This window comes from Zalophus californianus, chromosome 15 (genome assembly GCF_009762305.2).
Source record: "Zalophus californianus isolate mZalCal1 chromosome 15, mZalCal1.pri.v2, whole genome shotgun sequence".
In the NCBI taxonomy this organism is placed as follows: Eukaryota; Metazoa; Chordata; class Mammalia; order Carnivora; family Otariidae; genus Zalophus; species Zalophus californianus.
In genome coordinates this window covers 39,751,032-39,821,500 of record NC_045609.1, presented here as the reverse complement: position 1 = coordinate 39,821,500, position 70,469 = coordinate 39,751,032, and the positions used below count along the sequence as shown (strand labels likewise).

Sequence of the window (70,469 nt, the reverse complement as noted above, 5' to 3'; positions counted from 1 at the left end):
CCGCCCTGGTTACCAGGTGCAGCTTTGGCTCTGGGCGGAAGCCCGGTCTCTTCAGTGTGACCCAGCCGGCCATGGGGACCACAGGGGCTCTTCGTCAGCCCGGGGAACGAGGCTATTAGAGCAGTGAACCTGGGAGACGCTGTGGAGTTCTGTGACAGAAGAACGTTTGGACGTGAGACCAAGTCTTGCTCTCTCTGGATTCCAGTGGGAGGTGGTGGAGGGTGTTGTGGCATGTGCCCTGGTCCCAGTTCTCTTTTAAGATTTTATTTATCTATTTGAGAGACAGAGAGAATGAGAGAGAGCACGAGCGGGAAGAGGGTCAGAGGGAGAAGCAGACTCCCCGCCGAGCATGGAGCCCGACGCGGGACTCGATCCCGGGACTCCAGGATCACGACCTGAGCCGAAGGCAGTCGCTCAACCGACGGAGCCACCCAGGCGCCCCATAGTTTTGGCAGACTTGTTCCGCCAGTGAAAAGGAGACACTGTATCCAGAGAGATGAGGAACACGCTGGTAGCAGTTCAGGATGAGTTCTAGAAAAATGTTTTGCCCCAGGGATAGAAGGAGACAAAAGCCCAGAGGTACCTGATGTCCTGGACACGTATGTCTGAAATGGTCCGGAGCGACCAAAAGTAGTTCAAAGATCTTGAAGAAACGTGGAAAGAACGTTTTCTTCTTCTCAGAATCAGATTCTGTCCCTTGAACTGGAAGCTCATGATGGTTAGTTCAGAATATAGGAGGCTGAGAGAATCCCCATCACCTCCAGACGGGAGGTGCGGACTTGAGCCCAAGAGCAATGAAAACGGTGATAAAACCAGAGCTTCTAGACATGGATGCTCATGCGTCTTGTGGTGCAGGCCGAGTATTTGTCGAGGAGCACTTGCTCCCTGCCACTTAGCCCCTCTTCAGCTGCCAGGCTGTCCCCTGGCCCCTGTTCTTCCTCTGTTCCCAAGGGCTGTGTTTCCAGTGAGATACCATGTGGAGGTCATGGCAGAAGGAGGTTTCCTTCCATCCTTTTCCTCCAGGAAACCTGGAGGAATCCTGGAGCTGGCTTCCCACGGATGCGGGTTGTCAGGCACGACCATCAAGAAAGAATTCTTGAGGGCGCCTGGGTGGCTCAGTCGTTGAGCGTCTGCCTTCGGCTCAGGTCATGATCCCAGAGTCCTGGGATCGAGTCCCACATCGGGCTCCCTGCTCGTCAGGAAGCCTGCTTCTCCCTCTCCCACTCCCCCTGCTTGTGTTCCTGCTCTCACTGTGTCTCTCTCTGTCAAATAAATAAATAAAATCTTAAAAAAAAAAAAAAGAAAGAAAGAATTCTTGAGACATTTCACGGTGCAGGAAGGTGCCTTTTATTATGGCACAGGGACAGGACCTGTGCGCAGAAAGAGCTGTACTTCGATTGTGAGGAGGGACCGATTATATGCTTTTTTGTTAGTGGGGGTTAGAGATAATGTAAGTCTCAAAGGAATCTCTGTAGACTGAAAGTCGGGTCTGCAGCACCTCGCAGGACTGGCTATTGCCAAGGTTGCGTTTGGTCTAATGAAATCCCATGAGTTCCCTGGGCAATGTCATGCTCTGCATGTCTCAGGGATTTATCAAGGGGCTGCGAGTTTTAAGATTTAATTTGAGCTACATTCCCCTTGCCTTTGTTCTCCTCGTCACCACGAGGGGTCGCCATCCTCCTTGCCCTCCCTTGTCCAGAAACTGGAAATGAGCTACTTCCTGGCTTCACTGGGCCTCAGTGTCACCCTGCGGGTGCAAATCCCAGATCACCATGTAATCTCTTACTTTCGTTCAACTGCAGTTTTTTGTTAGTTTGTTTTAAGATTTTATTTATTTATTTGAGAGAGAGAGCAAGTGGGGTGAAGGGCCGAGGGAGAGAATCTCAAGCAGACTCCCTGCTGAGGGCAGAGCCCAATGCAGGGCTCGATCCCACCACCCTTGAGATCACAATCTGAGCCGAAACCAAGAGTCAGACGCTCAACCGACTGAGCCACCCAGCGACCCCCAAATGTGCTTTTGAATATTCTATATTTGTTTTTATTTTTTAAAAAAGCCTCTTTTTACATAACTATTTTACTTTTTCTCAGATTTTCTCAACTCTGACTTTCTCTCAGTATTATAAATGAACTCTGGACAGTATTTTAGTAAATAGTGGTTACTTAAATTATTCTCATATTATTATGTCTAGAAAATACAAGGAGTTAAATTTAATGGGATGACATAATTTGCTATTTCTTCAACAACATGCTATCATGTGAGAGCAATTCAGCCACCGGAGACATTAGAAATATCAGAATACTTTCTGTCTCCTGATGCTTCTGTGTTGTTCCACAACAAGAGAACAGTGGAGGTTACTTCATGGTCTCCATAAACAGTAGTTGACGAAAGAATGCCTGGGCCCTGCTGATTGCACGGAGGGCATGTGTGTGGAGTGAGGGGCCCAGGGGCGCTACTGGTGGTCTGGGCCCAGCAGAGCTACTGCCTCCTTTTTATCAGGGCCCTGACCAGGGTTGAACTCAGCTCAGCAACTCAGGGCAACAAAGGTAAGTACAGGCCAAGATTTCAGCTCTGCCATACCTCTCCAGGTAGAGAGGCATCTGGGCAACTTTTCATCTAGAGTAAAGAGCCTGCCCCAGTGTCTCCACCATCTGTATAGTACCTGTGCCAAGGACCTTGGAGGTAGCCTGTGCCAAGCTCTGCAGCCTTGGGACTGGGGGTTGGGTATGAGTTGCTGTGCCCGGCAGCCTGGCTGAGCCAGGATCAAGCATATCCAGGTTTGGATGTGGATTATGGCCAAAGAGCAAAGCTGGAGCCTCTAGGTGATACAGTAAGTAGTCCTGGGACCTGAGGTTTGGACAAGGTCTGCCCAGCAGAGTAATAGTCCCGGCAGAGCCTGTCCAGGGCCTAATCCATGCCTGTGGGCATTGTGGGCAGAGAAGGTGCTGGGTTCTTCGGGGAAACCATGCTTAAGATACTCTGGGGTCAGCTGGGAAAATGTCTGAACCAGGTTCTAGCATCTCCAGGCTGTGCTCCTTCTGGTGAGGAGCACATCTGAGCCTGCTTCCTCCTCTGTTATAGGGAGGGAAGATGGACCCTTCGTTCTGGTGAGTCTGGGAGAGATACGGTAGATGGAAAAGGTCTAGCTAGTCCCTGGTACCTGGCAGTGGCTGACACTAGGCTTCTCCAGGGACATAATACTGAGCCAGCCTCTGTGGACAAATAGAGATGAGACACTTCGCCAGAAGAACCCTGACAAACGGAGGCACGCAGGGCAAAGGCTGTATCTGTCAGACTAGGACATGGGAAAAGCGGGGGAAACAGGGGCGGATTCTCATGGATAGACGCTGGGGGAGTCGGAGCATTAAACTGTGGCTCCTGTTCTCTCGTGCCACCTGAACAAAGTAGCCCTCTGTGAAGGTGGAATGAATGAACAGGGACACTTGTCTGCACATCCCTGCCATTGGCTGCAGTTCTTCATGCGGCCACCAGAGGACAGAGCTGAGTCACACTCGCCCTGGGTGGGGCGGCGATGGGGTCGGGGAGAGAAAGGATTTCCCCGGGGGAGTTCTGTGTGTCTGGGGGAGGATGATGAGCCCCAGGGCTCAGGGACCCCCATCCCTCACCATGGAACAAGAGGCCATTCAGAGCCCCTGAGAGGTCAAGGACGCCCTTCCCCACATGCCATCTCTCCAGAACAGGACAGTCCAGTGGAGACAGATGTTCATGGATCGGTCTAACCAGATTTCTCAGGGCTTTGGTGTGACTGTGCCCCCTCTTTTCCCAGGGAGTGATCTCCATTTCTTCTTTGTTAGGGGATTATTTTTCTCAGGGGGAAAGATCATGCACGTGAATGCTATCCCATGCAGGGCTCGCAACCCATGTCTGTCAGCCAAGAGCTGTCTGTAGGCCCACTTTAAAGGTCGGGGCACCTGGGTGGCTCAGTCGATGAGCATCCAGCTCTTGGTTTTGGCTCAGGTCATGATCTCAGGGTCCTGGGATCCAGCCTCACATCAGGCTCCACACTCAGTCTGCTTGAGATTCTCGCTCTCCTTCTGCCTTTCCCCCTAAAATAAATAAATTAAATCTTTTTTTAAAAAGTAACTAAAATGTTACTATTTTGAATGTATTGGGTTAAACAGCATTAAACTTCATGTGTTTTTTAAAATGTATTTTCGTGTAGGTAGCAGAAAATTTAAAATTCTATCCACGGCTTGTATTTCATTTCTAGTAGTGATTCTCCAAAATCTAGGCGGCCCTGAGAAGGGTGGGTGGGTGGGCGGGTGCCAAGAACGGGAGCAGCTTCCCTGCATTTTATTTGGAAGGAGAACTGGATTTATTGCATCAGATATGGGAGTAATCAGATAAACACTTATTTTAAATTACTCTGCCCCTATCCAGATCACCAATGACTGCCTGGTGATGATCAGGGGGCAGTGCCCAGGCCTCCTGTCATGGGCCATTGGCATCACCTCACATTGGGCCATGGCGCCCCCCCTTCCTGGAAGCTCTGCCCACACTTCACTCCCGGGCACGGACTCCCTGCGCCTCCTGCCCACTGGCCACTCCCTTGTGCTCTCCTGGCCCCCTCGGCTGGCTCCCCCTCAACCCTCAGACCCTTCCTACTGGACACACCAACACGCAGCTGGGGGCCTCCCTCCAAGACCTGAAGCAGGGCATCTACCAGGTACAGGTCCCCTCTGGTCACCAGCAGGGTCAGCATCTGGAGTCCATCTCAGCAAAGATGAGGGGAGGTGAGAAAGAAAGCATGGAGGGCAGACTAACAGCCCCACGTGGCTGCCACCCAGGATGTTCATGGTGGCGGGTTGGACGCCCCGTCGGAGGCCCCTTTGCTGCCACCACCCTCCCGAGCCCACTGGCCTCAGGGACAGTGTGCTTAGCATCACTTGGCTGCTCTGGCCAAGCCTCCAGGGTCACATCCCAAGGACCTACCTTAAAGGAGATCATCTCCTAAGGAAGGGTCACCTCTTTCTTTTTTTTTTTTTTTTTTTTTTGCTGTACTCACAATTCAAGGACCCGTAGGAAACAGTCAAGTGAGGGCCTGACGTTAGATTTCGAGAAGGCTTGACCATTTCCACCACTCTCATTCCAAAATACAGCCCGATCCCGTGCCACCCAACCTCTTAGACCAGATGGCCTTCATCTATTTGGTTGTTCACACTTGCACCGGTATTTCTCAAGTACCTGCCCAGTACCAGCCTGGGTGCAAAAAGCCACAGCAAAGACGGGGCAGTGGAACGGGACATGGACAAGGACATGTGTGGTTGGGCATGGGGGCAGGAGCAGACTCTGGAGAAGAAAGCGGCCCTTGGGCATGATCCTAAGCCTTGCGGAGACTCAGACCCTCGTCTCTAAATTGGCGGTAGCAAGAACTATCTCCCCACTGGGCTGAAGAGGTAATTAATGGTGATGATTCAGGTCAAGGCCCTGGCAGAATGACTGGTGTGGGGAAATCTGCCCCACAGCACCAGAGTGACAGGGACCTTGTCTCCACACACCAGCCCAGGGTTCGCCCTCTGCTCAGGGGGAGCAGGGCTTCCTTGGCATCTGTATTATTCTGAACTAGGATCTCCAGGGATCACCCACCACTGTGTGTTACAGCTGCTTTTCCCTTCTATGCGTGCCAGAGGGCCTGTGGGGTGGGTGTTGGAGCTGTGAGTCACTGACCCAGGGGGCACCACAAACGAAGACTCAGGGCACCTGGGTGGCTTAGTTGTTTAAGCGTCTGTCTTCAGCTCAGGTCATGATCTTGGAGTGCTGGGATCGAGCCCCGCATCGAGCCCCGCGTTGGGCTCCCTGCTCAGCGGGGAGTCTGCTTCTCCCTCTGACCTTTCCTCCTCTCGTGCTCTCTCTCTCTCACTCTCTCTGTCTCAAATAAATAAATTCAATCTTTTTAAAAAAAGATATGTCTTGTCGCTCATCTCAGTTTGGATGGGCCATATTCCAAGTGCTCATTGGGTACATGTGGCTGGTGACTACACTACTGTACAGCATAGTTCTGCCGGGCCGGCCATGGCCCGGCCTGGAGCAGGACACCCACCATGTTGACCAAGACTGAACTTCAGAGCCCCTTGGCTTGGGAGATCTTGAAGTCATCACATATAGACCGACGAAGGAAGGGGGTGTCCATGAGGAGCTCATGGAGGGGACTAGAGGGGATAAGAAAGTGGTTCTTTCCGCTGACTGCTACTTCCTTTCTAAAAGAAGCAGGCACCATTTGGGGGGGCATGGCCCACCCCCCGCTCCAAACTGGCTGTTGCCAAGAACCTCTTTTAAAACCCAGACATCTCCCCCCATCTTCCACAACACACACCTTCCTCCTCCGAGATCAGCTTCTCCCGGAATATTTGATCGAATGAAACTTTGCCATCTCTTGTCCACTCTGGTGTGAAAAACATGGAAATCCCCAGTAAGGAACCTATGAATGCACAAAAGCACAGAGATGAACACTTCAGTGGTGCTAAGGAAAAGACAAATCTCTGTTGAAAGCACAAAGTCCGCATTCTCTCTGGGCATGTGAGCTGACCCATCCAAACTGAGATGAGCGACAAGTGTAAAATACACACCAGACTTTGAAGATCTAATATGAAAAAAATGAACAAAAAATAGGCAATTTATGATCATTTTATCCTGATTATATGTTAAAATGATACTATTTTGAACGTATTGGGTTAAATAGCATTAAACTTCATGTGTTTTTTAAAATGTATTTTCGTGTGGATAGCAGAAAATTTAAAATTCTATCCACGGCTTGAATTTCATTTCTAGTAGTGATTCTCCAAAATCTAGGCGGCCCCGGGCAGCACCATGGACTCAGGGTCACCTGCGGAGGGTGGGTGGGTGGGTGCCAAGAATGGGAGCAGCTTCCCTGGTGAGAGCAGGAAGCCCATGCCTGTGGTCTGGCGGCCCTCCAGGATGCTGTGAGGGAGGCCTCCCACCCTGTTCTGGAGCCACTCGAAGCCGAAAGCTCCAGAGAACTTCCTCTCATTGTGGACATTCAGGTTTTCCAAAAAATGAAACCCAGACCATTGCCAATATTTGTCCCAAATCTCGGCCTGAGGGGACATTGCTCCAACAGCCCAGAACCCAGGGGACGAGCACTTCAGGTGTTGATGAAGAGATGCTCTGGTCCCTTCTGAAGTGTTTTACAAAGTCTGGGCCGAATGTGCTGGGGTGGGATGGCTGTGATCTGAGGTCAGTGGGTTGCAGGAGGGCTCCCAGAAGGTCATCGCACACAGGGGCAATGGAAACATCCTGGCCACAACTCCAGGAAGACCAAGCTTCTCCTGACAGTCCCATGCAGACTCACAGCTGATTTGGTGGCAGTGGGGGGACTGAGCCGGGAGGAGACCAATGTGTGTGTGAGGCTGAGGGCTCAGACCTTCTCTGAGGAATATAAGTAGGGGTGGGAAGGGGAGATCCGTGATGGGAAAGGTCCCTTTAATTCCAGTAGAGACATGAGGCTGAATCAGCCAGAAACTGGCAGCTGGTTTTTCTAAGCCCCTCAGACTAGGCTCCAGTGCAGCCCACCCTGCTTCCTTTCTGGGGAGGTGAGTAAGAGGCAGAACCCTAACCGAGTTGCTGCTAACCCCTCCCGGTCCCCCCGGCTGCCGGTCCACACCACGGACTGAGCTCAGCCCTGCCTCCACCGGACAGCCTGGTATAAACAGCCACGGGAGCCAGAGCCCTGGCTAGGTGCCTCCGCTCTGGGCCTCCAAGGTGTCTGGAGCCTGCTGTCCCAGAGAAAGGGACAGTTAGACACTGAGAAGCCCCCGCCCATAGTCGGCATCCCTGCTCCGACAGACACTTCACCTAGGAAGGCTGCTCAGAGGCACTGTGTGATATCACAGCCACACTTGGTCCTTTCCCTCGCTGTCCTGTCTATTTTGCCTTACCATGCTCCCTCTCCATTTACTCAGGGCAACTCCACCAAAGCCCCAGGAAATGACTCTCTAGTCCAGGTGGAGGCAGGCGACTGAGGGATCAAAGTAAGCAAATCCTGGGCATTCCTCCTTCTGGCTCCTGGATGTCCCCTGCCAGCCTCCGGGAGAGCTGCGCTGGGGTTTGTTTAAAGAGCCGCCTCGTCTATGACGTACCTACACTCCACGCTTCAGAGCCCCTGCTCACCAGCCACACGGAGATCGGGAAAGACGTTTCCTCCCAAAGATCATCAAGGTTGAGGATGTGGTCCCAAATTATACATCATACCATGACAGTAAGCCAAAGGAGGTCTCTCCTTCCTTACCAGAAACCTCTGCTTGTCCGAGCCCCTACAGGTAAGTTTGCCAGATGAAATATAGGATGCCCAATTAAACGGGAACTTCAGATAAATAGGAGTAATTTTCCAGTATAAGTATGTCCCAAAGATTGCATGTGGCACGCTTATATTAAAAAGTTATTTGTTCCCTGTATACTGTTGGGACTGTAAACTGGTCTAGCCACGATGGGAAACAGTATGAAGTTTCCTTGATAATTTAGAAACAGAACTACCGTACGATCCAGCCATCCCACTTCTGGGTTTCATTGCCAAAGGAAATGAAAACAGGTTATGAGAGATGTATGTGCACTCCCCTGTTCACTGCAGCATTATTTACAATATTCATGACATGGAAACAACCTAAGTGTCTATGTATAAATGGGCAAAGAAGGTGTGGTGTAGACAATGGAATAGCATCCAGTCCCAAAAGAAAAGGAAATCCTGCCACTTGCCACAACACGGACATGATGTGTGATATCACCTATATGTGGAATCTAAAAAACCCTAAATTCATAGACACAGAGTAGAGAGGTAGTTACCAGGGGCTGGGGGATGGAGGAAATGGGGAGTCACTGGTCAAACTCTAAAAACTTCCAGTTATAAAGTAGATGAGTTCTGGGGATCTAATGTACAGCATGGTGATTCTAGTTAATGACACTGCATTATATCCTTGAAAATTGTTAAGAGAGTAGATCTTAAATGTTTTCACCACAAAAAAAGAAGTGGCAAATATGTGAAGTGATGAAGGCTAACAGCTAGACTTCCAGGGGCCATCATTTCATGATATGTGAGGGTCTCAACCTAACACCTAAATTCACACAATGTTATATGTCAATTATATTTCAATAAAGGCTAAAAAAAGAAAAGGCCTGAAACATGGTGTGTTTCTATGGAGTTTAGAAGGCACACGAGATAGTATGGGAAAAGCTAAGGGTGGAGTGAAAGGTAACAGCTGAAAGGCCATGTTGAGGGCGCCTGGGTGGCTCAGTTGGTTAAGCATCTGCCTTTGGCTCAGGTCAGGATCCTGGGGTCCTGGGATGAGCGCCACGTCAGGCTCCAAGTCTACTTCTCCACCTGCCCTTCCCCCACTCGTTCCTCTCAATCTCTCTTGCTCTCTCTCAAACAAATAAATAAAAATTTTTTTTGAAAAAAGAAAGGTTATGTTGATACGGTGTTAGGAAAAACAAGTAAAGTGAATTTTTAAATAAATTGGCATTTTTAGGTAATAGAAATAGATTTATTTGTTGTGCAATTCTGTTTTTAATCAAATGACATTTGTTGGCGAGACACCAATGTAGTGTGTGTGTGTGTGTGTGTGTGTGTGTGTCTAATGTGTTGACAGTCTCCGGGAACAGTTGGAATTCTCTTTTCCTTCATGTTGGGCTGCCCCCCAGATTCCTGAGATTAGACCTTAAGCTATAGTTAACTAGGAAATTTGCTTCTCTACCTCTCTGTAGGCATGAGTGGGATAAGCACACCCCTTTGACTGTGGGAATATTATGGCAGAGGCTTTAAAATGGATAAAAGGAGACATGGGCAATAAGCCACTGTTGGGGTGACCCAGACAATTCACGCAACCTCCCTTAGCCTCAGCTGACTTAATTCTCTGATGACGATTTGCTTCCTGCACACCTCATCAAGCTGTTGTGATGATCCAAAATGATAGCTAGCTCGAGGCAGCCCCGTATGGACTCCTTACTCAGCTAGAACCACGGGGCAGCTGGACAAGAGGGGAGGCCAGGAGGTTCCTGGGCAGTAAGTATGTAGAGGTCTCAGATCTGCCTGGAAGCACAGGGCCTGTCCACAGGGGGAGAGCGGGGCCTCCACTTGGCTCTTCTCTGGCCTGACTTCACCCATCCCTTGGAAATGCTTGCTTTCTGGCTTCAATCACGCTGAGGGAGAACAGGAAGGTGTCCTGTCACTGGGAGGAAGACAGCGTGGAGGGAAAGCGTCTACTGTGAGGTGGCTTGGTGTGGGCTGCACAGCCTGGGCACGGTGAAGGTGATGTCCTCATACAGGGGGTGGCCCGGAATAGGTGTCAGAACGAGGAGAAACAAATGTTTTTTAAGGGGGAGGACTGTTTTATTGATGACGTCATTAAGAGTTGCTGGTGCAATGTGCTAGTAAATTCTCTGCAGATCGTGTTTTTATCTTTTTATAAGATTTTATTAATTTATTTCAGGGGGAGGGGCAGAGGGAGAGAGAGATTCTTAAGCAGATGCCCCTCTGAGTGCGGAGCCCGATGCGGGCTCGATCTCAGGAACCTGAGATCATGACCTGATCCGAAACCAAAAGTCAGAGTCCCAACTGACTGAGCCACCCAGGCGCCCCATGCAGATAGTGTTTTTTTAAACTATCTACAGATAATGTACCCCCTTATCACCTGCACCTTGAATTGACAGCCTCCGTCCAGCCTGTGTTTGGTATGCCTCAGGCATGACTCCACACTGAAACGAATAAATAAATGAAATAAAAAGAGGAAGTTTGAGGAGCAGGATCTTTACACAGCACTGAAATAGCTCCCACGAAAGGGTTATTAGTTAAAAAGAGAAACAGAGCTAACTTTATGGTGGGGAAATCTGGCCCACACCCTCTCAATCAAATGATCTGAGTGAACATCATCATTACTGAGAGGAACTGAAATCCGGGCACCCGCTAGAAGGTGATGAGAGGAGCACGGCGTTATCTCTGTTATGTTCCTACCGGAGGGGCAGAACGGGAATCTCTTCCTGAGACAACACATCAGAAAAATGCAAACTGAGGGACATTGTCCACAACTAACCTGTTAGCACCAGGAAGTGTTAAGGCCACGGAAATTAAGGAAAGGCTTTGGCACCGTTTCAGATTTAAGGAGATCTAAGGAGACAGACATGACGACTGCATGGAACACACAATCCAAACTGGATCCTTTTCCCATAAAGGACATTACTGGGGGCAAATTTTGTGCAGGGCCTGGAGGTTATGTGGAGTTATTATATCAATGTTAATTCTTCCTTCCTGCCTCCCTCCTTCCCTCCTTCTCTCTTTATTTTTTTTGTGGCAGAAGGGCAGTCAGAATACTCCAGACAGGAGAAAAGTCACAATCAAAGAAAGACAGGAAAATCACTCCCAGTCCTGTGAACTTGGAGCATTCTCTGTCAGGAGTTGCAGAAAGGGGAGTGGTGGGCACAGAATGAGAAAGAAGGCCAGGTAGCTAATTAGATGGGTCATTTTATTAGAATTATGCATGACACATTTTTATATAGTGGCATTGAGCTACACGAATGACTTAAATGATGAAATAATATTTTAGTATTTTAAAAATATTTTAGCAAAAATCACATATGAATGAATCAGAGTTGATTTCTTGACCTTGATAATTATATTGTGGTTGTATAGGAAAACATCTTTATATGAAATATCAATTAAAGATTTGGGTAATGGATGATGTAATGTATGGTGATTAACATAACAATAAAAATTTAAAGAAAAATTAAAAAAAAAGATTTGGGTAATGGAGTGTCCTATTGGACACTCTCAACCTGCTCTCATAGGTTCAGGAAAAAATTGGTACCAAAAAAAAAGAAAAAGAAAAATAGTACTGTGCCTGCAGTTTTTCCTTAAGTTTGAGATTGCTACAAAATAACAATTAGAAAGGAAAATCAAGGCTCAGAGTTATATAACCCGACCAAGGCCACAGGGATAACAGGTGGCCGCTCCCAGTTGCAACTCCGGTGTGTCTGAGTCCCAAGTCCCCATCCTCACCCACACGGCCCTAGATGTCCCTGCTGTTTCCGCTGAGGCCCTTCAAAATCCACCCAAGGAGACCCCTGTTCCTATTCCTTCACCTGCAGAACAGTCCTCCTTCACCCAAACCATGTTGAGGTTCCTTTGATGGAACTGCTCCCCCACCCACCCCAGCCCTGTGCTGGCCCCGGCCCCCCCATCCTTCTTGGCTGGCACCCACACCGAGGCGGTGGCAGGCAGCAGCAGGGTTCGGGCTGGCTCTCTGCTCTTAGGAGTGGGGTTCTTTTAGCTGAGCCCCCACTCTCCCAAAGTTCTCTCACTCTTCCTGAGGATCTCAAGATTTTTAAACCACTTACAACCAAACATGGTGATTTTTTCTGGCCTTAGCTCCCCATTCTTAGCACCCCCTCCAGAGAGAGATCCCCCCTGCATCTGGTGGCCTCAATAGGGGATCTCACCAGTCAGGGCTTTGTGTGCTATCCCATCACTTAAAAAAGCAATCACCACTGCAGGTTACAGACATCACCCATAGCCCAAACCAGAAGGCGCTGCTCTCCTGTGACCTTCCAGGCATGGCCCTGCCTCCCCGCTGCTGAGGCGGCCCGAGCAGGGGAACGGGGAACGTGCAAAGGGTTTGCCTGTGACTCTGAGCCATGTGCCCACCGACGTCACCAGGGGCTCCAGAAGCAGGGGCTGGGAGACCAGCGTGGGGACGGGGCTGGGCCGCTCAGTGGTGAGACATGTCCCAGGACACACAGTTCGTCCCAGCTCCACCTGACCACCCTCCTCCTGAGCCATGGCCTCTGTACTGCCTGGAACCAAATGGCCCCCCTCCCAGGGACGAAGAGGCTCTGGAGCTGGAATGGCCCCAGGAGGGGGTCACATGGAGACATCCTGTCCGTGGCTGATTGGCCTCTTTGCTCCCCTGGGGAAGGAGGGCAGCCTGCTATGTTCTCTCGTGCTGGTGGGCATCTGGAGGATGTGATGGTGGTACTACGAATGTGTCACCAGACAGGACTGGGCCGAGGCCCAGCAGGACGAAGCCTCCCTTCGCTGCCTGCCCTCACTGGTGCCTGGGTAAGAGCTCTCGTCCTTCACCGCTGGAGAAGCTGGCACGGGGAGAGGGGGTCCACCCCCTGAGATGTTAGCAGGTCCTAAGTGGCCCTCCAGCCTGAGTGCTCTGTGAGGGAATGTTGCTGTGTAAACAAGATGGTTGCTTCCTGACCGGCCCTTCCCCAAAAAGAGGCCCTTGTGACAGGAGCCTCTCTGGGGTGGAGAGGTAAGCCTGGTAGCCTGCATGCATATAAATGGTGCTGCCTGACTCCCCACTCAGACCTGACGGCAGAGATCCACAGGGGCTCTGTTTCTATGGGTGAGTGTAGCCCCATCCCTGTGGTCTTACCCAGGGCACGGGTTGCAGGCAATGAGCCCAGTGGTCACAGGCATAACTAAGGGCCAGACTGGGAAGGAGGGGGCCTCCTCGTGTACCACGGAGAGTCGTGCCCAGAATCATTAACGGTGGATGCAGAAAGGTGGGCTTGCAAATATCCTCATACTCTGACCCTGCAAGGAGTGTAGCTGAGAGTATAAGAATGGAGGGAGGGAGTGACGCCATCCCTCCTCCCAACAGCCTGGAGGGACAGGTCAGGATTGTCTCCAGGGCACAGAAGAAGGTGATGCGAGTTCCCATGGTCACATCACAAGACTGCATTAGAAGCCAGACCCTCTGACTGTCCAGGTCCTCCTCACCAGCCCAGGTACCACACCCCTCCAGCCCCAAAGGTGTGGCGTGAAACCGCAGATGATGCTAGGAGCTTCCGAGGACAAGTTGGGTTTTTCCCAAAGTGCCTCAGCCTCGGCCATGTGCCTGAATCTTGACAAACCTTTGCAGATGCCTCAATGAGCCAATGGTGCTTTCTTTCTGCAGGAGGAGTCTCTGGAACAGAAGCCATGTTGCTGTACTCTTTGGCCCTCACCTTCACCTTGCTGATGGTTTCTGGCATGGAGTACAATGTGAAGGATGTCTGTATTGGCAGCCCCGGCATCCCTGGCACTCCTGGATCCCATGGCTTGCCAGGCAGAGATGGGAGAGACGGCGTCAAAGGAGACCCCGGGCCTCCAGGTACTGGGTGAGACCCTACCCTCAGCTGAGGGACAGTGACCTGTTTCCAGGAGGCCCACCTGTCCCGGGCTCTGGGCCGGGTCCCAAGGTCAGTGGGATGGCGGGGCATGGTGGGAGTTGCCTGGGGGCCTTAGACTGGAGCAGCCCTGGAGAGGTTGCCCTCAAAGTGCCCATGGGGTGACAGATGAGTCAGCTCAGCTGCTAAGAGACGTCCCTTCACATCAGCCTCAGCCCTGCTGTGGGTGATAAATACCACACATCCATGTCCCCTTCTCTCTGCAGGCCCCAGGGGCCCCCCTGGAGGAATGCCAGGCTACTCCGGGCCTGAGGGGGTGATTGGATCCCCGGGTGTTGCTGGAGAGTGTGGAGAAAAGGGGGAGCCTGGTGAGAGGGGCCCTCCAGGTAAGCAGGACTGGGCAAGCCGGCCACAGCAACACGGGCACTGCACCCATGTGACCAGTTACGTGAGGGATAGCGGGGGTCAGACAGAACCGTGGAGGTCCCCAAAGGGCATCCTACTCAACCTAAGTGAGAGAAGACGAGGCCGAGGAGAGGAGTCCGACATGCCCGGGTAGTAGGCCATGGCGAGGACTGGTGGGTGTTGGAAGGGCTCCACACGTCACGACGCTGATGAGCATCAGGTGTGGGGCGAGGACAAGCGCTGGGAGGCAGGGAAGGCATTTCCTGGGGCTGAGGCCCAGGGGGCATTCCGAAGGGTGTACAGGGTTATCTGGGCTCTCAGTAGATGATGGGAATGGGAGCCCCTACATACAAAGGGGAACTCCAGAGCTCGGCGTGGTGACCAAGGTCCATCAGGAGAGTGCCGAGATAACCACGTGCTGTCCCTCTCCTTCAGAGCAGCTTCTTACTTCAGTGTTTGAAATCCTGCTTCCTGGACGAGTGCCCACTATTAACTGAGCTGCTGGGTGGCAGGCGGGGGGGCGTGAGGTTGAGGGAGGACAATGGTTCAAGGTCAGGGGTAGAGACCACGGTGAAAGCCTGTTTTGCCAGGCAGGTAGACCACTCCATGGCTCAGCCAGGCCAGAGAGAGAAGGAGAGGTATAGTTTGTTTGCCTTTGGTGGAGGCGGAGGGAGAGGACCCTGCCCCCAAACCAGAAAAATCCTGTGGGTTTTTCTGACAGAGCCGTTAAAGGACAGGGCAGGAAAGAAGGGCAGGCAGGGGCTCAGCAGGTGCAGGGCTGCATCAAAGCACAAGGGCGTAGGCAGTGTGGAGACACACTCCAGGGCCTGAGCAGTGGGTGTGGACAAGTAAAGGGCCGAATGCCAGGCCTGCAGCTGGCGTTGTGCCTGCCTGGCCGCAAGTCAGGATCTTGGTTGGCTTGCCCCTGATCTTGGGTGGGAATCTCTTGACAGGGCTTCCAGCTTCTTTAGATGAGGAGCTCCAAACCACACTCTACAATTTCAGACGTCAAGTCCTGCAGGCCATGGGAGGTAAGGGGGGCTCCCCAGGGCCTTATAGCATGGAGGGTCTCCCTTAAGTTCCGTCGTTCCCAGCGCCGGGCTCCAGAACCTCGAGACTTGACAAGCAGGTGTGGATGGGCAGGTTTTGGGGGAAAAAAACAATACTTCCCTTTCCTGATGTCTTCGAATGGCCCCGAGGAGACAGAGGTAGACACAGATCAGCTCCCTATGTCAGGGGAGCGTAAGTTCTCTGCCTAACTTGCCTTCTATTGAGTCTCAGGAAATTGCAGTTTCTGGCACATAACAGATGGTCCATCAGTAATTGTGCAATGGGTGAACGAATGAATAGAATGAGGAGAGCAGGGAGGGGGACTGAGGAAGACTCGGGTTGGCAGGGGAGGAGAGGCAGAGAAGGCACGAGGACAGGGAGCCCGGGCGAGGGACAGGGACTTCCAGCCAGAGCAGCCGGCGGCCTGACTCGGTTTCTCTGCCTCAGTCCTCAGCTTACGGGAGTCCATGCTGGTCGTGGGAGAGAAGGTCTTCTCCAGCAACGGGCGGTCAGTTAAGTTTGAGGACATTCAAGAGTTATGTGCCAGAGCAGGTGGCCGCATTGCTGCCCCGACGAGCCCGGAAGAGAATGAAGCCATTGCAAGCATCGTGAAGAAGTACAACACTTACGCCTACCTGGGCCTGATGGAGAGCCCCGACTCTGCGGGCCTCCTCTACATGGATGGGTCCCCTGTGAACTACACCAACTGGTACCCTGGGGAGCCCAGGGGTTGGGGCAAGGACAAGTGTGTGGAGATGTACACAGATGGGCAGTGGAATGACAAAAATTGCTTGCAGTACCGGCTGGCCATCTGTGAGTTCTGAGCAGGCCCCTGGGCCGCCCGATAGATAGGGCCCTGCCTTGGCCAGCCTCCCGCAGGAGGATGTGCCTGAGCTCTGACACGCTTTAGCTCCTTCCCGACAAAATGTATTTGTGGCCCTTAGAGCATTCTTAGCCGCTCCGCTCCCTGGACAGGCTCCAAATCCTCACCCGCATCAGGAATCAGGAATCAGTCTGACACGCGCCCCCCCCCCCCCCCCCCGACCCCCAGCCCCTTCTCAGCCCAGCACTCCAGGCGCCACTCCTAACTTTGCCTTTGGGCAAGAGTCGGAGACTTCTTTCTTCCTCCTCTTGTCTGGTTCCTTCGTTGCTAGATGGCAGCAGTGAGGTCCTGGGTTGGAAGTTCCCTCCAAAATCACACAGCAGGTGCCGGCTTCCCGGCCCCCCTCCCCCCTCACTCTGCAGACCACCTGCTGCCCAGCCTCAGCAAGATTTGGCGGTTCTGGTCAAGCACAATGATAGAAGAGGGGGACCTCTGGGGAATTCCACATGTGTGGAGCTAAGGACCCATTTGGGGTTATCTGGCAGCCCGGAGCCTCTGAGGGCACATCTGGTCGGTGTCTCCGTGAGGTCAGAGGGCCGGGTGGTGCCTCAGCATATTGTGGAGGCCAACCTAACCCTAATAGTTGCCTTGAGTCTTGGGTTGCCTCTCAACTTCCTGACCAAAAAGCAGCCAGTCTCTACACCCCTAGGGAAGATCTCACCCCCGACCCAGACATAATCCAAGTAACTCCGGCTGATGGACGTGTCTGCACCTCTTTTTGGATCTCAGTGAGGTGTTCACACCCCTCACCACACCACTGGCAGTTGATCGATCACATAAATAGCATATGTGCCAAGTCTATGTACCCAGAACCTTGCCAAGCACTTCTAAAACATCTTATGGAATATGATTTAATCTTTACACAATGCCATGGGCCCAGCCTGATTTTCCCCCATTTTCATATGAGGACACAAACTTAGAGAAGTTAAATGTTTTGAATTGTATTACTTGGAGCAAAAGTGGAAGAGGCTTATTCAAACCTATCTACCTGGACCTGAAGCTCATGCTCATAACGACCTTGCTTCTTACTGGACAGAGGTGACTGAAGTGTAATAAATCATGACTGCGTTAACATGAGTTTTCATTGCTTTGGTTTCAAGAAATAACACGTTTCTGTATCTCTAGAAATCAAATTAACTCTGGCTCTGAGCCCCCACTTACCTCAAAAATGGAAAATTCAATCTCGGGTAGTACCTTCTTTGTTGGGTGGGAGGGGCAACCTGCTTTCCACCCTTAAGTTGTACAAACGCATGGCAAGCTACAGAAAATATCTGGAAGAACATATGGACATTCATGTTGATGGCCGGCATTAGGGTAACTCCTAAGCTAACTCCACATGCTTCCTTTGTGGGTAATAATATCATGCCTTCCATTTTCCCCTTAGCCGCCTGAATGTTTTCCATGGCCCTAAGGTGGTGGTGTTCAGGGAGCTTGCTTCTCCCTCTCCAGCTCCCCTATGCTGTGTTCCCTCTCTCGCTATCTCTCTCTGTCAAATAAATAAATAAATAAATAAAAATCTTTTAATAAATAAATAAATAAATCAGTCCTAGATACTTTCCAATGCAGGGGTCTAGGGAAAAGAATGTATGAAGAACAATAAAAAATTTAAAAAAAAATTTTAAAAATTAAAAAAAAGAATGTATGAAAAATTGTGAGACCATATATTCATTTTGAGAACAGGGTGAGCTTCAGGTTTCCAGATTGTACATACCTGCTTTAAGACTCTTCATCAAACTTGTTATATATTATATTAGTGAGTTACATGGATTTATTTTTTGATATTGAACCATCCTTTCATTGCTGGGATATACCCCCCTCGGTCTAGGGGCTGATACTCTCATCACATTTACTCTGTGCCAGGAACTACACTCATACTAACTCATGTGATCCACATTAACCCTATTATGTAGATGTCATTATTGTCCCCAGTTTACAAGTAAGAATACTGAGGCACATAGAGGTTAAAGCGATTTGCCAAAGGCCATGCAGCCAGTTCAAGCGCGGTCTGGGCTATGAATACACAAAGTCAGATTCCAGAGACTGTGCTATTGACCACGGATGCATGCCTAGACTTCAACTGCTGCTTTTGACTTCTGGCGCATTTGTGTCTGCTCCACATTGTTTAATTAATCTGATATTAGTGGTAGTGGGGTCATATTCTTCCCATGATTGGAAAAACCAGAAGAGGCCAGGTTAAACACACAAGCACATGTAAAGCTGCTATTCCTTTTGTAGACACAAAAGGTCTCACGGTCACACGGCCAAGCCGAATGTCCCAGGGGGCAGGATGTAGAGGACGCCGCATGCTCTAAGGCAGGCTCCACAAAGTCCCATGGCCAAGGGCACAGATGTATAATTCTATGATACGGAGAAATAAAATATCAGGAAAAATAGTCCAAACTTCTCTGGTCAGATTTGCCAAGTTTATTTATTTTATTTTTGCAAAGAACCAGTTTTTTTTAAATTGTATTATTAGCTTTATAGTTATTTCCTTATTCTAATTCATTAATTTGTTTAAATTTTTATTCTTTCTTTGCTTCTTTCTTTCTTATATTGTCTTTTTAAAAATATCAATTTGGGACATCTGGGTGGCTCAGTCGGCTCAGGTCATGATCTTAGGGTCCCGGGATCGAGTCCCGTGTCAGAGCCCACTTCTCTCTCTGCCTGCTCTGCCTGCCGCTCCCCCTGCTTGTGCTCTCTCTCTCTCACTCTTGCTCTCTCTGACAAAAATAAGTAAAATCGGGCGCCTGGGTGGCTCAGTTGGTTAGGCGACTGCCTTCGGCTCAGGTCATGATCCTGGAGTCCCGGGATCGAGTCCCGCATCGGGCTCCCTGCTCAGCAGGGAGTCTGCTTCTCCCTCTGACCCTCCCCTCTCTCATGCTCTATCTCATTCTCTCTCTCAAATAAATAAATAAAATCTTAAAAAAAAAATAAGTAAAATCTTTAAAAATAAATAAAAATAAAAATACCAATGTATCTGTTTATAGAGACAGCTGTCCTGGGAGGACTCCTTCTGAGGCTTGTAGTATCAGTCAGCTTTCATTCTGCTTATTTCCTACTGTGTTTGGTAATTTTTACAAGGGGATCTCAAACTTAGCCGATGGCCACCTGAGAAAATCCTGAGGCACCTAGCATGCATGTCCCTCTGGTGCACTAGGGTGTGACGAGCTGAGACGCTTGAAAAACTCTTTGTCATCTTGCCATAAATAGCAAAATTCGATAATCATCATCTTGGCCGAATAATAATAGTGTGTAGCGTGCTTTAAAACCCAGGCCTAGGGCGCCCGGGGGGCTCAGTTGGATAAGCGCCTGCCTTCGGCTCGGGTCATGATCCAGGGTCCTGGAATCGAGCCCCGCATCGGGCTCCCTGCTCCGCGGGGAGTCTGCTTCTCCCTCTGCCCCTCTTCCTTCTCGTGCTCTCTCTCTCTCAAATAAATAAATAAAATCTTTAAAAAAAAACAAAAAACAAAAAACCCAGGCCTTCGGCGAGGACAGACTAAAAGCACACGTCCTGAGAGGTGGATCTTTTCCCCAGCAAAGTCAAGGCTCTCTTATTGTCCCTTTCTTTGCTCATCCCTCCCTTCTCCGGCCATATTGTCTCCCCTGCTTCCCCAAGCCACTTTTCCTCTGGTCTGTAGCATAGAGGGTCCTGGTTTATGTAATTCTCTGTTTCAAACTCCCACCCTTCTGGGAAGTCCGCTCATTTGTTGCATGAGTCGGATGTTCTTTGTCCTCTGGGCCTGGGGCCCTTCACAGTTATGTCAATGGCATCAGGAAACACAGCCCTGAGAGGGGTCTTCTGTACAGGGGGCCCCAGGAATCTGGGAGGGCTGCCGAACAGGGCTTAGTGACTTCGAGTATACAGAGCGGATGACCCTCAAGAAGCCAGAACACCAATCACAAGGCAGAGTCACAGGGAAGTGGCCCCACCCCGACTCCCCACCAGGGAAAGAGCAAACCTCTCGAGCTATTTGGTAAGACTAAGTGTTTCAGAGAGTGAGTGTAAATTGGGGGAGGGCAGGAATCCAAGGTCAGGTCAGGCACATGAAAAAGGCCACTTGATGAGGCGCTGGAGATAAGAAGCAGACGCTGCTGGAAACCAGGCGCGGAGGCACCGAGGACTGGCCAACCACCTGCTCCTGCTCCTGCTCATGGTCTCCGCTCCTCCCCCACGCCCGCTCTCTCAGGTGACCCTTCCTCTGTGCCCAGCCCTGGGGTGCACCGTGGGGACAAGCCAGTGAGGCAAACACAGCTCCTGTCCTGGAGAAGTAGCTGGGAGCGTGGGCACCGATATTAGCTCTGTGGGGAGAGCAGTCAGGGAGCTGCTCTGAGGAGGCCATGCGGAAGGACCCATTCACTCAGTGACTGTTTCCAGGCACCCTTCCCAGCGGCGGTGTCTGTTTCCAGGCACCCTTCCCAGCGGCGGTGTCTGTTTCCAGGCACCCTTCCCAGCGGCGGTGTCTGTTTCCAGGCACCCTTCCCAGTGGTGGTGACTGCTTCCAGGCACCCTTCTGAGTGGGGCAGCAACAGTTGAGGACAAGATCCCTGTTCTGAAGGAGTTCTTGTTCTAAAGGAGGGCAACGGTCAATGAATGTGCAACTAAATAAACAAGACAGTTTTACAGGGATAGCTATTATAGGCAGAGAATTAAAACAGAAAGACAGGATGGAGTGGCTACTTAAAAATAAATGATAGAGGGGCGCCTGGGTGGCTCAGTCAGTTGTAAAGCGTCTGCCTTCGGCTCAGGTCATGATCCCAGGGTCCTGGGATCGAGCCCCACGTCGGGCTCCCTGCTCGGCGGGAAGCCTGCTTCTCCCTCTCCCACTCCCCCTGCTTGTGTTCCCTCTCTCGCTGTCTCTTCTCTCTGTCAAATAAATAAGTAAAAATCTTAAAAAAAAAAAAATTAAATGGTAGTGGAAAGCCCTTTCTCCAGACAGAATATTTAAACTGCAATGTGAGTGACAATAATCATGCAAAGATAGCGGCAAGCATCCTAGGGTGGAACAGCTATAGTGCAAGTACCCACATCCAGCCTTGAACTTGAATTACTACAAATACTCCCTCCCCTCTGCCTCGCCCTGGGGCATCTGCGCCTCATCCAAAGAAGACCTTTGACAAATGTTGGGAATGAGAAGGGAGGAATGAGGCGACTCAGTGTTCAATCCCTCCCAACCCCCCACCCCACCCTGAACCAGACACAAGTGGGAGCGGGGGAACCGACACAGAAGTGGGAGCCGGTACGTGTAGGCGGGCCGTGGACGTGCGCATGCTCAAACATGAGTGTGTGTTCGGTGGAATTTCTAATCATGTCTCTTCTAGAAATAAATATGTGGAGGAAAGTATTGTCTAGACGAAGACTCTGGAGAGTCAGAGGGACGGAGCTGCAGGGATGCATGGGAGGGAGCAGCAGAGGGAGGACTGCAGGCTATTCAAGGAGTGAGCGGCCCAGTGCTGGGCCACGGACCCCAGCAGTGGCGCTAGGGAGCTACCGCAGTAGACAGCGGTTCTAAGGACAGTCGTTTATTAATCTGGGGTTGAAGGCCAGTCCAGCACTGTCCCCGGTCACCAGGTTAATTGGACCTGACGTCCCTGGGCTAGAGGACCGGCTTCCTGGCCATAGCCTCCGTGCTTTGAGGAGGCCCTGGTAAGTCATTTCTGGAGGACAGAGGGAAAGGCCTGGGCCAGGGGTCCGGCAGGGGCTCGGGTGGGGTGGTCAGGCCCACTCAGGGCCTCTGTCTCCCTCTGACCTGGGGCATTTGTATCCTTGCAGGGTCCACTTGACCTTTCTGCAAATGAAAGGGTGGTCTTCTCAGCCAAAGGGAAAAATGGAAGTGGGCTGTGTCTGCCAACATGTTTAAGCCCTGACCTTGGCCTCCAGGACGATCAGGGGAAGAAGAAAGAAAGGAAAGAAAGAAAGAGAGAAAGAGAGAAAAAGAGAAAGAGAGAAAGAGAGAGAGAGAGAGAGAAAGAGAGAAATAAGAAATAAAGAAATAAAGAAATAAAGAAAGAAAGAAAGAAAGAAAGAAAGAAAGAAAAGAAAGAAAGAAAGAAAAGAAAGAAGAAGAAAGAAGAAGAAGAAAGAAAGAAGAAGAAAGAAGAAGAAGGAAGAAGAAAGAAGAAGGAAGAAAGAAGAAGGAAGAAAGAAGAGGAAGAAGAAGAAGGAAGAAGGAAGAAAGAAGAAGGAAGAAAGAAGAAGAAGAAAAAAGAAAGAAAAGAAAGAAAGAGAAGAGAAAGAAAGAAGAAGGAAGGGAGGAAGGAGGGAAGGAGGGAGGGAGGGAGGGAGAGAGAGAGAGAGAGAGAAAGAAAGAAAGAAAGAAAGAAAGAAAGAAAGAAAGAAAGAAAGAAAGAAAGAAAGAAAGAAAGAAAGAAAGAAAGAAAGAAAAAGAAAGAAAGAAAGAAAGAAAAAGAAAGAAAGAAAGAAAGAAAGAAAAGAAAAGAAAGAAAGAAAGAAAGAAAGAAAGAAAGAAAGAAAGAAAGAAAGAAAGAAAGAAAGAAAGAAAGAAAAGAAAAAAGATAGAAGAAGAAAGATGGAGAAGAATGTGATCAAGAAATTTCTCTTCCAACTCCTTACTTCTCACTGTGTCCTGGAGGAAGGGAAGGGTTAAGGCAGGTGACAGGCAGGGAAGGCAAGGGCAGAGGCAGCAGTGCGGGAGGGAAGGCCAGGGACAGGGGATGAGAGGCCAGACAGGCCCATGGGGGCTGGGCTGCCAAGCTTCTGGAAAGGGGGCCGGCTTGAGCAAAAGCTGGATGGCGATCTGACGGCTGGCTCAGGGCACGGAGCTGGGGAGGCCTCTGAGCAGCATGCAGAGGACCCTGCCAGGAGAAGGAACAAGGGCTGACAGCCTGCCAGGTCCAGCATGAACTGAAATTTCAGGAGCCTGGGTTCTGGCTGGCAAAAAATGGCTTCTCCATGGAAAATCTCAAGGCAACGGAAGGAGAAATCTGTCTCATCTGGCCAGGATCAAGGACCAAAGGAGGTTCTATTCTGAGAGTCAGAACCCTGCCTCGGGACACCCCGGGTCCTGAGCCCCCCCAGCAAGTGCCTGTCACGAAGTAGAGACTTGCTGCAAGATGACGGACAGGCTGCCAGGGAAACCACGGGGATTGATCCCAGGGACAGACATGGCCTGGAGTGAAGGACGGGCTTTTTACATGAAATGAGAGAATGGACGTCATAAACCAGGTGTCCTGCCGAGAAATGGGTCTTGTGGGACCTCAGGTTACCGCTGGAGTTCGAGTCTAACTTTAGGGCCTATTGGAAGGGGAAGAAGAGGGGAACTGGGGCTCCCTGGAACCTCAAGAAGGGAGTCAAGAAAGAGGAGCCAAAGCTCACACAGGCGATAAGCTCTCAGTCTTTCTGCCAGGCCATGGGAGCAGAGGGCTAGTTTGTGATCGCCAGACCGTGTGCGCTCTCACGCAGGGCGGGGGCGGCCTAACTTCCCGAGGCTCGAACCCACAGGGCCACTGTTGTATCACTCTTGCGTGTACGACTGTTATATTACCTGCATTTTAGCACTGAACTACCTCTACTACTTCTCGCTTGTAGCTTGGGAGTAACGCAGAGCCAAGAGCCGTGATGGTCCCCTCTGGGTCTCCTGCCCCCCAGCACAGGGTCTGGCACAGCAGAGGGGGCAGCAAAGGCTGACAAAGCAAGAGGAGACAGAATTATTTCCCCTGACTTTCTCCACCCTAAGGACCACGCTCCTGTTTTCGTCGCTTCCTGTCCTTCTGTGTGTGCTGACAACAGCCAACTCAAAAGCAGAAGCCTCGGGCGATGCCCAGAAGACATGCCCAGCAATCACCTGCGCCATCCCGGGCAGAGATGGACGAGACGAACCCAAGGGAGAAAAGGGCGAGCCAGGTACAGGACAGGCTGCTCTGACTTCCTAAATCTTTACCCCCCAGTGGAGATGATTCCCTAGAAGGGATCTAGAAGAAACAGGACGATGCTCACCTCTCATTACAGTGCGTGACCATTCACTCAGAATCATTGCTGCGAAAGGTCATTCTCTCCAAAACAGAGATGTTTCTCTGGTCCTCCAGGAGCCCACATTTCCACACAGGAATCCGCCATGTGCGGTCACTTATAGAGAGCAGATGTCCTGCCTGCTTGTTCCTGAGCTGGCCCTTAGAACAGGCTGTCCCCTGGAACGCAGGAGGATCTTTTTACTTTGGGTCACCACTGGCTCACTGGAGGTTTTCTGGGGTCAGTTTAAATCAAACTGAACTTCTGGAAGAAGAGAAGGAGCCACAGCCCCTGGGTCACTTTTCTTTCCTCTTACAACAGGGCAAGGGCTCCGGGTTTACAGGGCCCTCCAGGAAAAATGGGGCCTCCAGGAGATATCGGGGCTCCTGGGGCTTCAGGACCAAAGGGCCCCAAAGGAGACCGTGGAGATAGTTCAGGTAAGGAGCTCACCCCAGCCCAGTGTGAGCCTAGGGGACCCGGGGCTCTGGGGCCTCGAGGGCCAGCTGGGAGGTGGCCCTTTTCCTGCAGCCCCATTGGAAGATGCCCGACTGCTCCCGACCCAATATACTTGTTCGCCTGAGTGTGCCGCCCAAGTGCAGACTTCCAAACCCGGCCATCCCCTCCCCAGAGCTCTGTGGGAGACAGGCCCCAGCTCCTCCTCAGCGGACACAGTCTGCGTTTGTCTCCAGGCTGGGAGGGAACGGTGATGTCCTCTCAGGCGCCAGCTTCGTGTCTATTGTCAAAAGAGTGGCATGAAAATGGCTGGTTTCCTAGGACCCCTGAATCGTAGGGAACGTCATGGCAACTTCATTCAGGGTCAAAGGAAGTAAATTCAGTCACAACAAAAGTAAAATGATGGCCTCTTGTTAATATTCGCCAGCTGGCCCATCAGATTGATAAGTTTGCCTGGATAAGAAATGAAAGAGAATGGTCAAGGAAAATTTTCAAAAAGGAGAATCATGAGTTGGGCTTTTTCTTATAAATAGTTATAATATTGCAACATTTAAGCAGTATGTGAACAAAAAGGTCCAGAGTCACAAAAAAAATAAGTTATTTTTTATTATTATTAGTTCAGAGTTAATAGTTTACAAGAGCTAATAAGTGAATCTCAGAAGGCAGAAATCCAGAGGTTTTCTTCCTTTGGCTTCGTTTTGGTTTCTTGTTTTTCTAGAATAAGCATACTCTTCAGTGAGCTCTTCCCCCCCCCACCCCGCCTTTGGCAAAATACTTCCCTCTCCAATCGAGGGTCTTCTCATTAAATGACCTTCCTCCTATTGCTTCGCAGTTGCTGAGACGAAGCTGGCTAACCTAGAGAGGGAGGTAAGGAGTCTGAAATCAGAACTGGACCACGTCAAAAAGTGTAAGCTTGTTTCCTGCCCCCCCGTGTGTTCTTGGCTCTCACCATTTTCTTGTGTGCTCTAGGTTTCGGGGAGGGTGGTCGAGGACTAACAATTATGAACACTTACCGTATCCCGTGGCCTGTGCTGGGTCAGCCTTCTCTCACAGTATGCTTCCATTCAATCCTCTCACTGGCCTTATTTGTGAGGATTAGACCCATTTCATTTGCAGGTGAGGAAAAATCAGTCCGGGAAGTGTAGATAATTCACTCACGGTCCCACAGCTAGGAAGTAGCAGAGGAAGGATTGCATGTGAAGGTCTAATGCTTCCAGAATCTTGGCTCGCTCTTTGGCAACCCCGGGTCTCCAATGGCTCTCCATCCACGCCTGGTGCCCAAGACTGGCAGGGTGGCCCGAGCATGTTTCCCTCCGTCCCCCTGTACTGGGCCAGTTTGTAACAGATATTTGTCTCCAGGGTGGGATCTTCCAGGAGGGCGTGAGCTTTCTGCCAGGGACTTGCTCTACAGCTGAAGAGGGCTTCCTGACTAGGATCTGACCTGGTGATTGAGCATGGGGCTATTTTTCAGAGTCCTGAATTCCCAGAGCAGGGCTTTTCCCCCTAGTGTCCTGGGCTGAGCTCCAAGCCCAGTCAAACCCTCCCATCCATTGTGATTTCAGTGCAAACATTCTCCTTGGGCAAAAAGACTGGGAAGAAGCTCTACATGACCAATGGTGAAACAATGCCTTTTTCCAAAGTGAAGGCTCTGTGTGCCGAGCTCCAGGGCACTGTGGCCACCCCTAAGAATGCCGAGGAGAACGAAGCCATCCAGAATGTGGCCAAGAACTTGGCCTTCCTGGGCATCACGGACGAGGTGACTGAAGGCCAGTTTATGTATGTGACAAGGAGGGAGGCTGACCTACAGCAACTGGAAGACAAATGAGCCTAACGACCATGACTCCGGGGAGGACTGTGTGACCATCCTCGAGGACGGGCTCTGGAATGACATTTCCTGCCACTCCTCCTTCCTGGCCGTCTGTGAATTCCCAGCCTGAGGAGGCAGCTTCCTCAGCCCTCTCCTGGCCTTCCTTCTGTGTCCCCTGTGGCTCTGAAAGGGAATTCATGGCCCCCCTAATGTTGACTCATTCCTTCATGGGGATGGGAGGGAAATAAAGGGGAAGTGTGTGTGGGATGAGGAAGCAAAGAGAAGTTGACAGTGGGCCTCGAGGGTTTCTGGTCCTTCCTAAGAGCGCAGCAGCAGGTCAGAGTCGGCCATGGAAAGGGCAAAGTCAACCCCCTCTTTCCTCAGTGAGGACCCCACGGCCCACCAGAGGGACCAGTGGAGGGCCAGTCTGTGTCAGGGCAGTAGACCTCAGCCTCCAGGAGATGCAGTTCCTTCTCCCCTGCGTGTTGCCACTACTGGATGCCAACGTCTCCTGCCCTCTGTGCCTGCCCATGGCTAGCCCAGCCCGGTCTGTGATGTGGGTGCTGTTAGAGTTATCTACGAGCTGCGCCCGGAAGCCTTGCCCCACCAGACTGGAACATCCAGTAGTATCCCCCGTGGGTAACGAGGCTTCGTGCCAAGAGTCCCCTTACCCTGCGCAAGTGCTCATGGCCTCCCTATCATCACTAGGGTGATCTTGAGGACAAAGAGCAGCCTTTCCCTCCTGCATACTTTGGGGACACTGATTTGATATCGTGACGTATGCCAGCATCACAGAGGAGGCAATGCTCAGGTGGGTTGTGTCTGTCTCCACGGAGCCCGTCTCAGTCCCTCCACGTTCCGCATCCCCTTCCTTCTGGGACACCCTCGTCCCAGCCTGTCAAATGATCTAGCATCATTCAAATTATGGATGTCACCCCGTCCGATTACGCAGCAGCATCCGGTCAGGAGATAAAACCTCCCTCTGAGCAGGGTTCTATTGCCATGTTGGCCAGCAACCCTGCTCATGACCAGGGATGGTTTCCGGGAACCCCAGAGTAAGTGGAGCTGAGATTATACAGAGCCCATGTGGCAAACTGGGGGAGGAAAGTGAATTCCAGCTTCAAGCGTATGCCATTCACAAAATGAGATTAGAAAATATTTCATGAAACTAACTTTGTGTGCTTTGTTAGTTTTCTTTGCGTCAAAATTATCAGAGAGAACACTTCATATTCAGGAAACGTTTGATGAGTATTCGTGGAATGGGTATGGGCGAAGAATCCCCCAACAGAGGAGTGGGTTGGATATGAGAGGTGAATATACGGTAGAGTTCTCTCCCTGGCCAGTTCCTGCCGCAGGACGGTCGGGGCAGGGGGAAGCGCCGGGCGGGGACGTGCTGGTGGCCTTGGCACTGGCAGGGGGACGGTGACAGGACCTATGTCCGTGGCCTCTAACGCACCCAGACTGTCCTGTCACTGAAACTTCAGTGTGGTTTGTCTCCAGGCACTGTCCCTGGGAGCAATGAGAAGAGTATTTTTGTGATGTCGAGCAGAACAGTTCTGTTTTCAGGGCAAATCCACACAGCTTACCAAAGAGATGGGGAAACTGCTATGGTGTAGAGGCACATATGGAGCCCTAGGTTATGGCACATAGAAAAAGGGAAGACCAGAAACTTTTTAGAAGGAAAGAAGATACACATACAACAGCCCCGAACAAGAGAATTTCCATCAACCAGCACGAAAGTTACACCTGAATTTTCTCGTAGCCAAGACAAAAATGAGGAAACAGACAGATGGGGCACCTGGGTGGCTCAGTCAGTTAAGCGTCTGCCTTCAGCTCAGGTCGTGATCCTGGGGTCCTGGGATCAAGTCCCCATCGGGCTCCCTGCTCAGCAATGAGTTTGCTTCTCCCTCTCACTGTGTGATCTCTCTCTCTCTCACTCTCAAATAAAAATCTTTAAAAACAGAAAAGGAAACAGATAAGCACTATGCAATTCCATCTGATTTGCATAAGGGGGTGGGGTCGTGTGCAACCTTCATTTATACTGTGCATAAAGGACAGTATCTTTAGCTGTGAAGTGGTAGAAGTTACAATCATGTATTTCATGTGGATGGCTTCCCAGGATGTACGGATTGTCTCCTAAGTCAGGGAAACATAGGAAAAATCCATAGGACAAGCTCAGATTCTTCCATTCCCCCTTCAGGAGGGGGAATTCTTTGCTTGTTCTTCCCTGATCTAGAACCTGATCATCTTTTCAGAGCTCCTCTCTCTAAATGAATCCCCTAGATGCCGTTCTTCACTCAATCTGGAACTGAGGCCCCCGCCTCCCTGCACCATATCAGCAAACAGTGGGGCACTGTGCAAGTTAGCTCCGGAGGAGGTAGAGCTGATCTACAGACACAGGATTCTCATCAGAGTCCAAAGATAGAAACTGAAGTTCCTCCAGGCTTCCCAGGACCTGGAACAAGAGGGTAATTATGGATTCACAGTCTCTCTCCCTCTCTCAAGGGCTAAGGGCAGTCAGTTTCCTTTCCTAAGGGGCATGCAATGATTGACATCTCTTGCACAGGGGATGAAATGGAGTGGGGTGCTCCAAGGACAAGACCTTAGGGGCCCCAGGGACACATTCCTCTTGAGCCCTGTTGTTTGTTCTGATGCAATAGGAGTCTCTGACATAGCATTCCCCAGGTTGGTTTTTTTGGACCAGGAACTGGGAGACATACCCAAGCTCTAGTCTTCCTTTGCTGCCTCTTGCAAAGAGTAACCTGAAGGTCATGCCTCCGAGCGTTCCTGAAAAGGAAGCTGGTGTTCAGACTACTGTGGGGCTGGGGCCCTGACTCTGGGGTCATGCCCAGGAGAAGAACAAGGCCTGGGTCTCTGTGTGCTTTGTTAGGGCTGGAAGAGAGGCGGCTTGGTGGGCGGAAAGTTCAGGATTTGGAAGAGGGAGCCTGCGGTTCGAGGTTAGCTCCCTGACTAATGCACTGAGTGGCATGTCGGCTCTCTGGGCCTCAGTCTCCCTATCTGTAAATTGGTCTGTAATGGCTTCTTCCTTTGAAAGTTGTATGAATCAAAGGTTACATAAAGATTCAGATCTGCAGGGCCCATTTCACGAGCAAAGCTGCAGGATTTGAGAACTGTTTTCAGTTGTTGTTACCTGTCAATCAATTTTGTGCAAACAAATTGTGGCCTGAACACTTACCACCTATTTCTTGAGTCCATAAAAAGCCAGTATGAGTAAGTTAGAAGGGCAACCATGCCCTGTTCTCAAAATGGGAACTTCAAATTTAAATTATGTGTGGAAGTCAGCAGTCTCCTGTGGAGGCGTAGACGCAGCCAGTGTAACCGTAATTTGCCCCCTGGGCCAGAATGAAAAGAACTGCCAAAGCTCACAACATTCAAGGCCTAGGCTTCACCCTGAGTATGGGTACTGAAATTGCATGGCCTTGTTTCTGCAGGACGATCTTTCTTCGGAGTCCTATCGTTCTGCCGTTCTCACTTTTAGTCATGCCCCAAGCCAGCGGAGGGGAACTTGGGGTACCAGCTGAAGGCCCAGCTTTCACATTCCTCAAATCACCATCCTGCCTGAGACCCATGCTGCCTCCCTTCTCTGTGACTGTCAGAGATCGACCAGCACCAGGGGTCAGTCAGACCGTGGGTCATGGAGAGAGCCTCTGACCTGGAATGTTGTTTGCTCATGACTTAACCGCTCTGTGGTTTGGAACCTGCCAGGAATCAGGGACTTTCTTCTCATTAGCCGGGAAAGATTGAATGTCACTGTGGGGCCTGGCCTTGGAGATGTTGGGAAGTGGATTTTGCAAACCGATGTTGCCCTGTGACCCTGAGTGGCTAATGGAGCGCTGGGAAGGTGGGAGGAGCTCTGGGCTCGGATTCTGGGAAGGAGTGCTCCCCACCCCGGCAGCAACCTGTGTGGGGGGGAGATAGTGTCTCCAACTGCAGACCAGTGGTTTGTCCAGGCAAACACATGTGTCATGCTCTGAAGAGGTGGGATGTGAGTCGCCACTTAAGGGCTAAACCAACGCCTTGGGCTTAGCTGGGTCCCTGCTAACCCAAGGGCTGGTGTGCTCTGTCCTGGACGGCAGAGATTTTGTGCCCCCTCATGCAGCTCTTCAGAGTAGGGCCCAGGAGAACTGCCTGGAATGCTTGACAAAATCATAGGCTCTCAGCCCCACCCTGGATCCAGTGAGTCAAAACTTCCAAAATCTGTCATTTTCTCCAGATCCTGAGGCAATCCACATGAAACCACTGGCCCGAGAAATACAGTCACTCTGGGGCTTTCTGCCGGCATATCACCTCCACAGGGAGGCCTAGAGCCAGAAGCCAGGGCTTCTCCATTCCCTGTAAGCCCTTCATGAGGTGAAGCAGGTCCCACTTAACTCCATATTGTCAGAGACCAAATCATCTCCCTCAGTGATCAATGTCCTGCTAGTGAAAATAACTGCTTCCCTATGCATTTCCAGGGTCCTACTTTCCAGGGTGTGACTTCAGGGAGCGGGTCTGGGCCTGGAACAGCTCTGGGCAGCCTCCGAGAAGGTGAGGCATGGGGCAGGTGAGACTCTGGGTACATGGAATTGTGTGTACATGGATTTGGGGGTATTTATACGTATTTTTGTGCATGTGTGAGTGTTTGAGTGTCTGTATGGAAGCCAACAGACCCAGTGTTTTAAAGTCCCAGCACCCTGCTCTGAGGGAGCTCAGCCTCAGACTTCCCCTGCAGCCTGTGTCCAGGCCTCTCTCTGTACACCCCTTGCCGAGGACCCATGGCTTGGGGGGGGGGGGGGTTCCAAGTGCTCTGGGTGAGGTGTGTGGGTGCTCAGTCATGGACAAAAGGGTCCACGAGGGGCCCTGAGCTGTACCCCAAGAGAGACTGTCCGGGTGCTAATGGGCTCTTCCTCCCCCGCCTCAACCCCGGTCACCATTACAATGCTCCATGTTATTTTCTTGTTAGCAATTCTAGTCACTTGGAATCTTCTTGACCATTTACTTGTTCAAGTTAGATCTGTGAAGCAAAGCCATTAAGAAGACTCTGGAGCCAGACGGCCTGGATTCAAACCCTGGTCCTACCACCTAGCGGCTGTGTGACCCTGGGCAAGTCACACACATCCTGTGTTTGAGTTCCCTTCTCTGTAAAGCTGGGATAATAATCGTGGCCACCTCATGGGGTTGATCATTCCTGCTTCTGTGGTGATGGTCACAATACCGGGTCACTCACCCCTGCGTCCCAGGGCCCCAGAAAACGGCTGGAAACCACATCCACAATCAGTGGCTGTTGAATGAACAAATGAATGACTGGATCTCAGTCCTCCCCCAAAACGTGGGACCCGACTGCCTGCTCTGGAGCTTGACTGAGCTCCAAGCTGGACTTGAGAGAAGCAGCCAAACTTAACTTTGAAATATGGTGATGGGCACAGCCTGACACAGCCTGAGGCCTTGGGCGCCCTGGCCTTGGCCTCCTGCTGCTGCCCTCTGCTGGCGGTCCCCGGGACCAGGCTAGCAAACTCCCAGAGATCGCAGGGGGAGCAAAGGGAAGAGCAGGGGCCTGGGCGGGGGGGGGGGGTCCTCAGGAGCTCTTTGCAACTCCCGAGCATTCTTCCTCTCCCCTTTTGCCTGGTGCTACACCAACTTGGAATGCCTTTCCTAAACGCCTCTGCGCTTTAAGTCCAGATCCAGATGCACACTCCCTCTGGGTGACAAGTGTCCAGCAAGCCTTCAGTAGTGGTGGGATTCTCTGATTGTTGTCTGTGTGTCTGTCTCATTTTCAAACCTAACTGTGAGTTCTTCAGGGCAGGACCCGCATGCCACCTCCACCCTCCTCCTTGTCTGCCCCCCTCAGATCTCTGTGTCCAGGGCAATTTCAGAATCCCCCCAAGGACAAGACCACACAGCTCATCCTTTGGAGGCTGGGTTTGTGGGCTTCCCATTGGGCTCCCTGTGGACTTTCTAGGTATCTCTCTCTCAAATCCAATCAGAATCAGGCCCTGGGCTTTTTAGTCCCTATTCCCGCCCCCAGTACCAGCAAGGAGGTTTGCCTGTGATTTTGGTAGTGACCCCTCATCCTCTCAAAACTACTGAGGAGTTCAGGCTGAGGACCTGTAAGTAAGGAGACTTGAGAGAGTCCCCAGCGACCCCTTGGGCAGCGACAGAGAGCCCAGCACAGGGAGGGATGGGGGATCTCCTGCAGGTCTCAAATGTAGAAGACCATGCTTTCCTGTCGCCGGGCAATCTATGAGGTAATGCTGTCTTCCTAAAGCTGGGAGCCCAGCTGATGGAAGCACCAGGAGTCTTGCAGAAGTCCCAGAAAGGGCTTGGCTCACTGATGAAACTCAGGGGCATCCTCCCTGTTGGGCTTCCTCAGGTCCTGCAGAGCAGTGCCCTCCTAAGGCAAGAATGGCAAACATCAGCACACAGGGTGCCCTTCTCCTCCGCTACGTCTGGGGCAGATGAAAGGCAATCAAGTACCTCCTCCTCAGCCTGGATGAGACCCTGAAAGCCATTTAATCCTGCCATTATCACCAAGGGATCTGGACGGTGTGTGGAAAGTGACTTCCTGTCCACCGCAGCCTGGTGTTCCTGACAAGTCCAGCTTCCTCTTCACCTGAGAACCTACGGCCTCGGTAATCACAAAAGGACTATCCGGTGCCTTGTGCAGGGTTGCATGCGTGACCCTCACCCCCAGTGAGAACGGGGTCTGGAGAGCCGACCTTGCCCAGCTATGCTGAGCCCTTCCCGAACTCTGGGAAGTTGTTCCTGGGCCATCGTCCCCCCTTCCACCGATGACATCTGGTCCCCAAGCATTCCAAGGATAGGCATCAGAAAAGGTGGTGTGCATTTTGGCTTCACTGTGTAAGGGTTTGGGGAGTCCAGAGGTGGAGGATGGCTGGACGCGTCAGAGGTGGCTTAACACCACACTCACTGCTACCGGTCACTCCCAACTCATGCACTGAGGTGATGCGCTAAGTTCCAGGTCAGAGAAAAAGCAGTGCCACTTTCCTCCTCCCCAGCCAGGATGCTAGACACTGCTGCAGCCTCGGGGCCACAGCTGTGGATTCGGACCCCAGCCACAGAGTCCACGTGAGGGAGGGCTGTGGAGGGATGCCGAAGTCCCTTTGTCCTAGCTGCCTTTAAGCCTGATCAACACCTAAAAGGAAGTGAATAGATTGCCTTTAAAGTTCTTTTAGTCTTTTTCATATCTGGGATTATAGTACCTTTCTTATGGCTACACAGTTGACCCTCGAATAGCAGATGTTAGGGACACTACCTGCCATGAAGTTGAAACTCCACATATAACTTTTGTCTTCCCAAAACTTTACTAATAGCCTACTGCTGACCGGAAGTCATACTCATAACATGAATGGTCAAGTAACACACGATTTTGTATTGTTACACATATTATACACTATATTCTTCTAACAAAGTAAGCTACAGAAAAAAAAATGTTATTAACCTATCAGGAAGAGAAAGAACATTTACAGTACTATACTGTATTTATAAAAAGAAAATCCACATATAAGTGGACCCACACAGTCTAAACCTGTGTGGTTCAAAGGTCAACTGTACGGTGCATAGTGGTGTTTTGTCTTTTTTTTTTTCTTATATAGATTTATCAAGATGTATTTTTCTCATTTGGCTTTTAAAAATGTGGTTTCTGGGCTAACTTATCATTTCTATCATTTTTATTTATTTTCTATTTCATTAGTTTCACTTAATGTCTATTTGCTTTGTCCTTCCTTTACTTTTTATTGTTTGAAATTTTGTTTTAAAAAGAATACTGGGATGCCTGGGTGGCTCAGTCGGTTAAGCATCTGCTTTCGGCTCAGGTCATGATCCCAGGGTCCTGGGATCGAGTCCCGCATCGGGCTCCCTGCTCAGTGGGGAGTCGGCTTCTCCCTCTGCCTGCCGCTCCCCTTGCTTGTGCGTGCTCTTTCTCTCTCTCTCTCTGACAAATAAACAAATAAAATCTTTAAAAAAAAAAGATGAATACTTGGTTCGATTATTTTCAGTTCATGCTTTAAAAAATTTTTTTGTAATAATGAAAGTAAAGTATATGTCCCTTGAATATAACTTTAACTCTAGCCCATAGATTTTGGGACTACTTACTGTTGCTGAATTTAGTTTTTTAAATTACTACTAAGATTGTGCATTTTTTCATGTTTCAACACTATTGGACATCAGTATTCCTTCTTTTATGAATTTTTTCTTCTCATTCTCTATCCCATTTTTCCTAATTATTCATCAGTTTATTGTTTTTTCTCTTATGTGCTTTGCAAATAAATCAACATTTTACTTTTCATTTTACATTGGGTTTTACTTTTTGGCAGAGAAGTTTTATGCCTTTTTTGTGTGGTCTGATGTATCAATAATATTGTTTTGGGTTTTCTTCTCTGAGATCATTCTTAGATATCTCTTTTCCCCTCTGAGACTATAGAATCATCACTTATATTTTCTTCTGATTTTGATTTGTATATGTAACTAAAAGAATCTGATTTTACTTTTCCTCTAAATGCTTAACCATTTACTTCATCATTAATAACTGAGCAATCATCATTTTCCTACTATTTTGGTATTCTATTTTTATCATGCATAGATGATACAAATGTGTACATATGCATCCTTGGACCCGTGTTTGGACTTTGTGGGTTTTCACATTGTCTCTATTCCAGTGTCACTAATATACTAATTAGGTCAGTTTTATAAAACCTTTTAACATAAGATGACCAAGTTCATTCTCATTTTTTATTTTTATTTTTTTTTAGGATTTTATTTGAGAGAGAGAGTGTGCCTGAGCGGGGTTGGGGGTTGGGGTGGAGGAGGGGCTAGGGGGAGAGAGAGAGAGAGAAGCAGACTCCATGCTGAGTGCAGAGCCCAATGAGGGGCTTTATCCCATGACCCAGAGATCGCGACCTGAGCTGACACCAAGAGTCACACGCCCAACTGACTGAGCCACCCAGGCTTCCCCATTCTCATTATTTTTAAATTTTTTTCACTGTTCTAGGATGTTTATTCTTCCCTAAGAGCTTAGGAATCACTTGATGAGGCCCTTATAGGACTTGGGATGGAGTCTTTGGCGAACTCACATCCCTCTCGGTGGGTGGATGGGGGTCAGGCATCCGGGAGGCCAGGCATTGGACTGGCTCAAAACCCAGCCCTGGTTCTTCCCTCCTCTTCTTGCCCTGACCCAGCCCTCCGGTCACAGAGTGCCCATGCTTGGCCCCAGGCTGCCGCCTGACCTTTCAGCCCTGGCCTGGGGCCAGCCACTCACACCTGAAACGCAGTGTTCAGGGAGATCATAAAAGGGCAGAAAGCCTGGTGGTAAAGACGCAGCGCTACTTCCTCAGATCAAAGGGCCTGGAAACATCTTGAAAACACTTTATTCAGCCCTATAAACAGACTTACAAGTAGGAATTGAGGATTTCATTCCCTCAACTCTTTCATGTATTTACTCCATTCATTCTGCCGACGTACTAAAAACTATGAAAAGTACCATTTTGCTCAGGAAGGGCCCGCATGAGTCCCTCTGGGACTCAAAAGTTGTTTGAGCCAGGCAGTCTGAGAGATTACACTGCTTAAGTAAATGGAGGCCAAGGAGGCTACTATTCAATGTGTCACGGATACAGATGGGCTACCGAGGCTGCAGTGACAACCCGCAAATCTCACTGGGAGCCCAAGTGGTTGCAAGTGATCCCCCCTAGGTCCACAAGGGCAGTTGTGCTCCATGAATTTGCTCAGGTTTCCAGAATGCTGGATTGTAGAGTAACTTCATAGCCACCAGAGCCTTCTGTGATCACAGTGGCAGCAGAAAAGAGGCCATTTGGGGATGTGCCCTGGTCCTCATGTGCGTCCTCCCAGAGGTGACACATGCCACAAGCCTGTCTTCATAAGGCCTCCCTCATTGAAATATTGGTGAAAAACAGTAGCATCTACAAAACACCTGCTATTAGCCATCCAGAGGCCTCAGCCACAGACGATTCCCCTGAACAATAGTGAGAGTCTGAGTAGCCTGGAGATTGCACAAGGAGACGTCTCCCTATTCTCCCCGTTAACGGGTTTTAGACTTGCCTGCTCATTCTAATCCACTTATTGAACATCTCGATTGCCCACTGCTGGAACACATTCTATAGCTTACCTCTAATGTTATGGATGTGCAGGGCTGCAGCATCTATGAGGGCATGACCAGCCATTTCCATCTCTGTATGTCAGTGCCTGACAAATATTTGAGGTATAAATTCATATTTTACTCCTCCTGATAGATACCTGGTTTCTCTGCTCTTGTATATAAGATGTAGGTAACTTGAAAAGTGAAGCACACTATTAACCTTGGGTTAAGGACATGCAAAAGATAAGAGTGATGGAGAATGCCCTCGGCGTAAGCAATTCCCTTTTATATCAAGGGAATTCAGAAGAAACCTAGGATCCTGAAAAAGCAAACATCAGAGGTCTCCCCACTGGCTGTTCATTGCGGGACGTGGGCTGGTGTGGCGCCAGGAGGGTTGAGAACCAGGGAGTAACTTGAGAATCTTCTGTTAAACTGAACAGGGCCTTCCTGCTGTGGTTGTCCCCTGTCCAAACAGGGAAGGATCCCAGTCTGCTCCCATGATGTCACCTGGCACTATGAGGGTCACAACATCTCCTGAGATCATAAGAATCACACAGTCCGGGCTTTACATGGCACCTAGGCTACTAAAGCAGGGACCATGGCTACCATGGTTGGGATGGGGCTGATAATGTTTAAGATCTGTGTTGACCTTTGCCCACGATAGAAGTACTTGCAAGGGAGGCCTCTACTTCAGGAATGGGCTCAGGCCTGAATTTTCTGAAATGCTTGCCTCAGTGCTCTGCATTAGTCAAGCTGTGTCTACAGAGCCCAAATGACTCTCCTTACTCGTTCTCGGTGCTGGAGAGCAAACCAGGCCCCTGTGGCCCCACAGTGCAGAGAGATCTGCCGCCTCTTCTATTTTGGGGTCTCAGCATTCCCAGCCTTCAACACCACAGAAGATTTCTTAGTGCTGCACTCTTTCCCTCTCTCTTGTCAAGAAATAGGCTTGGCTGAAGTGTCAGGATGGGTAGTGATCACTTTTAGAGGGTCTGCCCAAACCACCATGACCTTGCATGGATCCCAGTGGCCATACTGTCCTGTGCGGACCCACCCTCCAGATTTAGGTGACTGGACCAGAGGCGGGCATCTGAGACAGACTCATTTTCATAGGAGTTTTGAATTGCTATCAAGCAAGAGTTTCTAATCTCTGGGTGGCAATTTCTGTGACACAAGTTTTGCCTTACAGGGGCAGTCAAGGGAGTGGGAAGAAGAGGAAGCTGGGGTGGAAAGGAGGAAGAGGGGAGGATGCAGAAGCCACGGAAACAGCAGACGCTGTCTCCCAGTCCTCCTTGGGCCAATTCACAACTCTCTGTTTTTAGAAGAAACGCTCCTATTTCGCTTAAAGCTCGATTCAGTTGTTCTTCATATTTGCAATTAAAAACAAACAAACAAACAAACAAAAAGGTCTTTCTAAGCTCCCTCAGTGAGCGTGTCGAGGTGTGGCCTCTGTGCTGGAGAGTTGTTTGCCCTTACTGTGGAAGTGACTTATATTTCATAAGTTGCCAGGAACTGGGGAATATTTTTAGTAACAGGAGAAAGATCGTGGCGAGAGCCTGAGCTGTGTGCTGGTGAGAGATGCGGTTTTGTTTTCAGGCCTGCTGTCCTATGTACAGGATGTGGCTGCAGGAGTGTTGGGCAGAGGACCTGGGGGACCCATTGAGGAAGGGCCAGAAAGGGCAGAGCTCATGGTCTCTGGGAACAAGGGAGAGAGTGGTTGGCTCTATGTCTAGCACTGGCTCCTATGAGCCTGTGCTTCACCCAGGTGTCATTCCAATTTCTTAAGCATAGGTTCATTTATATTTTGTGTTTCTTTTTTTTAATGTCAGAGAGAGAGAGAGAGTACAAGCAGGGGGAGTGGCAGGCAGAGAGAGAAGCAAGCTCCCCGCTGAGCAAGGAGCCCCACGATCCCAAGACCCTGGGATCATGACCTGAGCCAAAGGCAGATGCTTAACCGACTGAGCCACCCAGGCATCTCTCATTTACATTCTTTATAATACTTGGTCATGATGAGCCCAAGGTGATGTATGGAACTGTTGAATCGCTATATTCTACACCTGAAACTAATATAACTCTGTATGCTAACGAACTGGAATTAAAATAAAAACTTAATTTAAAAAAAGAAGAAAAGAAAATACCAAAAAAAAGGCAGGGACCTGCCTTCTGGCCTCCCCCCACGGCTCTACGGAGAAGCCCTGGCCGGCAGAGGCGGTGCCATTTTATTGGGGCATCGGCAGCACATGGGCCTGGGTCCCCACTCGCTGGCCAGGCTCCCCGGCCGGCCCCCGCGGCTCAGAACTCGCAGACCACCAGGAGCGGCTCCCCGCAGGCCTTGTCGTTCCACTTGCCGTTGGTAAAGATCTCCACACAGTTCTCTGAGCCGCCGCTGTTGTTGGGTTCCCCTGGGGCCCAGTTGGAATAGGCCAGGGGCTCCCCGGTGGGGTAGATGAACTGGCCCTCTGTCTTGATGTCAGTCATGCTCAGGAAAGCAGACTTGTTCTGAATGGCGGCCAGCTGCTGCAGGGCCTCGTTCTCAGCTGCAGAGCGCGGGGAGGCCATCTGTCCCCCTGCCTGCATACACACCTGCTGCGCATCCTCAAAACTCTTTTCAAAATTCCCTGTCTTGAAGATCTTCTCCCCAACAGCTCGGCCGTTGGGGAAGAGCTCCACTAAGAGAAGAGTTAGATGGGGGTTATGGCAGCATCTGGCCCCAGCTCAGGGGCTCTGAGACCTTTGTGCTCCAACTGGAGCCCCCTCCCCCACCCAGGCCTCCCCGGTGGGGTATCAGGGCACCAGATAGACAAAAGTGAGGCACTTGGTTCCAGAGCAGCCCTGACTTCACAGTGCACACTGGGAGGAGGTCCTGTGGGCTGCAGTTACAGACGAGGACACTGGAGCTCAGGGAGGTTAAGTAAGAGGCCCAAAGTCACAGGCCTGCCAAATGTAGGGTTAGGATTAAATCTTGTTTGCTGGGACACTAGAGCTAGAACCTGCTCTTCCTACTTCACCCCACGTTGTGTGCTGGGGTCAGTGGGGATTGGAATGACTTTGGCCGGGGAGATGTCAGTGTGGCGGTTGGGGCAGTTTCTGAGAGTATGAAAATCAGACCCTGCATAAGAGCAGGTCTGTGGGGTTGCTGTGCGGTGGGTGGGGGCAAGGGGGCCATCCGAGAGCCTCGATGTGCTAATCCTGCCCTCACTGCAGACCCATGTTGGCCCCTTGGTACCCATGTGCGTGATGCCCCAGCAGTCAGCCTCCCCGGGGAGCTGGGGGGCAGGTACAGGCCCCTGAGCGGTGGCAGGGGGAGGGGACCGGTTCTGGGAGAGCCCTATTTGGGAATCAGCCAGGGGTTCCACCCCAACCTGGCAATGGCTGTCTAGGTGGGCAAAGGAAAGTCACTTCCCTTTTCAGGGCTTCTAATTCCTCATCTCTAAAGTGGGGGCACACTTCATAAAAGCATCACCCATGGGGCATATCAAGTATCTCTTTTTAGTCCATCCCATTCGCATTCCTTTGGCTTTTGGGCTCAGGCATGAAAATCCTCAGGGCTCCCGAGAGGGCTGTGCCCTGGCCTCCCTGGGCTGGTTAGGCTCAGGCTGCCCCAGCCCCACTGCCCTCCTCTGAGGAGCTTCAACACGGGCTCGGGGGACAGATGCTCCATAGGCTCAGGATGGCACTTGAAGCAGCCCTAGACGGGGCCTGTGCGGGGCTTCATGTTATGTCCCTGCATCTGGGTGCGTACACACGTGCATACACGAACATGTCCGTGTATTCGTGCGAAGGTACACGGCAGCACCCACCATCCAGATACGTGTGCGTACCTACGTGTGCGTACCTCTGGTTGTGCTCATGTACGTCATGGTGCGGGGTGAGTACACCCACGTGGCCGGGGCCTGTGGACACGTTCCACTTTGTGTGCAGCAGTGGACATAGGAGTGAGTGAATGCATGGGCAAATATGTTTGTGGAGGGAGGAAGACATACCCAATACCTGAAACTCTCCTCCTTGCTACTTAGGTACTTAGGGGACAACCCTGTGTCTTACCCAGTCAGGCCCCTTTATGCTCTACTCCTTCAGAAAACTCTTTTTTTTTTTTTTGGATCAGGGAGATTGGACGAGTGATGCAGACTCAGTGCTGAAGTCAGGGAGAGCAGATGAGGAGGAGGGGCGGTCAAGGACTGAGGTGGAGATTCCGAAGGGCACAGGGCACTCAGGCTTGCACTCCTAGGGGCCCTTGCCTCGGCAGCGTTCCAGGGTTAGGGAAGACTCTCTGCTTGAAACACCCGGGGAGGTGCAGGGAGAGTACTGGCTGGAGCCCAGAGGCAGCCAGCCGCCTGCCAGAACCATGAGCATGTCCAGGGTGAGGTACTTGATTGGCCACACGGCAAGGCCAGGCCCCCACAGCCTTGAACCCCAAGGGCAGCATCCGAGCCGCAGCTCTCAGGACAGTGTCTGGATTCTCTGCTGCCTTGGGCCGTGAAGCAACGTCTCTGGGCACTCACACACAGGGCCCTACAGATGTTAGGAACACATCCCGGGCTGCGTGTCTGCTGTCTATCACAGGGACCAACACGGGGTAGGCAGGGTTTAGGACACTGACTGGGTCACAGGTGGCTGTGATGTTGGGGGCATCCTAGAGCCTGAAAATGTCTACCATACTTCCGTCACCCCATTAAACCGGCGATAGGGCCCCATCCTCCTATTTGCCTCTTGTATCTACTTGCAGATCCTGAAGTATGCTCTGTCCCAGCCCTATTCTCAGCCCCAGACCTTGCCCCAGAGCCAGGTCCAGCCCTAAATATGGTCCCAACCCATTCTAATCCTAGACCCAAGCCCAGCCAATGCCAAACCAAGGCCCAGATCCAGTGGGGGGCCTAGCCTTGGTGCCTGGCTCCGTTCAGGCCCAGGAACTTACCTTTCCTATACTGAGAGAAGGCATTCTGGAGGTGTTGTACCTGTCCATGTAAGGCCTCCACCTGCCGCCTCAGAGCAGTGATGTCTGCAGAAGAGAGAGGCCGAGGGAAGGTAAGCCCAGCATAGCCTGGGATCAGCTCAGAGCCTAGGCCTCAAGGGAAGGGTGCCCAGCTGCAGGCACATACTTGGGGTGGGCTAAGATAACTGGCCCCTGTTGCTCCCAGATTTCCCGTGGTTCTGCTATGAACAAGTGTCCCACAAGCAGGTGCCTGCATCTCACGGACACTAACCACATGACATTTGAACTCCAAATTCTGGGGATCCCATAGCACCTCCTTTTGGGGGGATAGGAATACTTCCCATCCATTGGGTTATCTGATACTCAAACTATGTTTTGAATTGGGAAGAGGGCTATGATTTCCCCAGTGATCAGATGGAAAAGCCACCCAGGGTTGTCCTCCAGTGAGTAAGTCTAAAACCAGAGCCTAATTCTCCTGCCTTCCTGTCTGTTAGCTTTCCTGCTTCCCACCACTCCCCATGATTAATGGGGCCGAAGTCTGAGAGGATAGGCTGTCCTGATAGATAAGAGCACCACCTTCCTCCCCCTGTCCCCACCCTGTGGGGACTCCCAAGTCTGGCAGATGCCACCTTACCTGGAAGCCCACTCTCTCCCTTCGTTCCTTTTTCCCCAGGAGCACCTCTGTCCCCCTTCAGTCCCGGGGGCCCTTTGGCACCTGGAGGTCCCGGTGGACCCATGGCTCCAGCAGGTCCTGGGATCACAGAAGAAGAGCTGGGTGAGCTCTGTACACGTTTTCCAGCATTTTCAGCCTCCCAGTACATGGACCGTCCAACTGGCCTACGGTCCCCCTTCCCCTATACAGACTGTTCCCAGAACTCAGCCATGCACCCTCTCCGCACGCTGACTGTCCCATCACCCAAAGACCCACCTCTCCGGGACATCGACTAGCCCTGTTGCTCACGTGTCACTCTCCCTCCACGCAGACAGCTCCCAGAGCCCAGCAGTCACCGTCCTTGGACATAGACTCTCCCCCCACCGCCCTGTCACACCAGCTCTGACGTGACGAGTGGCAGTGGTGGAGAGATGGCCATTGGCAGCACCAGGGGGGCACAAGGGAACCGGAGCCCGGCCCTGGTTCCTCCCATCACTCACCTGCTGCCCCGGCATTCCCAGGGGCTCCACGCTCACCCGGGGCACCTCTCTCTCCTTTAACACCTGTGGGACCTTGTGTCCCCGCAGAGCCTGGCTTGCCGGCCACACCCGCTTCTCCTGAGGAAGGAACCAATTGGGACAAATGTTGCTGAAAGTGTGTTCAGTCCTGGAGTTTTCACCCACCGCTCCAGGGGGAGAGAGACAACTGGGGAGAAGGTGCCCCTTACGGGGCTTCCTCCGGGGAGGCGAACAGGAAAACGCCACCAGTGTGGGAATGGGGGAGAGGAAGGGGCCACGATGCAGCCTACCCAGCGCTGGCCGTCTGGGCTTTTCCTGGCCCTCCGAGCTTGCTGCCTGAGGTCCCATCCCGGACTGCCACCATACTCCTCCCCTCTCCCTCCCAGACCAGCCGCGTACCGACCACCTACCTTTGGGCCCGGCCTCTCCTTTAGGGCCAGGTGGGCCTTCAGGACCTATGTTCCCCTGCTTCCCTGATGGACCCTCTCTGCCAGCTGAACCAGGCATGCCTCGAGGTCCCGGAGGTCCTAGGGCAAAGGACCAGCCTGGTCAGGGGCGCTAAACCTTGTTGGCGGGGGGAGCACATGAAAAGGCGAGAGCAATGATAGAGGTGAGAGAGGCAGCAGTAGTATTTCCCAGGCGTCTCTGAGATAACCCAGTGCCGCCTTCACAACAACCTTCTTCCTTCTCCCCGGGATGGAATCTGTGCATGTCCACCGGTAAATCCCAGGGACGGCAGCAGCACCTGCAGACAGCCGAACTCCGTGCCCAGCTGCTCACCAGATGGTCCAGAGTCTCCCTTTGGTCCAGGCTCTCCCTCAGAGCCATTGTCCCCTTTGGGCCCAACGGGGCCAGCTGGTCCAGGCATCCCGGCTCTCCCTACAGCTCCTGGCAAACCTGTAGCGGCAGAAGAAATGGGTATAAACCTGGCCTTGGGCCCAGGAGGAGCCAGGTGCCTCTAATGTCAGGCCCCTTGCACACCTTCAAGGTTCTACTTGAAGAGACATTCCATCTCCACACTCCTTGGTCCAGTGGTGATCCAGGAAATGGGTGTCCCCATCCCCATTTTACAGGTGAGAAAACAGGCCAGCCAGAGTTGGCTATGGATTCAAGCCAAGACCCATCTGACTTGGCTTGTCCACGGTATTTACAGCCGGCAATCTGTCAGCATTTACCCTTGATCATGGACTCCTTGTTCTCCCCTTCCCAGAACCAAAGTTTCTATCAGAAATGACACCTGGCACTAATCATCAGGGAACTGCAAATCAAAACCACAATGAGATACCACCTCACTCCTGTTAGAATGGTTATTATCAAAAAAGACAAGCGATAACAAGCGTTGGCCAGGATGTGGAGAAAAGGAAACCCCTGTGCACTGTTGGTGGGAACGTAAATCGGTGCAGCCACTGTGGGAAACAGAATGAAGGTTCCTCAAAAAATTAAAGGTAGAATTACTATATGATCCAGCAATTCCCCTTCTGGGTATTTATCTAAAGGAAGCAAGAACACTAATTCAAAAAGATATCTGCACCCCCATGTTCATTGCGGCATTGTTTACAGTAGCCAAGACATGGAGACAGCTTAGAGCCTAGGCGTCCACTGATGAATGAATGGATGGAGAAAATGCAGGTGTATATATGATGGAATATTCCTCAGCCATAACAAAGAACAAAATCTTGCCATTTGCAACAACATGGATGGACTTTGGGGGCATTACGCTAGATGAAATTAAGTCAGAGAAAGACAAATCCCATATGATCTCATTTATATGTGGCATCTAAACAGACAAGCTAACCAACAAACAAAAACAACAAACTCACAGATACAGAGAACAGATTGGTGACTGCCAGAGATGGGCTTGGGAAGTGGGCAGAATGGCTCATGGTGGTCAAAAGATACAAATGTCCAGTTGTAAAATAAGTTCTGGGGATGTCATGTACAGCATGGCAACTAGGGTTAATAACACTGTATTGTATATGTGAAAGTTGCTCAGAGAGTAGATCTTTTTTCTTTTTCTTTCTTTCTTTCTTTTTTTTTTTGTGAGTAAAGCAATAGAAGTTTATTAAGCAAGGATACAGAAAAAAGCTCTCAGGAGTGAGACGGGTCCCGCCACTGAGGGCATTTAGGATTGGTCTTTTATAGACAGATAACCAGGGACCTTAAATCCTTTTATCCTCTCTATATCAGCATTGAGCAAGGACTAGTGATAACACCTTCAATGTCTTATTTCCTTCTGGTTATTCTTTGTTGATCACAGGTGATTATCATAAAAAAGACACCCACCGCAGATGCTGCAGGGTCACAGGGCGGCTGTAGGAAAGGGGACCCCTGGGATTTAATTCAGGGCCCCTCTGAGAGTTGGAGAGATTGGGGATTCTCCAAGATGCTGACACCCTGAATACCACCCTTCTTCTAAGTTCCCTTCCAGGTGGCCTTCCCCAAGCCCCAGGCCATTCACGTTGGGAGCCACTTTCTGTCTGTAAAGGATGGACAGATAGATACTCGCTTGTCCCTTACCCTACAAAGCCTGGAGATGTTACCCATTCTTGCTAGCTTAAATGTTGTTAGTTTCCTTCCTCTCCAACCAAAATGCAAACTCCTGAACAATAAAGAGCACAGTAGATCCCACCATAGCCGTAGCCCAGTGCCTGTGGGTCCCTTGTCTTAGTTGTTGGTTCACTGAATGCTGACGCCTTGCCACTGAGACTCAGATAATTCCCTTAATAATCAGTACCTTTGGGAACCTCAGGAGAATTCACCTGATCGGGCCAGCAGGAACATGCACCTTGATCTTGACAACTTAACAAAAAAGTAAAACCTTGGCTCAGTTATTCAACACTGTGTGGTCGATACTATTCCCATTTATAGATGCGCACCCTGAGACTCGGGGACACTGGCTTGTCCCAAGGTGGGTCCCTGCTGTGGAGATGGAGCTAGCTGTCTGGCACAGATCTGTCTGATGCACAAGGCCGTGTCTTTTCCCCTCCACATTGGGTGTCATTTGGCCTTTCTGCGTCATCATGTTCTCACCCGCCAAATGTGAGTCATATGTTGTTCCTTGTGAAATATTTGGTAGGGTTAAATGAATTACTCAGTGATGCCCAAGCACAAGGCTGGAGAAAGAAATGTGAGCTCCCTTTCATTCTCTCTGTAAGGTATTAAGGTAAATCCTTTTGATCAGACCTAAGTCTGGGGCCACCGAGCCTCCTTCTTTCCCATTCTTCATGCAGTATTAAAAATATTTATCGGGCGCCTGGGTGGCTCAGTTGGTTAAGAGACTGCCTTCGGCTCAGGTCATGATCCTGGAGTCCCGGGATCGAGTCCCGCGTTGGGCTCCCTGCTCAGCGGGGAGTCTGCTTCTCCCTCTGACCCTCTTCCCTCTCGTGCTCTCTATCTCTCATTCTCTCTCTCTCAAATAAATAAATAAAATCTTTAAAATAAATAAATAAATAGATAGATAGATAAATAGATAAATAAATAAAAATATTTATCTCCCTGCACAGACACCATTTAATCTGGAGGATCAACTGTTAAGTCCCTGGAGCCGGGTTCTGGAGAACCACAAATTCCATGTCCCCACTATTTCCTCATTCTTGGGGTAGGAGGAATCAGAAGAACCCAGGGGAGGAATCAGGGCAACTGGTAATGGAGGGAGGCGCCTCGGGGCTCAGAACAGCCGGTCATTTTTCAACTGGTAAAGCAGCATTTCAGAAGGACCGAATGTCTCAGGGAAACCCACCCCCTGAGGAGGAAGAAGTCCACCTCTGAGCCTTCCACAGCAGAACATCCAGCGTTTCTGGGTTGGTTACAATTCCAACGCCCACCCCATTCCACCAGGACGAGCCCATGGTCCCAGCTCTACCTGGATCCCCCTTCTCGCCTCGGGGGCCATCTCTTCCATCCCGTCCATCACGACCGGGCAGGCCATTCTCCACAGGGCTACACATGACCAGGGCGCAAGTGCTGGCCACTGTTCTCTGGGAATAGGTCTTCATTTCTGCTCCCAGTGACCTCAGGGGCTGTGTGAGCAGGATCAGCATGGAGAAAGGAAGGAGAAGCATGGCCTAGGCAGATGAACAGAAAGAGAAAGGACATGCTCTTGGTCCTAGGACATGGGTTAGGGCTTGGCCTGGCTCCTGAAGGTCAGGAGAAGCACCTCTCCACAACCCCCCTCCCTCCTGTGGGACTGAGAGCAGCAGAGCTCTCAAAGCAGTGGAGGGACCCGGTGGGCATATGGTCTGGCCTGGGAGAGCACGAGTTGGAACTCCTGACATGAGTTGACAGCATTATCCACCTACTCTCAGATGCCCCTTATTGTCCTTTCTTGTGCCTTCCCTGGGCACTGCCTTCGGCACCGGGGCTAGGATGTAGAACTCCTCTCTGAAGCCCTGAAGTCATGATTCCTCACTGAAGTCATGATTCATGAAACCATGAATCAGGAAGGATTCATTGGGTAGTTCTGGAAAGGAACTTTACCCTCACCGGACCTCCTTCTCCCTGCCTGTATTATTAAGGTGGGTGGCTTAGCTCCAACAAGGCAAACCCATTCCCTCTCACTTGCTGCCTTGGATGGACTAGCACTTGTGTTGTCTGCAGCACTATTCTGAAAAAGAGTCAGAGTCTTGGATGCTTAGTGATGTCTGTCCTGAGCACAGGATGGGTATGTGGTTGCATGTTTTCCAGCTGATTAGCCATCCCTGGACTAGACACTGTCTCCATAAGGAAATTCCCACAGAGAAACCAGGTGAAAGTTCTCAGAGATATGAAGTTAGCAGCTGGAGAGCCCCTGAGACACGTAGTATTCTGCTCCAACAACCTAAGAGAACTTAAAAGAAAGGCCTCAGGGTGGAAGGGGACGTGTGAGATGGGTTCAGTCAGGGGAAGGCTAGTTTGGGGATAAGAAAGAGCAGGTGTCCAGTAGGGCATCCAGTTACCAACTGACTGGGACTTAGGGACTAAGTGAGACCAGGGCCAGTACAGGGCCTGAGTCACCTCCAATATTGGGCATCTTTCCTCTCTCAGAGAGAAACTGTAAAGTTATGAGCATGGAAAGAGCTTGTGGGAGTTCCAGAGACTAGGAACAAAGCCTGGGGGACATGTGCAAAGGAGGAGGGGGTCACAAGGCCTTCGCTGGACTTGTGGCAAAAGCTCGGTCATGAGCACCCAAGGACCCAGGCCGGAGCAAGGGCATCGTCCACTTGTCGGCAGCTACCTCAACTCTGGGGCCCTGCACCCCAAATCTGGGGAAGAACAAAAGGCAACAGGCATTCTGCCCAGCAGCTCAAGATGCCATAGAAGGCCCCACAGTCCACTGTAGCAGGAAGTGGCCTCGAAGAGAGCTAACTCACAGGTTTTCAGACCTACGGTTCAGATGAGGCGTTTTAGCTGGGGCTACATTGGGAGTGGGCAGAACTACAGCCCCCTCAACCCACAGTGTTCACGCCAATCTTCCAGATTCAGATTTTATTGAGAAAAATGACTCCCTTGAAAATTAGTGACCTAGTCCAGTAAGGCTATTTTTTAAAGGAAACATTTGACTGAATGTCTCAGGGAAACCCACCCCCTGAGGGGGAAGAAGTCCACCTCTGAGCCTTCCACAGCTGTGGAAGGTGGACTTCTTCCACCATGAGAGAAGCATGAATGTCCATGTTCCACAGGCAGCTGGTATGTGGATGAGCTTAGAACCCAGACTCGTGAAGGCTTGGTCTGTTTCTCTTCTACCAGCCTTCTTTCTGAAGAAATCGGGAATGGAGAGGAACTAAGAGAGAAGTTGAAATTGCATTTTCCACTGGGGCTTCCAGACAATGGTGTGTGGGGTCTGGGTGGGTGTCATCCAAGTGATCCACCCTCCCCCAGCCCAGAGGGCATAGGGAGCGGTGAGGGGCAGAAGAGCACTCCTCATTAGCCCACTCTGCCCCCCCACCCTTCAACCTCCTAGACCAGAATAGCTACCCAGAAAAAAAAAAAAAAAAAAAAAGAATAGCTACCCAGATCCTGCCTTCGCAGCACCAGTAGGATAAAGCAGCCATATGGGCAGAGAGATATTCACCAGGCATTGGGAAAACAAAATGAGGGCAAAGGACAGAAACACTCACGGTTGCTTCTTCTGGGACTCTAGGATCTCCAGTCCAGCTAGCCTTTCCTTGGCGGGCACTGGCTATTTATGCCTACCTTGTAACTCGAGTGGCCCAGCCCTGTTCTTCTAAGAGCTCTTTCCTTGTTGACTTACTCTCACCCCCACCTGCATTCTGGAAACCTGCCACTGATAATCATATCACTACACACATATCGCCCTAGAGTTTGTAGAACTCTCAGTCTGTGATCTCACCGGTACCCCCTGAGGCCCTGTGAGTTAAATGGCATCATCAGTGTCTGTATTTTATAGATGTCCAAAAATCTGAGCTCCAGAGAAGACTGGCAAGTTGCACAATGATCTACACCTATTGCAAATGCAACCTACATCTGCGGATTCCAAGATCCAGGACCTGCTATGCCCACTTCTCTCCCCCCTTCACCTCAACGTCGCTGCCCAGATATTGGGAAAGAGCTGGGCGTTCCTCGGCATATCCGGGCAGAGGTGGGGCAAGTGGAGAAGCTGTGGAAGCTGTAGCCTGTGGGAGCAGTGGCTAGGGGAACCGGCACCTGGCAGGGTCACTCTTTTATTTCCTGCTTTAGATCTCAGAGAGACCTCCACTTGCCTTTTATGGGAGGGACTTCCCTTAACCTCCTGGCCCTCACCTCTTATCTTCTTAGCTGAAGTTTGCCCTGTGCATGACTCAGGCAACCAGTTTGGACCCCTGAGCTGCTGATACACTGCGGCAGTCATCCCCAAGGAGAATCTAACTTCCAACTACTGTAAGACAGTTGCCCACCCTCTTGCCTTTACTATCAAAGGTAATCTCTGTTTGCTTCTAGATTCTTGTGGCTTTATCTCTTGCAAAGATTCTCTGCCTAGTTCCACATACCAGCAGCCCCATGTCTCCAAGCTTCTCTTCTGGCCACTCCACTGGTGGTGCCAATTTGTTCTTGGCTTTTGATGCTCCTTGTGGCATCCCCTTGTGTATTGTAGAATCTATAATGCCTCAATTCATAGGGAAAGGTCTTCTGTCTCCCATACGGCAGTTTTTTTGAAGCAGGATCCATAGTAGAGCCACCTGGGCCCCAAATGACAGAGTTCTTTCATCATTAACCCACAGCCCTCCCCATTCTAGGATGTTCATGTTTCTCCTAGAGATCTAGGTCAGCATGGAATTCCATTTCTTTCCCCAAATTTGGAAGTTTTCCATCATTATTTCTTTAAATAGACTTTCTTGGCCTAACTCTCTTCTCCTTCTGGGATTCCTCCAATGCATATATTATTTCTTTTGATGATGTCCCATAAATCCTAGAAGCTTACTTTACTTTTTTTTTTCCTTCTCTGACTGGATAATTTCAAAAGATCCACCTTCAAGTTCACTGATTTATTCTTCTGCTTAGTCAAGTTTTTTGTTGACTCTCTCTTGAATTTTTCAGATCAGCCATTGTATTCTTCAGCTCTAGGATTTGGTTATTGTTGTTGTTTTGATCTGACTGCAAATCAAGGACAACAAAAGCAAAAATAAACAATTGGGACTACATCAAACTAAAAAGCTTCTGCATAGCGAAAGAAACGATCAACAAAACTAAAAGACAGCTGGGATGCCTGGGTGGCTCAGTTGTTAAGCTTGTCTGCCTTCAGCTCAGGTCATGATCCCAGGGTCCTGGGATCGAGCCCCGCATTGGGCTCCCTGCTCCATGGGAAGCCTGCTTCTCCCTCTCCCACTCCCCCTGCTTGTGTTCCCTCTCTCTCTATGTCTATCTCTAACAAATAAATAAATAAAATCTTAAAAAAACAAAATAAAAAAATAAATGAATAAAATCTTAAAAAAAAAACAAACTAAAAGACAACCTACTGAATAGGAAAGGATATTTGCGTATGATGTATCTGATAAGGGGTTAATATCCAAAACAAATAAATAACTCATACAACTCCATAACAAAAAAACCAACAATCCAATTAAAAATATGGGCAGAGGATCTGAATAGACATTTTTCCAAAGATGAAGTACAGATGGCCAACAAGCACATGAAAAGATGCTCAACATCACTAATCATTAGGGAAATGCATATCAAAACCACAATGAGATACCACCTCACACCAGTCAGAATGGCTAAAATTAACAAGTCAGGAAACAACAGATGTTGGCGAGGATGCAGAGAAAGGGCAACCCTCTTACACTGTTGGTGGGAATGCAAGCTGGTGCAGCCACTCTGGAAAACAGTACGGAAGTTCCTCAAAAGGTTGAAAATAGAGCTATCCTATGACCCAGCAATTGCACTACTGGGTATTTACCCCAAAAATACAAATGGAGCTATCCAAAGGGGACATCTGCACCCTAATGTTTATAGCATCAATGTCCACAATAGCCAAACTATGGAAAGAGACCAGATGCCCATCGACAGATGAATGGGTAAAGACGATGTGGTATATATACACAATGGAATATTATGCAGCCATCAAAAAAATGAAATCTTGCCATTTGCAACAACATGGATGGAACTAGAGGCATTATGCTAAGCAAAATAAGTCAATCAGAGAAAAACAATTATCATATGATCTCACTGATATGTGAAATTTAAGAAACAAAACAGAAGATCATAGGGGAAGAGAGGAAAAAATAAAACAAGATGAAATCAGAGAGAAAGACAAACCATAAGAGACTCTTAAGCATAGGAAACAAACTGAGGGTTGCTGGAGGGAAGGTGAGTGGGGAGGATGTGATAACTGGGTGATGGGCATTAAGGAGGGCACGTGATGTAATGAGCACTGGGTGTTATATGCAACTGATGAATCACTGACCTCTACCTCTGAAACCAATAATATATGTCAATTGAATTTAAATTAAGAAAAAAAAACCAGAAACAAACACACAAAAAACATCAAAAAAGAATTTATTAATATTTTTCAAAGAGGAACTGGATCCTAGAAGAGAATAAAAGTACTCAATTATTAATGACTGCAAATACTTATTCTTTGGAACTCTGTGTTTTCTCATTGTTGCAACAGGAGAATTAGTTTCTTGTCTTACAGCAACATGTAACTTTCCCAGAAGTGAAAACCTCCTATAACCCTAAGTCCTAAGAAGTTTAGTAATTCATCTTCAGGGTTTGCACGAGTAATCTATTTTCTGGAATTATTTTGTTTACTGCATATCTTATTACTTATGTTTAATGGGTACAGATGTATAATTTATCTCCTTATGTAGATTACAGTTTCAGTGATAGAGTAGAGACAAAGAGTATAGTCCATTGTCAAGTCCTGGCAATACTATGCAGCCAACTTACTCAATCTCTATAAGCCTAAATTTCCACATCTGTAATGTGAACTTAAAAATTATGCCTTCTTCAGGGCACCTGGGTGGCTCAGTCAGGTAAGCATCTGCCTTCAGCTCAGGTCATGTCCCAGGGTCCTGGGATGGAGCCCCGCGTCGGGCTCCCTGCTCAGCGGGGAGTCTGCTTCTCTCTCTCCCTCTGCCCCTCCCGCCTACTCATGTCTCTCTCTCTCTCTCAAATAAATAAATAAAATTAAAAAAAAAAAAGAAAGTAGGCTACAGAGAAAAGCAAAAAAATCATGGTTGAAGATAGTGTTAAGTATGTTATGCTTAAAAGATAGGGGCATCTTCATAAGTTATAATTGCAGAAATTTGGGAAAAGAATTATAATGCAATGTTTAAAAATATACATAATCCTAAACATGCAGAGGTAAACACATTTGATACTCTTTACTGCAGTTTTTTACATTATATATTTTTTTAAAGATTTTATTTATTTATTTGACAGAGAGAGACACAGCGAGAGAGGGAACACAAGCAGGGGGAGTGGGAGAGGGAGAAGCAGGCTTCCTGCGGAGCAGGGAGCCTGGTGTGGGACTCGATGCGGGGCTCGATGCGGGGCTTGACGCGGGGCTCGATCCCAGGACCCTGGGATCATGACCTGAGCTGAAGGCAGACACTTAACGACTGAGCCACCCAGGCGCCCCTACATTATAATATTTTAAAGGACTGATAACGTATACAGAATTTGGTGTCATGTTTGCAGTTGATAACATAACAGAAGCATTTACCATGTAAACAAAAGTGTTTTGTAAACATAATTTTAATTCTCATATTTAATATTATTATTTATTATGTTCTAATATTTAACAATTTCTGAGAGCATTTTCATATGTGTTACTTCCACATTTTTCTTCCTAGAAATACCTCTCCGCTCTTTAGGCATAAAGGGCAATAGGCAATAATTGCCAAATTATTTCCAGAAAAGTTACACCAAAATAAAACCTCATCTCTAACAAATTGTTGTATCTAACTATGCTAACCAAACCAGCATAAAATGTAATAATTTTCATAATCTTTACCAATTTTGGAGAAAGAAATTAACATCACTGTGCTCTTGTAATTTTGATTTGATTAATTTTGTATTATGTTGAACATTTAAAGTAAACTTGATGATTTGCCTTGCATCTTTTGTTAAGTATCAATTCAAAGTGGTGTTCTTAATGATTTGCACACGCTTTTTTCAGCTGATATTAAATTTTAGGTATTCAGTAAATATTTCTCAGGTTGTATGTTGCCATTGAATTGTGGTCATATGTTTTTTCTAATTTAGTGAGGAATCTAATTTACTGTACACAAAATTATTTTGTCCTTTGGTGCTTCTTCTGTTTATTTTAAGATAAGAAAATTGTCCTCCAACTTTTAAGATTTGCTTTCAAGATTTTTATTAATCATTTAGTAACAATTAACTTGATTTCATCTGGAATTTATTAGTGTATATATACAAATATGTATATACACATATATAATACATTTATATGTATTATATATGTATATATGTGTGTATATACATGCATATAATATATCCCACACCAAATCCAATAAAGTTATTGCAACAGAAAACAAAAAAGCAGGAGACACAGTGAGAGATAATATTTGCCATGTATACAACTGAAAATGTTATTTGTGTCTCTTACATATGTCAATATCTCCTTAAAAACCGTCAGAGAAAGACAGGGAACCCAAAAAACATTTGGACAATTTATGGAACAATAATTCACAGAAGGGGATACCCAATGGTTAGGTAGCCTTTGAAAATACACTCAACTTCACTAACAATTACAAAAATACGTATCAGAGGACCAGGAAGATACTGTACTTCACCATGATGCTGACAAAAATATCAAACAGATCATCTCAAGGGCTGGTGAAGATGTGGGAAAATAGAAACTTTCAGACACTATCGGTGATATGGTAAACAAGTATGTTAATTCTAGAGTATAATTTGGAAATATTATTGACTTGAACATGTATATGCCCTCTGACACTTCAGTTTTATGCCCGAATATAAACTCAGTACAGACAGCTTTACAGGGAGACATACAAAAGTATTCACCAATTAAGATATAGGTGAATATAGGGCCACCTGGGTGGCTCAGTTAGTTAAGCGACTACCTTCGGCTCAGGTCATGATCCCAGGATCCTGGGATTGAGTCCTGCATCAGGCTCCACCTGCTTTGCCAGGAGCCCGCTTCTCCCTCTGTCTGCCACTCCCCCTGCTTGTACTCTCTCTCTCTCTCTCTGTCAAATAAATAAATAAAATCTTAAAAAAAAAAGATATAGGTGAATATAAATGTGAGTGATGCAAATGAAAAAAGTATAATACAAAACATACTAAGAATCATTTAGATTTAAATCATTAACATGCAGAGATCTGAAAAAATAGCCCTGGGTGACAAGATCCGAATCAGAACAGAACATCACACAACAATTCATGCATATTAAGTACAAAGCTGTAAATGACTATGCGAGAGAGAAGAGGATTTGGGGAATGAGTTTGAGGGAACTGACTGTGTATTGACATGTAGATGTACACACACATTCCTAGAGTCCTGGACTGATGAAGGCAGTGTGCTTGAAAGGAGGCACATAAGGGGCGCCTGGCTGGCTCAGTTGGTAGAGCATATGACTCTTGATCTTGGGGTTGTGAATTCGAGCTCCATGCTGGGTGTAGAGCTTACTTAAAAATAAAATCTTAAAAAAACAAAAAGAGGGGTGCCTGGGTGGCTCAGTGGGTTAAGCATCTGCCTTAGGCTCAGGTCATGATCCCAGGGTCCTGGGATGGAACCCCATGTCAGGCTCCCTGCTAGCAGGGAGCCTGCTTCTCCCTCTCCCTCTGCTCCTCCTCACCCCTCTCTCAAATAAATAAATTCTTAAAAAATCTTTAAGAAAAAAAAGAAAGGAGGTATGTGATGATGAACCCAATCAATACAAAGGAGACAGGCAGACAGAGACACTGAACATGTCCCCTACACCTACCTAGTACTGAGCTATTCAATAAAATATAATGCAAATTATACATAATTTTTAATTTTACACTAGAAACATTAAAAAAGGAGACAAATGAAATAAACATATGTTTTATTTGACTCAATATATCCAAAATACCATTTTAGCGTGTAATAAATATGTTTTACATTCTTTTTTTATACTAAGTCTTCAAAATTCAGTGTGTATTTTACACTTACAGCACATCTTAGTTGGATTAGCCACATTTCAAGTACTCACTGGCTAGTAGGTAAAGGCTACTGTACTGGACAGCACAGATTATAGACGATATTCTTTCTTTTCTTTCCTAAATATTTATGCAAATTCACTGTGTGCAAATTGCTTACATTTCCTCTGATCTGCTCTTTAATGAGCTACTTCTTCCTTTTTTTTTGTAGGAAAAAGTAGTTTATGAAAGTCCTTTTTTGTTGTTGTTGAGCTACTTTTTTCTATTGAATAGTTGAGTTTTTAATTAACCATTATTATACAGACTTATTTATTGTTGCTTAAATATGGCTAAATATCTGGTAAGGTGTCAGATATTTCTTTTTAATTTTTTAAAATAGTAATTCTCACATTTTCATTTTACTTTCAAAGCTTTAAGAACAATATTAACATGCCTTGTTAAATGGTGGCTGGATTTGAACCCAAACCCATCTGATAACAAAGCCAGTGAACTTGAAATTCTGGGTAACCTTATAAAGTGTTTATCAGATTTGCCTACCTCAAAAAAAAAAGAACAATATTGTCAATTTCATCTCAAAAGTTACAATAATTTCAATGGTAGCAGTAATTCACTAAAGCCTCAATGCAATCTATAGACTATAGCTTTATTTAGAATTTAGAATATTATTAAGATAAATTTCTATAGCACTACAGATATTCTTTTACGGAATAGAAACATTTTTTGTTAGAGAGATGGAATATTTAATAAGAAAAATAAGAAAAGCATAAAAAGATGAAAATAAAGAAAGTAGATGAAATAATATAAAAAGATAGAAAATGTTCTGTGTTAGACTTTTCTAGTCTTCTTGAGGATATTTTGCCTATCTTTCCCCCACCATTTATCACACCACTAAAATTATCTTTTTTTTCTGCTTCTACTAGCAATTGAACTCCATATATCAAAGATCTGCTTCTGAGCTAATAGAGCTATGATTATCTCATAGGAGGTATTTTTTAAACTACCTGTCAACACAATAAGAAAACATACAAGTGATCATTTAAAATAATATTTAAGAATGAATATTGATAGGGACTCCTGGGTGGCTCAGTCAATTAAACAGCCGACTCTTGATTTTGGCTCAGGTCATGATCTCGGGGTCCTGGGATCAAGCCCTGGACCGGACTCCAAGCTCAGTGGGGAATCTGCCTGAGATTCTCTCTCTCCCTCTGCCCCTCCCCTCTGCTTGCCCTGGCACACGTGCTCTCTCTCTCACTGAAATAAATAAATAAGTCTATTTTTAAAAGTATGAATATTGATAGCAGGTGAGAAGTCAAATTATAATGGAGAAAAAATAAGAGAGCAAAGAATATGAAATATATAGGGGAGAATACAGGTAAAGAAGGTAAGGTGAAAGGGGTTTGTGAGATAAGATAAAACAAAGACTCTCTGGGGAAACACATTTATTGAATTGAAGAAAATAAGACAGGGGATAAAGTGATCAAAAGAGAGAAGTTGAGGCGGTTGGGTGGCTCAGTTGGTTAAGCGTCTGCCTTCGACTGAGGCCATGATCCTGAGGTCCTGGGATGGAGCCCCACGGTGGGCTCCCTGCTCCACAGGGAGCCTGCTTCTCCCTCTGCCTGTCACTCCCCCGCTTGTTCACGCGCTCTCTTAAATAAATAAAATCTTAGAAAAAAAGAGAGCGAGAGAAGTTTAGGAAAAAACACAGTAAATGATAAATGAGAAGAAAACGTATATTTGAGGAAATAAAGGGGCTAGAAGTAAGTCATACATAAACAGATTGCAAAGTAAATAAATGAGGAGGAGAAAAGAAAAATCAAGAAAATGTAAAAAGCACTAAAACCATACGAAAAATCAACAAAACAAAATAAGAGATGATGTATCACATTATAAAATCATAAAGAGAAGGGGAGAAGCAGTCGAAGTAGAGAGTAGAAATGAAATGTAAAAGAAAGAGAGAAAATGTGAAAATGTGTAGGGTCACTGAGCTGAATGACTAGATGACGAAGAGACAGACAAGCACCAATAAAGGAAGAGGTGGCAAAGGAAACAGAATAAATGGAAAACCTAGACAAGACCTCATCCCAGCAATAAATTAAATGGACTCGAAGGCATTAAAGAAAAGAGAGGTAAAGAATTAAGAGAATTGAAAGGAAATTATAACTGGAAAGTTTTCTGAGCGCAAGAAAAGACAGAAATGAACTAAAGGGGCAAAAAGAGTGTAAGAAGGGGCGCCTGGGTGGCTCAGTCAGTTAAGCGTCCGACTCTTGATCTCAGCTTAGGTCTCAATCTCAGGGTTGTGAGTTCAAGCCCAGCATTGGGCTCCACGCTGGGTGTGGAGCCTATTTTAAAAAAAAAAAAAAAAAAAGGAAGTGTAAGAAAACACAAATGGAAACAAAGCAACTGCAACAACAAGCCCACATAGGCTATCGATGGAGGAAAAGAGAGTCACTCACGAAAATGACAGGTGCCAAAGAGCAATGAAAGTGAGCTACAAATAAAGGATGGAAAGCAGTGAGAATATTAATAGTAGAATATTAATGTTAATAGGCCCCTTTATGGGCCATGCACACTCCTAAATAACTTACCTGTGATAATTTGTTTAATCCTCAAGAGGAAGTTGCTATTTTTGTTCTCATTTTATGGGTAAGGACATGGAAACCCAGGTGGTACAAACATAATGCCCAAGGTCATCCATCTAGTAAAGGTCAGAGCTGAGATTCAGCCCAGGAAGCCCGGACTCCAGATTCAGGTCTCCTAACATTGTGCTGTGACACCTCATAAAGAGGAGAGACCATGGGATAAAATCAGAAAAATCAAAATTTTAAAAAACCCCAGAAGATGATATGCAATGTGGAAAGAAAAGAAAGCAAGGAAGAAAAATAATGAGAGAAAAAAGAAAACAGAAAGCAAATGAATGATGAGAAATGGAGAAGACACATACGGGAAAAATAGAAGGGAAAAATGAGAAAAACATGATGGTGAGCCTCAAGGAGAGAAGGGAAGTCTTTCAGAAGAGTCTGTCTGGTCATTCCTTAGGAGCTAAGGCAGAAGTGACCCACCTGAGTCTGATGCCTCTCCTCCACGCGCAGGTGGGACACAAATGACAGGCGGGTGCTGGTGAGAACATATCAGCCCCACGGTCATGGGGGCACATGGTGCTCTCATCTCCATTGGGATGTGATTATATTACCTACACTTGCCATGACAGTCTCAGGACAGGTGAGTCTCTGAGGTGGTGTTAAAAAGAGAGACGACATAGGGCGCCTGGGTGGCTCAGTTGGTTAAGCAACTGCCTTCGGCTCAGGTCATGATCCTGGAGTCCCGGGATCGAGTCCCACATCAGGCTCCCTGCTCGGCGGGGAGTCTGCTTCTCCCTCTGACACTCTTCCCTCTGGTGCTATCTCTCATTCTCTCTCTCTCGAATAAATAAATAAAATCTTTAAAAAAAAAGAGAGAGAGAGAGATGACATAATTGCCGCAGCAAATTCTTCTAACGAAGTGTGCAGGGACAAAATAATCCTTTAGGGACACAACTTTTCCAAAAATTAATTGGTGTTAACAGAAAACCAGGGATGTGAAATAGGAATGGAATTCAAGTACTGAGAATTTTAATTCTACTCTGGTGAAACAACAAGCTACTTGGTAAGTTTGACATGTCAATCTGATGGAATATAATGCAACAGTTTAAGCTATGATTTAAGAAGATAATATAAATATGAAGATAAATGGCACTTTGGTGTTAAAAGCAAAATATATAGTAGGTTCTAAAGCCTTGTTGAAGTGTTCACTGGAACTATTTAAGAGAATATACATCCAAGTTATTTGAAACCAAGGAAAATATATAATTTTTAAAAATTTTTTTAGAAGATTTTATTTATTTGACAGAGAGAGCACAAGCAGAAGGAGAGAGAGGGAGAATCAGACTCCCTGCTGAGCAAGGAGATGACTAAGTTGACTGGCATTATACTTCCTTTCCAAACAAAAGCAGAAAGCATGAGAAATAATGCACCATATCTGATAGAATGAAGTATGTTAATTCACTTAAAAGCGTAACATTTTACTGATACTTGGTTCTATGAAGAATTATTATGTGAGAATTTGCAAAAGGAATATGAAAAATGTTTTGAAGATGCCTACTACAGTGGCTATATGGTGAATGATTACGACCATAGTCAGCAGATCACGTAATTCCTAAGCCTCATTGTTTCCAGTGTGACAGCACGTAAGTTACAATTCCAAGTCCAGGATTTATTCATCTTTATTTATAGACTATGATTTCTGATTGCCAGACACTTATATCTAGTGGTGTACTGGTAAACCAGCTCTTGGAAGGAAAAAGTACTCATTGGTAGTATTTGCTGATTTCCATGATTTAAAACTACAAATGGTTTAACAACGGAATTGCAAAATTCCTGAATATGTTCTCAAGAGCTACTATGAGCCAACTCCCTAAAACACCACTGCATTCAAAAAAATAGTATCATGAATTTCTAACTTTTTTTTCCTTTCTGAGTTCATGGAAAAGTATTTGTGGTAGAGATGTTGTGACACCAACCACTTTCATGTAAAAATATGCTCAAGAGTGACTGCGTGATTATTGAATGTTTGAGTACATTTTTAAAAACTCATCTGACCTAAAAGCATTCTTCAAAGTCTTAATCTATGAGGGCAAAGACGTTTTCAGGCTACGTGTACGCTACTCATATGCATAACTCCAAAAATATACACTGACTTTTACTAATGTGAGAAAAATAATGAATTATGCATTGGTTACTTCCTTTTGCTATTGCCTGGTAAGTTGTGTGGCCTCAGCAAAGCTATTAAGCCAAGTAGCATCCCTATAAATTTGAACTCACCTGACAGATTGCTGAGAGAATTACCCACACTAGGTCAAGACCTTATCCTCCCCTACTGAGGCCTCAACACTTAATCCCCATCTGCTCCTAACACTTCGCTCTATTCACATAATATACACCTAAGTTTTGCCCCTCAGAGAGAAAATATCTTTGATTGATACTTGGATCTAACCCACCCTATCCTCCCACATGATTTAACCAATTAATCTGTGTCCTGATGCTTCCGCCTCTCCCTCCCCATCTATAACCAATGGTTTTGTAAATGTCTGCATGTCTTCACTCTGCCTGTGTTATCTCCTTCTGGTAATACAAAATATGTTTCAAAGTCTTCTCTGATAAGATCTCCTGAAACAGGTAGACAGTAATGACCAATACACCTGACTGGGCACATATTCATTCCATTTTCCCCTTTCTGCATTTAGAGTCAACTCTCAATAAGGAGGCTCTTGGGAACCTAATACCTAACTTTGAAACAATGGTCCATGACATGATTGTTGACAAACAATGAACCACTATCATGGCTTCCTCAATGCAGGGGTCAGTATAGGGATGCATTTCTGAGTGTTTTATATGGAAAATTTGATAACTCGTGATAAGCCTTCTTCTATGCTAAAGACGCCAGTATCTGTGGATCTGCTCTTATGTCCTGGGCATTGTGCACAAATGTTACATCTGTTCTCTCGATTGATTACTGCAGATATCAGGAAAGAAGCTTTAAACACAGGTGGAAACTTGGAAGCAATGAATACACTGGAGAACACCATTGCAGAGTAAACGTCGTCCTACACTGCTTCCTGGACATTCTTTCCTCAACATCAATTCAAATGAACCCAGTGCCACTCAGCCTGCCAATCACCACATGTTCCCATAGAATACACTTCTATTACTAGGATTTGAGTAAATGCTATCTCTGTCACCTGGAACATGAGCATAAGGAGAAAGAAATGTTATTCTCCCCTGTATGCCCTCAAACTGAGGTGCCCATAGTCAATGGCTTATTGAATATTATAACATTGGATACAACATCCTGATCTCAGAATTTTCCGCTAGAAAGTTGCTTTGAGATATTCATTGGCAGTCTGAATATAGCTTCTCCTGGTATACTTGTGCTTTTCCCAGGTATCTTTTTGGAAACTGGATAAATGCAGATTCTTTTCACTTCCATGTTGATCATTCCATTCAAAATATTTCAATTTGGAATTTGGGATATTTGTCCTCTGATAGCTATGCCACTCTAGGAATTCTGTCCAAATAATGCTTGTGGGGCTGCCTTTCACTCTTGGGTATGATGTAAACTGTGGGCTTGTCGTATATGGCCTTTATTATGTTGAGGTAAATTCCTTCTACACCTAGTTCGTTGAGAGTCTTTATCATGAAATGATGTTGTATTTTGTCAAGTGTGACATGTCAAAAAAACTACAAAAAACATTTATTGTCAAATTTTTGTCAAATGCCTTTGTTGAGATGATCATATGATTTTTTTCTTAATTCTGTTACTGTACTACATCACATTTATTGATTTGGTATGTTGAACCATCCTTGCATCCCAAGGATAAATCTCAACTGATTCTGGCATATGATCCTTTTAATATGCTGTTGAATTGGGTTTGCTGCTATTTTGTTTAAGGGCAACCACAATATTGTGAGACTTAATTCCAGAAGCCTGACCGGATTCTCACAGTAAATATCATAGATAAATTACCTTGTGTTTCTGCCAGGAGGAGGGCAAAAGGAACCATTGTTAAACATAACCAGAGCATCCTGTTCTTCTTAACAAAACCTGCACTCCAGGAGGAACTAGTTAATCAGAGCCTAGCCTGCTGGGATCCTATCAGAATCGAACCTGACCTGGTAAGAGGTGATTATCAAACTCCAGCCAGCTCTAGCCCTCAATACCAAATCCAGTCTACCGATCTTCTCCCACCTACAAGTAGACAAAAGAATCTGAGAAACAATCATGAATCCCACAGTGGAGAGGCATAGACTTATAAAAAGATTAAGTCCTCGTCATATGATGATAGAATGCTTCCCCTCCCCCCACACCTCACTAGCACATTACTAAAGGTCTATGTACATCAGTACCTTTTACCCAGTACATGGTGTCTGGCTATCAAGAAAAAATTACAGGGACGCCTGGGTGGCTCCATCGGTTGAGCGTCTGCCTTCAGCTCAGGTCATGATCCCAGTGTCCTGGGATCCAGTGCCGCATCGTGCTCCCTGCTCCGCGGGGAGCCTGCTTCTCCCTCTGCCTGCCGCTCCCCCTGCTTGTGCTCTCTCTCTGACAAATAAATAAAAAATAAAATCTTTCGGGGTGCCTGGGTGGCTCAGTCGTTAAGCGTCTGCCTTCGGCTCAGGTCATGATCCCGGGATCCTGGGATCGAGTCCTGCATCAGGCTCCCTGCTCAGCAGGAGGCCTGCTTCTCCCTCTCCCACTCCCCCTGCTTGTGTTTCCTCTCTCGCTGTCTCTCTCTGTCAAATAAATAAATAAAATCTTTAAAAATAAATAAATAAATAAATAAAATAAAATCTTTCAAAAAAAGAAAAAATTACATACTGTTTAGGTTCACTTATTGTGGAATCTAAAAAAAGCTTAACTCATAGAGACAAAGAGGAAATTGGTGGTTGCCCAGGACTGGAGTCGGTGGTGGGGGTGGGGGCAACGAGGAGATTTCACCAAAGGGAACAAACTTCAGTTATAAGGCGAGTATGTTCTAGGCACCTAATGTACAGCATGCTGACTATAATAATACTGTATTGTGTGCGTGAAATCTGCTAAAAGAGCATCTTAAATGTTCTCACCACAACAAAAAATGGTAATTTTGTGAGGTGATGGATGTGTTAACTAACCTTATTCTGATAATCATTTCCCAATGACTATATATATCGAATCATCACATTGTACACTATAAATTTACACAATGTTATATGTCAATTACTGCCGGAGTCCAGCTCCAGCAGGGGAGGGGTCCTTGAAGGAAAGGACGGCGTCAGCGAGTGAGGAGACATGGACACAGGATCAGGTTGCAAGCATCTCCTACTGATAGCCTCGGAGGAACTTTATTTATACATTAGAATATTTCCTTGTTTTTCCCATTCTTTCATAACATGGGATTTTATTTTTTACATCTTATTACAAATCATCTTAAATCATTTTGAATTTAAAAACAAAGGTACTAGACAGAGCGTGACCGTGCGAGACCAAGCGTAACCTATCTGCTATTGTGTGCTAATGCGGAAAAAGTTATATTTTTACTCTTGCTTAAAGATTATCTAAAGTTTATTCTTGCTCCCAAGGCAACTTACAATGTGTGCACCCTATCCTATCAAAGTAACATAGGGAGGTGCCTGTAGTGTGGGAATGACATGAGATTTTCCTTTCCTAGAACTCTGATGTTTCAGAGGTGCCCGAGGAATCTCATCAATAGGGACTTTTACTGGGCCTGGATCCAACAGCTCCCTTAAGCGAAACTTATGAAAGAACTCCGCGTTGCTCATGTTAGATGAATTACGGATTGGAGGACATTGGGTATTTTTACTTCTTGGCCCATCGTCAGCCTTTTTGGAATCAGTTTCATTGTGATTGCTTACATAGGCATAACTAAATTTATAAATCATTTTATCATGAAACCCCAGAAAAAATCCCATGATTATAAAGATTGCCACAAATAAAATGAAAGGAAGTAGCAGGAGCCAGCTGTGGAGTCTCCTGATTTTCAGGATTGTCCCCCATACTTGGACTTTGTCAAACAGCATGAGTAGCTTGGCTCACGCCATCTCCCCCTTTTCTATTTTTGGCCTTCAATTGTAGGGTCTTCAATTCCAAGTGAGTTTGTTTTATTCCTTTACTTAGCAATTTGACGAAGACTGGAAAGAGAAATAAAAGGGAAATTATAATTAGTGCTGATATACCCAGATTGATAAGGGAGGGGAACCAGGCAGTGGTGGTTGTAAGGTGGAAATAAAGGAATCGGCAACCTCTGAAGCAGCAGAAGAGGAAACATGTGACAAACTGATTTCTTTGATTTTTTGCTGTAAGGAATTTAAATCTAGGGACACATTATTATTGTCCCATACTCTCAATAAATGGTTTTTGACATTGTCCCAAGGGACAGATGAGGAATCATAGAGGTGGGGGGTTACACAGATCCACTTGTAATGTGCATGACATCTAGTAGTCAAACGGGTTTTAAGATTTTGAATTTGGTTACCTACATATAATACAGTTTTCTCAAGAACACTTAACCGTGCTTCAAATTTTTTATCTATCTGTTCTTGTAAATATAATGCAGCAGAAATGTTTTGTGTTAATTTATCTACATGATTTGCAGTATGTATTTCTTGTACTAAGGCAGTAGTAGATATAGCAAAAGAACTTATTATTCCTATAAGAGCAGTAATGCCTAGAATAAGAACAGCAATAAATCTTTTTCGTCGACGTAAAGCCTTATCTACAAGCTGAATTGCATACATGCCAGGATCATCATACCATTGTTCTTCCAAATTCACAGGCAGAACCACATAAGGAGGCTGATGGACAATCATAAAGACAGTAGGACCGATAGTTGGGTCAATGCAGTTAGTTAAAATGCATCTTGAACAAAATATATAATAGGTATGATTGATTCTATTTACATGTAACTGCCCTTGGCCCTGTATTAAAAGGGCATGAGGGGGGCCCACACAAGCTGTGACTATGTCCATGTGGTCAGGATGCCTTGGTCTTTTTAGAAATATCATTCCCGTGGCAGCCAATAACCTATATAATTCAGGATAGATCTGAGTGCCATTGTGAGACTTAGTAATGAATATAGGGCTAACCCATCCTAGCGAAAACCATCTGTTCACCTTTTCTGGTTTAGTTATTAGGTTATCATTCCAATAATATCTTGTTGATTGATTATTTAGGTATTCTCTGTAATCATAGTCTGGACTAGATATTGAAAAATCAAAAACGGATAAATGGGAGTTATGAGGTGAAAATTGTAATCCTTTAGATTGAAACATACATTCATGCCACAGAGGAAATCCTTTAAATCTATCAACGTTAACAGATGTTGGCGGGGATGTGGAGAAAGGGGAACCCTCCTACACTGTTGGTGGGAATGCAAGCTGGTGCAACCCCTCTGGAAAACAGTATGGAGGTTCCTCAAACAGTTGAAATTAGAGCTACCATTCGATCCAGCAATTGCACTACTGGGTATTTACCCCAAAGATACAAATGTAGGGACCCGAAGGGGTACGTGCACCCCAATGTTTATAGCAGCAATGTCCACAATAGCCAAACTGTGGAAAGAGCCAAGATGTCCATCGACAGATGAATGGATAAAGAAGAAGTGGTATATATACACAATGGAATATTATGCAGCCATCAAAAGGAATGAGATCTTGCCATTTGCAACGACGTGGATGGAACTGGACGGTGTTATGCTGAGTGAAATAAGTCAATCAGAGAAAGACACATATCATATGACCTCACTGATATGAGGAATTCTTAATCTCAGGAACAAACTGAGGGTTGCTGGAGTGGTCGGGGGTGGGAGGGATGGGGTGGCTGGGTGATAGACATTGGGGAGGGTATGTGCTATGGTGAGCGCTGTGAATTGTGTAAGACTGTTGAATCACAGATCTGTACTTCTGAAACAAATAACGCAACATATGTTAAGAAAAAAGAAAAAGAAGAAGATAGCAGGAGAGGAAGAATGAAGGGGAGTAAGTCAGAGGGGGAGACGAACCAGGAGAGACGATGGACTCTGAAAAACAAACTGAGGTTTCTAGAGGGGAGGAGGGTTGGGGGATGGGTTAGCCTGGTGATGGGTATTAAAGAGGGCACATTCTGCATGGAGCACTGGGTGTTATGAACAAACAATGAATCATGGAACACTACACCAAAACAAATGATGTAATATATGGTGATTAACATAACAATAAAAAAATTTTTAAAAAATCTATCAACGTTATTCCAAGCATCATTTAAATTCCCTAATAAAGCCTCACATAGAGGAATAGACGTAGGTGGATTATCATGGACTACAGTATCCTTGTAATTATAACTCCCAATATATTGCAAATTAAGTACCCAAAGATCCCTAGTTTTCGGATTTCCATTAGGAGAATCAGTTAATAGACTCCTGTAATTAAGTGGAAGACAACCATCAGGTAAATTTGTTGTTTTAGTACCGAAACAAAGAGGAGGATTATCAAGTCTTTCATGAAAGGAAAAGTTTAAAAATCTGTTTTATGTAAGATAAATGAATTTGACTCTCCTCCCAAAAGATCTGAATTGTTAGTGAACACACGAATAGAAGAAGACCCCCAAGGTGTAGGATGTAATATTGGGGGGTCTGGAATATAAGCCCAATATTGAGAAGCAGAAACACATATCACCTGACACGAGATGATTGCAAGCATAGCCACAAACATGTTCTCAGGAGTCACATTAACACCTTGTCCCTCCACGACTCACTGTGCTTGATTGGAGAGTTCTTTCAGCTGTCCCCAAGTCGGTGGGTTGCTACGCAGTGTAGTAGGGGTAGGTGACACGACAGGACTGGTCTATGGTTCTTCAAAGCACAGCCAGTGTAAGGGTGGAACCAGGACATCAGCGGCTTTTGGAGATTGGGCAGAACTTTCTCTAAGTGGAATATTTAAAGGGGGTAAAGGTCTACGTGTTGGTCATGGGAGTGGAGGGTGCCCGTGAGACATGATGCCGAATTAGTCTGTCAGGGATCCAGATAGGTGAGTCAGCGTCCTGTGGAAAGACACAAGCATAGCCTCGCCCACACGTTAATAATGCATCGGAAATGTTATGGAGCGACGACCTGATTTTCTATTCATAGCAATCTGTTGTTTAGCCAACTCCTCATATTCAGCTTTCCAAAGCAAGTATATCCCTGCGGGAAGACAGGATTTGGCACTCTGATGCCAATCATAAGGAGTCATCCAGCGACTGGCAAGTATCTCGACTAATTGCATAGTATATGGGGAAGTAGGACCATAATCTGATACTGCCTTTTTGAGTTCTTTTAAAAACCTTATAGGGAAGTGGCTCCCACTGAGATTCATCCCATTCATCATCAAATGTAACAGGAAAGCATTTAAAGGTTAGATCCCCATCTCGCAGGGCGTCTTGTATTGCTCCTTTAAAACCAATACTCTTAACAGGCGGTAAGGGAGTTTCCTCAGTTGGAGTGGCACCATGCGTTTCCATTAATTTTTTATTTAAAACTTGTGAACTGGGCAAAGGGTCTAACATATCTCTCAGCAGTGCCCACAATGAGAATGCCTCCACGGGCACATTCTCAGGCCCATGGTTAGAATAATACAGCCTCATATCCTCTCCTATTTTGTTCCATGTTCTAATATCGAGACTACCATCTCTCAGAAACCGGAGGCAACATACCTCAACAAAGGCTAAAAATCTAGCTAACTGAGCATGAGTAATTTTGACACCCCTTTTCTCTATCATATGCTTAATGATATCAATAAAGAGTCATCGTTCCTTCAACTCCTTATGGCCCATAGCTTCTCTAAAGTTCTTTCTGCTCACACTTACTCTGTATTCCTTCACAGAGGGGCCTGCAGTACCCACGAGCAGAGTCCTATCCGTCCTGTAGAAAGCCTTACCTTCAAGTCCCTGTTCAGGCGCCACTTGCCGGAGTCCATCTCCAGCAGGGGAGGGGTCCTTGAAGGAAAGGATGGCATCGGCGAGTGAGGAGACACGGACACAGGATCAGGTTGCAAGCATCTCCTACTGATAGCCTCGGAGGAACTTTATTTATACATTAGAATATTTCCTTGTTTTTTCCATTCTTTCATAACATGGGATTTTATTTTTTACATCTTATTACAAATCATCTTAAATCATTTTGAATTTAAAAACAAAGGTACTAGACAGAGCGTGACCGTGCGAGACCAAGCGTAACCTATCTGCTATTGTGTGCTAATGCGGAAAAAGTTATATTTTTACTCTTGCTTAAAGATTATCTAAAGTTTATTCTTGCTCCCAAGGCAACTTACAATGTGTGCACCCTATCCTATCAAAGTAACATAGGGAGGTGCCTGTAGTGTGGGAATGACATGAGATTTTCCTTTCCTAGAACTCTGATGTTTCAGAGGTGCCCGAGGAATCTCATCAATAGGGACTTTTACTGGGCCTGGATCCAACAGCTCCCTTAAGCGAAACTTATGAAAGAACTCCGCGTTGCTCATGTTAGATGAATTACGGATTGGAGGACATTGGGTATTTTTACTTCTTGGCCCATCGTCAGCCTTTTTTGGAATCAGTTTCATTGTGATTGCTTACATAGGCATAACTAAATTTATAAATCATTTTATCATGAAACCCCAGAAAAAATCCCATGATTATAAAGATTGCCACAAATAAAATGAAAGGAAGTAGCAGGAGCCAGCTGTGGAGTCTCCTGATTTTCAGGATTGTCCCCCATACTTGGACTTTGTCAAACAGCATGAGTAGCTTGGCTCGTGCCAAATTACATCTCAATAAAGCTGGGAAAAATTACAAGGCATACAACAAAAAAAGAGAGAAAACACAATTTGAAGAGACAGAGTAAGCATCAGAACCAGACTTGACAGGGATATCAGAAAATCAGACTCAGAATTTAAAACAACTGTGATTAATATTATAAGGGCTCTAACTGATAGAGTAGATAGCATGCAAGAACAGATGGGTTAAGTAAACAGAGACAGGGAAAAACTAAGGAAGAACCAAAAACAAATGCTACTGATGAAAAAAAAACTATAACAGAAATGAAGAATGCTTTTGATTAATGCTTATTAGTAGACAGGAAACAGTATCTCTGGAGATAGAGGAAAACTCGAAAGCTAATAAAGGAATACTTTTAAAAGTTTGCCTACAGGGTCGCCTGGGTGGCTCAGTCGGTTAAGTGTCTGCTTTCAGCCCAAGTCATGATCCCAGGGTCCTGGTATCGAGCCCCGCATTGGGATCCCTGCTCGGTGGGAGCCTGCTTCTCCCTCTCCCACTTCCCCTGTTTGTTCTCTCTCTCTCTGTCAAATAAATAAATAAAATATTTTAAAATAAATTAATTAAAAATTAAAAAATTAAAACTCTGCTTATAAATTTGATAACCTAGATGAAGTTGATAAATTTCTTGAAAGACACAATGTGCTAAAACTCCAGTAAAAAGAAATGGACCAAAAAAAGTAGAGGAGGACATCAGCAAGATAGTGGGCTAGGAGGTCTCAATGTGCATCTCTCCCCCAACAACAACAAAAAATTTTTAATAAAATAACTAACTGAAATAAGTCAGTCGGAGAAAGACAAACACCATATGATTTCACTCATATGTGGAATTTAAGAAACAAAACAAAGAAAAAAAGAGAAAAACAAAAAACAAACTCTTAATATAGAGAACAAACTGGTGGTTCCCAGAGGGATGGGGGTGGGAGGATGGGTGACATAGGTGACTGGGATTAAGAGCACATCTATCATGATGAGCACTGAGTAATGATTAGGATTGTTGAATCACTATATTGTACACATGCAACTAATATAATACTCTGTGTTAATTATACTGGAACTACAATTTTTCTGTAATTTAATAAATAAAATGAGTAAAAATAAAAATAAATACCTCTAAAAATAGCTCAGAGAAAGCTCTGGACTTCTAAGAAGCAGCAAAACCCTCTGGACCTCAACAGTTGAGAATGGCCACATCGAAGACCACAGGAAGCACATTAACTTGTATCATCCCAGGCCCCAGTCAAGAGCAGCTTGGAACCACAGGGGATTCCCTAAGAGGGTTTCACCGCAGGGGGACAAAGAGAGCAGGAGAACCCCAGAAAGCCTCACCACTGTGGACATGTGCCGCCTTTGCTACACAGGTATCCCACAGTCTGCAGCAATGCTGCTCCCAGCGGGTGGAGCTGCCTGGAGTCCCCTCCACCTCATCTACTCCCCGGGACTGGAGCTGTCACTTGGGGTGAGGCTTGCCCCCAGAAACCCCAGTCGCTGTGGTGCCCCACTCTCCGGGATCAGGATACCGCAGCCCCTCACCATACACAGACTGGAGCTGCCTCTGCCCTGCGCCCCACACACTGTATCTCAGGTTGCAGCTCTGAACCGTCATTGCTAGGACT

The 70,469-nt window shown here is 47.4% G+C and overlaps 3 protein-coding genes across 8 annotated transcripts; 2 read left to right on the top strand and 1 right to left on the bottom strand.

Moving 5' to 3' along the window:
• The first annotated feature begins 13,276 nt into the window (after window positions 1-13,276).
• Window positions 13,277-17,555, top strand: SFTPA1 (surfactant protein A1). 6 transcript variants are annotated; one of them, XM_027597241.2, is made up of 6 exons: window positions 13,288-13,374; window positions 13,633-13,759; window positions 13,930-14,124; window positions 14,407-14,526; window positions 15,499-15,576; window positions 16,043-17,555. In XM_027597241.2, the coding sequence occupies exons 3-6, from the start codon at window positions 13,953-13,955 to the stop codon at window positions 16,417-16,419; spliced, it is 747 nt and encodes a 248-aa protein (XP_027453042.1). In that variant the 5' UTR covers window positions 13,288-13,374; window positions 13,633-13,759; window positions 13,930-13,952; the 3' UTR covers window positions 16,420-17,555. The 6 variants fall into 6 exon arrangements, with proteins under 6 accessions (XP_027453040.1, XP_027453042.1, XP_027453041.1 ...); XM_027597240.2 differs by lacking the exon at window positions 13,288-13,374 and adding an exon at window positions 13,381-13,534; XM_027597239.2 differs by lacking the exon at window positions 13,633-13,759 and having other exon boundaries at window positions 13,277-13,374.
• Window positions 17,556-22,903: 5,348 nt separating this feature from the next.
• Window positions 22,904-27,859, top strand: MBL2 (mannose binding lectin 2). Its single transcript, XM_027587934.2, is given in 6 exon segments — window positions 22,904-23,661; window positions 24,173-24,339; window positions 24,766-24,881; window positions 25,730-25,804; window positions 26,460-26,683; window positions 26,685-27,859. Coding segments are annotated over 6 exon segments (750 nt in total). The 5' UTR covers window positions 22,904-23,643; the 3' UTR covers window positions 26,835-27,859.
• An 8,210-nt stretch (window positions 27,860-36,069) lies between these two features.
• Window positions 36,070-49,236, bottom strand: SFTPD (surfactant protein D). The gene is made up of 8 exons (XM_027597107.2): window positions 49,008-49,236; window positions 46,775-46,976; window positions 43,693-43,809; window positions 43,323-43,439; window positions 42,895-43,011; window positions 42,377-42,493; window positions 41,725-41,808; window positions 36,070-39,478 (listed from the first exon to the last, which is right to left on the bottom strand). Exons 2-8 carry the CDS (start codon window positions 46,971-46,973, stop codon window positions 39,102-39,104), a joined length of 1,128 nt encoding a protein of 375 aa, XP_027452908.1. The 5' UTR covers window positions 46,974-46,976; window positions 49,008-49,236; the 3' UTR covers window positions 36,070-39,101.
• Between the last annotated feature and the right edge of the window lie 21,233 nt (window positions 49,237-70,469).

What these genes read in the sequence shown, in the direction of transcription:
- SFTPD (XM_027597107.2), bottom strand. Translation starts at nt 46,973, where the DNA reads ATGCTTCTCCTTCCTTTCTCCATGCTGATCCTGCTCACACAGCCCCTG. An exon ending in GGGAGAGAGTGGGCTTCCAG is followed by an intron (nt 41,809 to 42,376) that starts GTAAGGTGGCAT and finishes TCTCTTCTGCAG; the next exon opens with ACATCACTGCTCTGAGGCGG. An exon ending in CTTCTCTCAGTATAGGAAAG is followed by an intron (nt 39,479 to 41,724) that starts GTAAGTTCCTGG and finishes CTCTTCTCTTAG; the next exon opens with TGGAGCTCTTCCCCAACGGC.
- SFTPA1 (XM_027597238.2), top strand. An exon ending in AGGAGACCCCGGGCCTCCAG is followed by an intron (nt 14,125 to 14,406) that starts GTACTGGGTGAG and finishes TTCTCTCTGCAG; the next exon opens with GCCCCAGGGGCCCCCCTGGA. An exon ending in TGGTGAGAGGGGCCCTCCAG is followed by an intron (nt 14,527 to 15,498) that starts GTAAGCAGGACT and finishes ATCTCTTGACAG; the next exon opens with GGCTTCCAGCTTCTTTAGAT.